This window comes from Scomber scombrus, chromosome 12 (assembly GCF_963691925.1).
Source record: "Scomber scombrus chromosome 12, fScoSco1.1, whole genome shotgun sequence".
Taxonomy (NCBI): domain Eukaryota; kingdom Metazoa; phylum Chordata; class Actinopteri; order Scombriformes; family Scombridae; genus Scomber; species Scomber scombrus.
Genome location: NC_084981.1, coordinates 16,836,427 through 16,908,515, shown reverse-complemented (window position 1 = coordinate 16,908,515; position 72,089 = coordinate 16,836,427). Strand labels below are relative to the sequence as shown.

Below are 72,089 nucleotides of genomic sequence, written 5' to 3'. Positions count from 1 at the left end.
TGTCACCAGGATAAAGAGAGTTGCGACCTTAAGATCCTCAGCATCACACAAAACCATTCACTTGAAAAATAGTCTTCAGAAAAAGGACATCTAAGGAAAAATTACGAGACTCATTTTTACTGAGCCTCCTTGTGTGTGTCTTGAAGCTTTGGCCATGTTTACATAGAAGCACTACCTCAAACAGCTTTATGGTAAATCCCTATACAAGCTTGAAGTATGCATATTAATTTTTGCATTACTCTTTCCACATCTGCCCTCAGTTAAAAGGCGTGTCTATCTGCAGACTCAAGGGGGAGAGATGAAGCAGCAGTGCACAACAAAGAAAGAGTCCATGTCTGTAGATGGAAGCGATGCTGTAAGAGCAGTGTGTGTGTGTGTGTGTGTGTGTGTGTGTGTGTGTGTGTGTGTGTGTGTGTGTGTGTGTGTGTGTGTGTGTGTGTGTGTGTGTGTGTGTGTGTGTGTGTGTGGGTTATATTGTGGATCAGATCAGAAAGGATATCTCTCCATTTCAAGGTGTGAATGCATGCATATCTTCAGGGAAAGCACTTTTTTATACAGTTAATTGTAACTGCAGTATGTACTGTACTGATCTGGCTCTTAAGAGCCTTGTATGAGATAAACACTAAATTCAAAGTCAGATGTTTAAATCATCATAAGCACGAACAAGCTGGAGGCTGATGCGCTGCAAGTGGGTTAGTGATTTTCTAAATGTAGTGGCTAAGGTAATGCATGAATTAAATATTATGTTCTGTCACTGTTTTCAGTATTTAAAAAAACGTTGTACTACCAGCACTCTGATGTTAGCACTAAGTTTCTAATGTCAACAGTTCACTCAATCCAACCATGCATATCCCTCTACCTGAGCACTTAAAACCTTGTTGTAGTCAATACTTTAACAACAAAGTTTGGAACTTTTCTTTTCATGACTTGATCTTTTCAAAACTGCATTCATACTATTCTACTGGGCTAAGACTGAAAGACAAAAACATTTCTTATTTGGGCCGTAACCCAGGCCTCAAGCATCTACAACCTACAGCTAGCCATTTGATGGTTGGGTGTTGCAGTGTGCATCTAGAGATGTTTGCATGTGAGGTAATGTTCAGGGTGAAAGAATAATTGCTACCTTATCAGTACTTTTTTTCAATTAGTTATACTAAAATGTGTATAACTAAATAATATGCATGATACAAGATTGATAAACCCCCATTTTTGTTATCCTTGCCGCCATCTTGACTGTGTGCACTTCGTGGAGCTCTGCACTCTAGTGAGTGCACTCTCTAGTTGTCAGTGTTTTAGGATGGAAGCAAGTGAAGGATTATGTCCTGACACTGCACTAGCAGCTCCTGATGTTTGGATGTGGCATCTTCAAAGAGTTTGGGATCTGGGGAATATAATAAGAAACTGCACACAGTGTTAGCAAGAAAAATGACTGCTGGAGAAGGGGATTACACCACACCAAATTAAGGCGGGAAAGCCCCTCTGTTGGTTTGCTCATTATGCAATTGGTACAGTTTGTTTTTCATGTATTTCTCTCATAAAAATAAAATGTGCAGTGGATGTAATAGGTGTAAAATCAATAACATGCAACTTCAAAAAGCGTTAATGAGTCTGGTTTAGTCAGAATGTGTTTTGTGACGGTTTCATTTTTCACTACAACAATGTTTTAACTGTAAATGAATGAAGAATAATCTGTTAGCAAAGTTAGTATATACAGTCAGTTAGTGGCAGCTTACTGTATGATAGCAATTATTACAAGGACATTAAAAAAAAAACTCTCACACCTATACATAAATGCATGTAGTGTGACATCTGATTTCATAGGATCATTCATCAGCACTGTCAGCACAGGGTGCTAAAAGCAGCCACCCTTTATGAATTCATTCTGCATGTGACAGACTTGACTCTGACAGCCATGGACCTGTGGTAGTAGCCATTAAACTGAGGCAGTCCTTATTATTAACACATGTCATGGTTGATGTGCTTTAATGGACAGTCAAAGCCATTGACACACTTACTAGTGAGAAAACAGCCACACTCAGACTGCCACTTTGGAAAAGAAGTGTGAACTTTTTCCGTAAATGAGTGACAGCAAGACAGACATATATAAAGAGTCACAGAAATCTGTTCATTTAGTCTTGAAAATTACAGCCAATGCCATTAAACCCAATAGACAGAGTAAAAAGACTAATGCAATCTATTGAGTTTTATCTTATCTCTCTTAGCACAGCAATGATCAATGATGGCTGTTTTCAAGAGACCACAGATTACATCATGCAAAGAGATTACATCAAGTGCATATAAAGGGTCAAGGAAGCAACTTCAGCGCAGTCTCTGAGCTTGCTATTATTAGACCTGTAACAACTTTGCATTGCCTTAAAACCCTGTATCATAGGTTTCTTGCGTGATGCAACATTTTTCACACACACACACACACACACACACACACACACACACACACAAACATAACCTATGGGATTAAAACGCTGAGGAGAAAAACATGCTTGAGCGCGCGCAGAATCCGCTCGCAAAACGTTCACCTGCTTGCTCGCGAACAGATTTTCCTGCTCGCAAAACGTTCCCCTGCTTACTCGCTCGCGGGTTTCTTTAGTGGCTGTTTTTTGTCAGTAAGGGGGCATGCCAATTACCATTGTATCCCCGAATATAATTGGTTGAGCGACTTCACCAATTGGACAGCAAGGCACAGCAACACCACTAGGACAAACGGGACAAACCACACAGCCCTGAATGCCTGAATAACTTGTATTGTGATTTGGTGCTATATGAATTAAATTGTCTTGACTTGAATGTTTGCAAAATGTCACACAGAGCAATGTACTTCAATATGTTTGTCTGAGCGCTGTCTTTTGTTTCCTCCATTGTTGACATTAATCTGATAAAACGCTGATAATTTTTTGTAACTTGGATCCTGTTGTACACATAGACTGTAAATGTTTTATTTTGGTAAAACTGTTTTGTTCATAGATGTAATTCTTTCAATACATGATTGAGTATTCATGCAGGAAAAATATAAGCTATTGCCTACATTAACACAATACAGAATATCCAATAAACTAATTTTTTTTAGCTGTTTATAGTTTTGTCATTATATATATATAGCCCAATAAACAATTTTACCAAAGGCTACCTCCTTTCTCTTTAACCATGTTCACAACATGGCCCAAGGGATAATATCAAGCTTTTTATGACCCCTGAGGATGAACTGTAATGACTTGATCATCCCCTGATTTTTCTTCTGGCAACATCATGAGGTCAACATTACAGTTTTATTCAGTACTTTGGTTTATGACCAAAAAACTGAAAAGAAAATATTAGCGTGTTAACATACTATACTAAGATGGTGAACATAGTCAATAGTGTACCAGCAAAAAATATTAGGCGACTTAGTATTGTCATTGTGAGGACATTAGCATACAGGCGTAAGCTGAAAGCACCACTGTATAGTATGTGGTGTATAAAAGAAGAGTAAGTAAAAATGCTTAACAATGAGAAAAATATACTGGTATAATACAAGTACTGCTTTAGGGCATAATGTTACCATGCTTTCTAATTTGTTCTTGCCTGAAGGTGGTGCTAAGGTACTGTGTGGTGGTTGGTTGACGCAGAGACCTGCTCAGGTTATTGTTTTGTTTTCCTTTTTCATGAGATATACTGTTTCCCCACAATGTTATACATTATATATATATATTACACCAGTACCAACCAATGTTGTGTATTACACAACATTGTACATATTTACTTACAGAGCTGCTAGCATGGCTGTAGATTAGAACCATATTTTTGTGGCTGTGCTACAGCTGGCGCAAGCAGCACTCCGACAGTTATCCTGACCTTGAAAACTCAATAAGATGAGACAGCGAAATGCCAGTTGTTGGTATTCTGGTGAGAATGAGGTCTTGGACATTGTGCTGAAAATGTATTGCTCGGAAGCATGTCTTTTCTGGCCAAACATCACAAATCCAATGTGATGAATTTAGCTAAAAGAGCAAACTAAATACTCGAGGCAAATGTTCAGCAAAATGGAATGATGGCTAAGAAGGTAAATAAACACTCTCCAGCCAGTAGATCTGTTTAAATCGGCATCAATAACAAAAATAATATTTAATGTGGTTAAAGCAGGAACATCAGTTCATTAATTTCCTGAAGCCATCTAACGGCAGCAGGACAAATAAGTCAATTAATCTGCAACCTCCAGTTTGAGCGCAGCATTACACACGGCTGTTCACTATGTTCACTTCAAATGAATCATGTGCAAATGACACCAAAATAACCCACTTCTACACACACCTAGCTGGCTGGTTATAACTCAGTAAAATATCCGACAAGTTACACCAGGGCTCATTAATTCGTTGCATCCAGCTTCTTCTTTTAAGTATAAGTGAGTTCATGAAATGTATGGTGTGTACAAACCCTGCTCTCACATTTTACAGTATGTTATGACTATTTACAAAGTGTGATACAGTAGAATTATTGCTGAAATAGCATCAGAATGATCGTATAAACAGCTTCGTCAACATATTATTTTGATAATCTAATTAGGCCCTACATCTAGTTGATAGGTTTGGCTGGACTTCTTCCCTCTTACATACACATACAATACCACAAATGCAAAAATACAATACAAATAATACTTTTCCACTATATCTAAATTAAAATGTACTTTTTGAGGTTGTAAAAAAATGAATAACCTACCCCAGTCATGTATGCTTACTCATATTATATCATGAGTTGAACTACGATCACCTACTGAAGATACTGACATGACAGCTGCAGAAATAAGGAAGTGTCACATTAGGTTGGGTATAATTAAATTATTTGAGTGTATTGAATGTCCCTTTTATAAACAAATGAATACTTATTTGAATTTCATGTGGGCCCATTTGAAAAGGATTTGAAAAGAATTTTGATACCCATAGGGTTGAGATTATCAATTGCAGGACAGTGATTATGTCAGTAGTAATTATCGTCGACCTTACTTTTCAAGAAATGAAAGGACCATGACTATGTGGAAAAAGCTTAATAGACCATATTAAAGCCAACATCACTGAGAGGAGTCCTTATGCTAGTGCACGCATTTTCTGTGTACAGCCTGTAGGTTCATGCCAAAACAAGACGTCCATCTGACCTGCTGCTAAATAAAACAGACACAGCCTTTAGGTGTTTATGTGATGCACTGCCCTATTCTGGTAGAATAAACTCTGTGCTTGATGTGTTTAAACACTGCACTGTGTAACATCTAACATATAGAAGTTTCATGTAAAATTATCTTGGGCAATACTGTATCCACTAAAACAGTTCCAGTATAAAAGAAAATGCTGAACATCGATTACTTGTTGAGGCATTGGTGGCATTTCTAAAGGTGGCCCAGCTTTTTTTGTGTTCTGCAAACGAAAATCGATTATGGGACAACTTAGAAAACAAATAGACCACAGCTATTTCTCTTGAAGTGGACTGCATTCTACTGTATGAACTTCAGGTCACAAAGGAAAGCATCTATAAGCCAGGCTGACATGTTCTATTTTGCTGCATAACCTATCATACTGAACAATAAGGTAAGAAACAAAAGCTGCTAAATGGAAGCACATTTAGGGATATAGGAGCACTGAACATGGTCTATATGTCTGACACACGTAATGTGTACTGTATATTCGTAATAGAATGGACAGGCAATACATATCCCGAGAAAGGCCCCAACTCAACAACTCTGAAAAAGGCTGACATGAGCAGACAGAGAGAATGAATGCCTTGTCATTTTCACAAACAGAGTACATGTTCAGCTCCTAGCTGCTTTAAAATTCCATGCTCTATTTGTTTATGTAAGAAGAGCACCTTTATGGAGCCAACCTGACAGTGAAGAAAGGGCTTAAATTAAAACTGGACATCAGCACAACTCCAGATTTCACAGCTAATTTACTTGGATCGCAAGGTGTGGATGGCAACTGTGTAATCCTGCTGAGTGCCAATAAAAGTTCATAAATCTGTTGATGAAGCCTCTAGAGCCCCTTTCACACATGCACTGCAACCCTGAAATGTTCCAAACATTACCAGAAGGAGCTGTATGTGTGAAAGCAAATGTCCGAATCAGTTGGTATGGAAATTAAATGGATTTTATCCTGCCAGCTCCCTAGTACAAAGTCTGTGAAATGAGCCCATGTGTGAATACAGCAGTGAATTGTCTGTAGCAATTGGGCTACAACTTTGTGCAACAAAATCCAGCAGTAAGTGAACTGGTATGAGTAGTTTATCAAACAACTGTTAAACAAGCAGATCATAAACTTAAAAGCAGTCTTTGACTTCCAGCAGTCAACTCACCTCTCATCCACAGCTGCTACAGTATTTTACACATGTGACTGGCACTGCATGAAGCTAGCCAGCAGGCCAACACTGTTTTGACTGGGCCTGACACTCTGCTGTGAAGCTAGCCCTAATGAGAGATAAGACTTCCTGTCTCTCTTTTCGTAAAATAAATCATTTTATTTCTGGTGAAAAGCTTAAAAACACTGAATTACAACGGCAGCATACTTTTTTGCACCATGTACTGCATTATGCACCCCTCACCTAAACCAAACAAAGTATTTGTACCTGCTACCAGTGTGAAAGGGCAACTCGAGAAATGTCCACACCTTATTCTCTGGACATTGTCTGGAGTTTATATGTGAAAACAATTTAGCAGTGAGGAAGCCTCTTTTTTGCTAGCCTTACAAGTGCCAACAAGTGCAATGTAGCTCAAAATGTTACTCACATATATTTCTTTGTTAAAGGATTCATTCACTGTATATGCTTTTGTGGGGTAAATGTCATCCCTCAAAGGAGCCGCAGCAGTTATTTATCTCCTCTGGGACTGCTTGATCTGGTAAAATGTTTGAAGGCGTAGATGTAAGTTCATGACCCTAGTAGTCAAGGAAATAATTATTTTCTTGAAGCTTACTGGAATATTTGCTTTTGAGTTTCCTGCTTGATAACTAAACAAACTGTGAATTTAAACCATGCACATTTCCTGGTCTATATTTATCTACTGCCTACCGCTATCTCAGGAACATGTGTAAACAAACGTATATAGCTAGAATTTGCTTTGCGTTCTTGAAACAAAATCACTGTTGGGCAAATTATTGAAAATGAGTAATTAGTTACAGTTATTAGTTATTTCTCTCAAAAAGAAGTTCAATTACTTTACCAATTTTTGCATGTAAAAAGTAATTACTTACTAGGGAAAGTAACTTTTGCTATACTTTTAACACAAAAGTGTAATTTGCCCCAAATCATTTCAGTTCAATCCAGTTTTACAAACATAAAAGAAAGAGAACTCAAAAACCACTCCAGGTTTAACCACAGATCCACAATTCAAACCAGGACCTGCAGTGGCAGTTAAGTAACAGGTATTTTTTAACAATGTATAATGTTTTAGCTCCAGAGACAAGGCTTATGTTTTACCACAAGCTGGCTACAGTGACATGGACTTTACAATAGTGTTCTGAGACATGGTAAGGACAGATGATGTGTTTGTGTTGTGTATCCGTTTGTCTGCTATTCTCTGCAGTTGTCCACTATTTTCATGTAAGATAAAAGTAACGCGTAATAAGCCCATTTTAATTGTATTATTTAATTTTAAAAAGTAATTTGTTACATGACTAGTTGCTGCAAAAAGTAGTGGAATTATTCTCAACACTACTCAAACGTACAACCCTATGGAACAACCTTATGAACAAATGGCCGTTTGTGACCATGTACAAACAATCTGGCGTCATCACAAGAAAGAAGTGGAGGCTTTAAGGGAGAATTTTTACATACATTCATCTTAAGTTCTGGACCTTTGACCATGTTTAACAGAGACAGACAACATTATAACAGTTTAAAAATAACAGAAGATCACAAAAAGCATGATGTGAAGTAATACAGACCTAAAGCTACTGTATGTACATGCATAATGACAGTCACACTCACTTAAAATTGCACAAAGCCTTCTGCAGTCTATACTTGCAGCAATTGATTATTAATGATTCCATTTTCAGTAAATTGTATGTACACTATAGAGTGGTGGTTTCTTGTGTGACTTTGCTAAAGTCTATATACAATCACTAGAGGTTTCAACTGAGTGCTGGCAGGCTGACAGACTGAGAGCACGAGGACTGCACTGGTTCCAAAATTCCTTTTTTCAACACAAATTGCTCATCCATCAGTTTTAGACCTGTCCAGCAGTTTCATTCTGAATACACACTATAGAACCAGCAATCATCACAAACAAGAAGCTTTACTTCTGACAATCCATATCTGAGGCATTCAGGGAAAAAATATAAAAAGACAGTTGATTTTGAAGGTGCTGATGCTGTTTGTCTAAATGTAAAGTATTAGGGCAGCTAAGTTCAGCAATGACAGAAGTGAAATTCTCAAATTCATCTTGAGCGACACTGTCAAGCAGTGATGAGTGTGAGGGAGCGTAATTGGTCGTGAAATTATCACTGCACCTTCAAAACATTCTAACACTGCTCAGAAAGTGATAACCTTCACGATGAGATGCAAGGTTACTTAGCCATTTGCTCCCCCAGCCTGTCAGCTGAATAAATGCACTGTCAGACTTGAGGAAATATTTGTAAGAGACCCCTGTTGTGGATGTTATGAAAATGGTGATTGTGCTTGCCAACTGGCTTTCGGATGCAAATGGCAGTTTTTGGTATATAAATAGCTCTCGGTGTTATAAGGTGTTATAAGTGATGTCGGGAGAATTAATATGGGAGGTTCATGAGGGGAAGGATTAGACAAGAACAGAGCAGACTCTGACAAAAGGTTTGATTTGGTGTCCTCTCTAATCAATGGCCTCGTCAAAGCTGAGAGTAGGAACCGACTAAGAAAAGATGAGGAAAAAGTACAAATAAAATGCAAAAAGCAATACATGAAGTCAAACATGATAATATCTCAAGACTTGTTTAATATAGTTGTGTATTTTTAGTTTGGTAGTAATAATGGCACTTGGTCAGGTTTGCTCAGTATTTATGTCTCATGGGGTAACCCTAGAAAAAACATTGATAATTCATAAGAACCATTAAAAAGAATATTAACTTTAAAAATATATTTCAAATATTGAGACCAAAACCATGCTTACATCATTTGAGTCCTATTAAAAGCCTTTCTGTTAAAGGATAATTTTATCAAATATCAGTAGTTTATGATGTTAATTAAAGATGTATCATAAACAACATAGTTTTGAACATGTACAGTAGCTTTAAAATACCTAAAAATCCAATAGTTAGTTTAAAGGAGAAATGTTACTGAAACATAACATCTGTAAAAATATAATTATTTACATTTCTGTTATTTCATTACTAATATAAACAAAACAAAACCAAAATCAAACTAAATAAATAAAATGGATTTTCCTCATTAGATGCCATCTTCTAACAAGGAAAAAGTGGCTCGTCACAGAGCATGTGTGAATGCTAATGCTGCTGTATGAAACAGCTGGGTGGAAAGAATGTCTTCACCTCAACCACCTGCCCTCTATAATATGATAACACCATCTCTGAGCCAGAACCTCTGAACTCATGATGGAGGACTTGAAGCAGTTTGAGCTCTCTCTGTCTCTGCCCACACACATCTTTTAAAGATACGTTAAACAAAATTCTAATTGTCAGATTACATTTTTATCAACTGTGTTAACAGAAGACAAGTTATAAGTCGACATATGAGTTGTTGTTGTTGTCAAGTTCTTTTTTCTACAAAACATGAGTTAAATTTTAAGATGAAATTACCATGATTGTTGTATTTTTTTTTCAGCACAGAATTTACAGTAGCATAGATTGGTTCATTTATTAAATTGAATTGTGATGATTGTTTCTTGACTGACTTTAAAATATAATATCCTAATAATTTATTGATGTCAGATGTTCCTTTTTCTAAACTGAAATAACACGAAAAACCGATCCGTTTTTGGTTTATTTGTGTGCTGACTCAGTTTTTTGAGAAAGTAGTAGATGTTTTATGGTTTTCCGTCCCCCTCGCACCTTCATAAACTACTGTTGTAAAATCACCTCAGAATCTGATCTGACATCTACTTTTAGATACCAATATCTCATATCTGTTTACAACTTAAGTCAATGCAGTACAGGTGATGGTGTACCTCATGTGCATTTTGGTGGGTCGTTCTGAGTTTAAAATCCTGGGATAACTGACCAAAACTAACTAAAGAGACATGAATTGTACAAAATGCATAAATGTGATCCAAACACTTACATTCTAGCAAAAAACAAATCGCTGATCATCTGCTATAATGTATTGTTTGTGTGTTTACTGCTCCTCTCCCAAGAAAATGCAGCCTTGAGGTCTGATGTAAAAAAAAAGAGGAAAAAAACAGTTTACTGTACATATTACTATGACTGTACAATCTGTCTCTATTTCATTTCATAAAATAGGCATTTGGAATGTGCCTTTTTTTTTTTTTGCTTGTTTTCTTTTACTTATTTATTTTTTTGACTCCATGAGAGTCTAATGTTGCCTTGAGTCTACACATATAACACCAGTTATTCTGAGTGAGTCTGTACCATACAGCTCTCTGTCCACTGCCAGAGGGAGGATTATGTCTGAAATGCATAAGATGCAGTCTGAGGGTAATTCTGATGGAAATATGGATCATATTTAACTAAATCCATTCATATTGAAATGTGTATTCAGTGCTAATGCTTGAGAGGTATCTGAAAATCTGCCAATTTATTCTATGGAATCTGCTGAATCGTGAGTGGGAGTTTGTTAGTTTTAACAAATATGTATATTGTTCCAAATATAATCTAAAATATCAGCTCTCTACAAAATAATGTATTCACTGAAAATGTGTGCATATCATGTGCTGTAAATTATAAGGTAACTGCACAAATGTGATTACCGTGAGATACCTGTATTATCATAAGATAATGTTTGTTTGGTTTTTCTTTTATCATGTTCTTGCCTTTTGTGAAATGACTGAAAGATACTGTTCAGCTGCATTTACAATCCTTGTGGTAGCAAAAGAGTTTATTCTTACATATGGACAGAAAAAAATCACTTGTTTCACTGAACCAAAAAGTAATTTTATCTATCGAATGTACCACGACTCACTGGTGAGGTAATGGCTCTTGAACATGTGCATTCACACGGTGCTGTCAACCAGAGTGCCACATACAGTAGACACACCATGCGTATGAAACAAGATGCAGTAGCACTGAAGTACAACGGGTGTGCAGACTCCTCACGCAAAAGGTTAAGGAAAGCAAAGCAGAGCAAAGTGCAGAAATGTATTTTTTTTCCCTTCAAATTAATTGAGCCTCTCATATTAACTTCAAAGCGACAGAGAAGTAATTCTCACTCTTTGCTGGTGTTCATTTTCCCAAGCTAAAACCTTGTCCTCTTCATTAAAAGCCCATCCCTCCTCATCCCCTTGAGCTTGTCATGTTCAAACTGTGTTCTCAGCTCCTTGCTAGGCAGGATTAATGAAATATTTGACATGAAATGTCAAAATAAGGGAAAAGCAACTTGGACTAGGGACCACAGTGATTATCAGCTAAAAGAGAGAAGAATATAATTAGGTACAATGTTTTATACCCTTCCTTCTCCGTAACTACAGCCTAGGCTGTACTGTGTTGTTTAATAGTTGAACTAGATTTTACCAAGAGGAAATCTTGCAACCTTGGAATGATGATTATTGAAACAGAAAACCAATATTAATTTTTCACAAGTTCATTGTCTTTTTAAAGATACTGTTCAGATACCACAAAATTCTCCATTGGCCATGGATGTCAGTCTCAAATGTTACCTTAAACAGAACAGAAGGTGGATGCTAACACTGGATACCTTGGATAACTGAAGTTGTTTTGAGTGGACCAATCGTTCTCTGCCTAACAATAGTTATTAATAATTATTTGGTTTGCTCTGACAGAACCATTCATAACACACGCATTAGCAGAATGTCCACATGCCTTTTGTGTGAAATACCAGATGTAGATGTGAATACACAAATATACATAGTCCACAACTGCTGCACCAAATGGCTATCTGGCATGCTTTGAACTGGCTTCCTCACAGATAGAGATACAGTAATGCATGTTGTACTATTCACTAAATAACTAAATACCATAATTTGAATATACAGTTTATTACCTATAATTAATTGTTACTAAAAAAAACCCCAACAACAACAACAACAACAACAACAACAACAACAACAACAACAACAACAACAACAACAACAGACACACAGATGCATGTCAGTTAAAGACTACATGCAGTAACAATGCAGCATCCTGTAACTAGACAACTGAGCACTAAGTGAGCATGATCTGGAAATGATCGGGGGTCTGTGCTATTCCTATAAAGCGGAGTCATCAGAAAAACTCAACACACATGTGTAGCCGGACATTGGGGTCTGCTATTCAGAGTAAAGATCCCTATCTGCGGAGTCCCCAACAGAACAAAGTGGTGCCCCTGATTACGAGAGCTAATTTTTGAATATCTTTAACGTCTTATTATAATCCACGATTTCGCCACACATGTACCAAAGTGCCAAAAAACAGAGCGAGAAATCTCAAAACTTTGTGGTTGAATTTTGCACACAATCTATAATCTTTTTGTCCTCAATTTTTCTATTAAAAAAACAAATAAACAAAAACAGTGTTATTTATATTTGGAGAGAAATATCAGGAATCCTCAAGATGAAAATATACAGTATCAAACATGCATTTGCAAGACTTAACTATTTCTCAAAATGACAGTGGTAAGCTTGTGCTGTAGAGTCTACTAGTTGTAGGACAACTAATGGTGTATGTTACAGATGAGACTCTACATTGGTTTTGATCAAATCAAGCTCTACTTCATCTGACCTGATTATTAGCAGAAGTCAAAACAATTATGCTCCTTCTTATGATGAATGGGTTTTTTTTTTTTTTAGGCCACATCAGTCACAACCATACTGTGAGATTTTTCCACAAAAAGTGATGGCCTTAATGAAAAAATGCCACAGAACAAAACTTTTGAAATTGACATATAGTTACAACATAAAGTTACACCCTTCTATAGAGCAATGTGACGGAAAAATCCAAGCCAAAATAAACTTCACAAAGCAAAATTGCTCTAAAATCAATAGTCTATAATCCAAGGACCATACGGGGTGATGGTGAATGGGCCTTTAAATGGACTGTCAGTTGAAATGAGGAGGCTTTATTTAATTTCTGAAAGTAAATTTAAGTCACTTGCAGCTGAAAGCAAAATCAGACTTTGGGCTTATGCTCCATCTATTCTTTGCATAAAATTTAATTTTTTTACATTTAGAACTTTTTGCTCTTAGATGGGAAAACACAATAGAAACTGTCTGTTGATGATTCTGTTTCAACCATTCGTCTCATTTGTACACCTGCAGCTAAACATCATGGTAGGGCTGGGCAATATATCAATATTATATCAATATCGTAATATGAGACTAGATATCGTCTTAGATTTTGGATATCGTAATATTGTGATATGTCATCAGCATTGTCTTTTCCTGGTTTTAAATGCTGCATTACTGTAAAGTATGTAATTTTCTGAACTTAACAGACTGTGCTATTTACTTTTTACCCATTTTGTCATTATATCCACATTACCAAAAATTTAATTTTGTAAATATTTTGTGAAAGCATCAAGAGTCATCTCTACATTATTGTTGCAATATCGATATCGAGGTGTTTGGTCAAAAATATCATGCTACTTGATTTTGTCCATATCGCCCAACCCTACATCATGGTACTGGATACTCAGTATCTCAGTATCTTCTAAGTTAAAGTTTAACTCACATGGCTAAAAGGATGAAACCACATACACAATATAATCTATAAGGGGTTGGGTTTGTTTATTTTTGTGCACCTATAGTCAAAGTAATAAAATCATGTTATGTTTTGCTAAGAAGTCCTTCACTGCATGCAGCTAACAGTTGGATATTGTTTTCATGCAGAGAAATTGACCTCCAGCTATATGATCTTTTGAGACAATCCTCTCCTGAAAAATACAACATTGATTGTTTGTTCAAACAGCTTAATTGATACTTTAATTTGGTGCCAAATCAGCTAAAGGTAAGTTTTCATTTTGCCAAGCAAGATCTGGCAGTCATTACACTTAAAACTCACATAAGAGCATGTTTAACAGCTCCTGTATGAATATCCACTCTCTGTTTTATGTTAAATGTTACTTAAATCACTTAAACACAATATTCTGAAAATGTACTGTTACTGTTGATCATCATCATCTAGTTCATCCTTATTGTTTTTATTTTTGACATCAAGCAGGCTGCAGATTCTGCACAATGTGGAAGGTCATTACCAAGGCATTTCTACACCTCCCAAATTGTCTACGTCTGTCAGACCTGAGGAGATAGACATGTTAATGTTGCCTTCTTCAGGCAAAGAAAGTAACAGCTACTGTTTTAACGCTTGCACCACCTGCAGGCAATGAATGTTACAGCTGCATTTATTCCACCCTTTTTATAGCTTCTGTCTTCAGTGGGTGTTTGTGTTTTTTTTTTGTACCACCTGCTAAAATCAAATCAAAAGAGAACATCACCACATTAATCATCAACTCAGCTTGCGTCTGTGAAACATAAAAATGCTAGCTTTTGAAGATTTTGTAAATGGAAAACCACAGTATGCGATGAAGTGAGCCAACATGTTACTGCATCAGCTAACTCTTTTATCTTGGTTGTCTCTTTGCTGACATCAGACTGTGGTGCTGTCATCAACTTGCACTGATTTGAATTTGCCTCCTGATGTGGGAGTTGGACTAAAGGACAGTGACAGATGGAGTGTAAAGTAGAAAGAGTTTACATTGTTCCATATCATTGTTCCCTCTTAAAATACATACAGTGCATGCTGTAATTGTTTTTTTCAATATATGTCATACAAAGTTGTAACCCATTGTATTATTTTGTCTTTTGTCATTATGTAGGGATACTGTAGTATACTGGCTCTGTCAGTAAAGAATGAGAGTACCCACATTTGTATTTAAATATTCACCAACAAAGCCAGACTTTTTTAAGCCTACATTGTCACATTGGCTCTTCAGATAAACTTCTTTCTCATTACTTTTCCCAAAATGTAACTGTCTTTGATGTTTTATGAGTACTGCTCATGTGGATACTAATTAGCAAAATGAATAATGTAATTGATTACTTGCCTCATGTTTGAAATTAGAGACACTTATGGAAATGCGATCATATCAGCCTGGCTTCTGCATCAACCATTCTTAGCAGAGCACAGCAGATAGTGAAACAGATGTTAAAACTGTTGAGCCGTATGAATTTAAACATGGCTGTGTTACACATCATACACACACACACACACACATACACACACACACACACACACACACACACACACACACACACACACACACACACACACACACACACACACACACACACACACACACACAAATGCAAACACATACTAGACAGCTTTATTCCTCTCCAGAGGCACAGTTAAAAACAGTCTGGTCCCTAAAAGGACACCTTCACCATTCTTGAAATTGAGCTTGTCTAGGTACCTTACGATCCACGCAGTTTGTAAGACAATAGGCTTAAGGCAAATATATTTCTCGCTGCCCGAAGAGGTCAGCAAACAACCCTCAGATAGAAAAAAGTTCAATAATTCAACTACTATGCGGGGTCCCACTGGGGTGTATCCTTGGATCTCTCCTTTACAGCATTGCCATGTTTCCCTTGCTTTATCATCAGCAAACATAATCTTGCTTTATTATCAGCAAACATAAAATTACTGTAGTTATCTTAACTTCCAAAAATGCAACCTTTCCTTTCACTCTCCTCTCACGATGAAAATCCCACAACAAACTCACTCATCAAATGCTTGGATGAAATTATCGACCGACTTACACTTGAATAAAAGGATTATGGATGCTGAAGCTCAGAGGCAGATAATTTACGAACACTTGGAGTAAAGGTTATTGAAAATGAACAAATTGAAAACCTTGGCGTTATTATGGTTGGCAATCTTTGATTTTAGAGTCATATTAATAGCTTCATTATGGTCACCTTCAACCTTCTTAGAAATATCAAGTCAGACGCTTTCAATGCAAACAAAACTTGTCAAAAGCGGGTTGGACTTTTGAAATGGACCTCCCAGCTAAAACTACTCATAGACTGCAGCTCATTCAGAGAGCTGCTGCAACAGTTATAAACACATCACTCTGATCCTCAGAAACCTTCACAGGATGCCCGCTGCTTTCAGAATACAATTTCAGGTTCTCCTCTTGGTATAAAAAAGCTATTAATGGCATTGCTCTACAGCATATACGACATGCTCTAACTTACCGCATTTAGCATAAAACACCTAAAGAATGGCATATAATGATGTTCTCAGAAATGCACTGACAGTATGTTCACTTTTGTATGAAATGATGACATACAATTAAAATTTGAACTAGAACACAATTAAAAAAAAAAAAAAAATGAATTAATAAATATATCAAATCGATAAATTAGGGATTGCTGACTTATGTTATTTCCAATGTTGCTGCATGAGTAATGAATACGATTTAAGATGCAAGATGTTTATCAATACTTTTATTGATATACAAGTACAATTGTGCAAAATACTTTGGCTTGGAGGTTCAATCACAGAAAAACAGTAAACAAAGACAAAAGACAAAATAAAAAGCAATAAAAATACATAGACCTGTAGTACATTGCAGTACAGTATGTACTGTCATATCCTGTTATATCCCATTTTAAACCTTCATCCATAAGTCTTTCATGCCCTGCATTGACCTTCACTGAACGCTTTATATGCAGATCAGGTTTTTGTAAGTAATCTTCTTTGGGGGCAAAGTTATCAAGAGTCTGATTAAAAGACGGGATGGTGGTCAGATCTAACTGCTGTTTATATCTTAGTAACAAATGCAAGCACAGATTTAGTTTAATAACAAACACATGGAGGATCTACTTCTATACCACACAGCAGCATGCCATCTCATTTATCATGCTTGATGTTGTTCAATGCAAATAAAGTCCAAACTGTATTTAGTCACATTGACTGCAATTTGTTTTGACTTACTGACCAATAAGTTTTCTGTTCTGACATAATTGTAGATTACATTTTCTGAAAAGAAATATAATTTTACATTACTTTAAATTAAAATATAAAAAAACATTTTTAAGATATGTTTTAAGTTATGGTTTGTTTAACATTTGTATTCCTTTTTTTAGTTATAGAAATGAATAAAGCCAAGATATTTTGGTCTAGATAATTATTGCATACTAGTATTTTTTCATATTGGTGCAAAAATAAGTCTGATCAATCAGAGATGATATTCTCACTAGATACAGTATCTCAAGGAAACTAGGCTATTTAATATGTATAGGCGCAACTTATTTTAATGAATTTAGCTTAGTCTATGATCACACCACCATCAGGTGAAAAAGACTAGGTTAATAAACTAGTACAAGGCTGGAAGTGTATGGCCAAAGTGATAATTGAGGCTAATGTGTAAGAAGGGTATTATCTATATTTGTATTTAAAGTGTACTGAAGCAGCATATTACATGACATGGCTAAGCTATGATTGAGTCAAAAAAAAAAAAAAAAAAAAAAAAATATATATATATATAAATGCAGTTGCAAGAACAATACTTTCGTCTCATATCTTGGGATGTTAGATTTAAAAGAGAACTTATTTTAACTCTAATTTTCTGTAACTGCCCTTGCTCTTTCATCTATTTGAAGATGTATCTTGTTCTTTTAAGACTCTGCATTGAGTGTTTTGTCAGAGTGATTGTTTGGGGTGATTTAGCTGTGTGCTTTCCATCATGCCTCTCCGCACACTGAGAACTGTTTTCTCCCCTACTCTGCTCTATGTTGGACAGTGCATAACCATATGTTTGATTTGAAAGAGAACTTATGATGAAACAAATGACAGTAATAATGGTAGAGTTTATTAATTATTCAGTATAGCAAAGTCAATTTAATTTGTAAAGCGCCAAATCAGTAGCAGAAGTTATCTCAATCTCAGGGCATATTTTTTTATAGAACAGGGCTAGGACTGCTTTTTAATTTGCAGAGATCCAAGATTCTCCCGTGATCAAGCACTTGCAAGGAAAAACTTCCCTTTTAACTGGAAGGAAACTTGGGCAGAACCAGACTCGGGTGAGCAGCCATGAGAGAGAAAGAGATTTTGTCCAGTCCATTTTATGAGTTCTGTGTGGAATTGTATCAAATTTGACTTTTTTTCTGTTTTTTGTGTTGTTCCACTGCAAACAAAAGAAATACACACATGAATACCCAAGTATTTGTAATTGCATTAATTTTCTGGGAGTGGTGCATAATCTGACAGAAGTGCAGGGGTGCCATAATTTTTGGCCATGACATATAGCTTAATATACAGTTTATATATGGTGAAAGGTATCAGCATTACTGTACATACATATATGTGAAGTTAACAGTATTCTTCTGTTTGTTTGTTTTTGTTGGAGCATGTATATTAAAAGAAGAAAAAAACAAAAAAAGTACCAGCAAGACACGTTAAACAATATTAGTAAACAAAAATTAAGTTTTGATCACATTTGTACATCATACTTATTTTTTTATCTTCTCTCTCATATACTTTTATGTAAGTGTAATCGAAATTGGTTCATCTGAGTAGTAGCAAATTTTCATGGATATTCCGTGTGTGCTCTGAAGAATGTAGGGATGTAAACATTTATCACACATTGGATTAGAAAGTCTACCTGGGGCCAGCGATACAAAGCAGCTTGTAGAAGAGATTTAAAATCTTTTGCAACTATCTCAATGGTGCAGCTGAACTTCAAGTTGTTGCTTGGAGCATGTAGGCAAACTATATCAGGAGCGAGAGAAGGGGTCATCAACGTGATGTATTTCCCTTCGCAAAGCATCAGTGTCTCCTCCAGGTGTAGACACGAAACCAAAGCTGAAACGGACCTCTGGCAGGGCAACACAGCCGTCCACAAAGGATCTCAAATGTGAGTCACAAATGACAAGGACAAACTGGAATAGAAGGTAACATGTTGTTTAACAATGGTAAAAAAACAACATTAAAATACTAATGTGTTTTTCAGGCTAACACACTAGACAAATATGTAACCAGGGCATCTTTACAAAGCAGACAGAGAACAGTGTAGTCCTATCTATTTTTTGTTAGATTGCATTTTGTCTTGGTAAACACTCTTGTGCACATAACCACTGATCTCAGACAAGGGTCACTGCAAGACCTTTTGGTGCCATGGCTATAAAAAACAAACCAGAACACACATCATGAAAGAGATGGATGCATGATGGGTAGTAACTGTCTCATAATGCAGCATTTACTAAGTTACAGTACTCTGTTTCAATTAATCAATCAATCAATCAACATATATGACTGTCTCAGTTGAATTATATTTTGTTGTAAAAAAATATGTCAGCTTTGTTTGGTTTAGTGTTACGGAATCTCTGTTTAAAACAGGCAAAATAGGTTTCATATTAAAATACAACCAAATACACTTATCAAAGAGAAAAATAGAAAGAAATAAAGGCCTGTCTCTAATATAAGCCTGCTTCAAAAAAGGCTTGCAAGTTCAGATGGGTCACCGAATACAATATAACACCATTACGCCAGCATGCTATTTAAAATCACACTCTAGGATGGAATTATGGCATGTGGGTTTGTTTGGTTCAATAATCGTAATGTTACATTATAAAGACTGTTGTGTAAATGCATGAGCAGCATTTAATTTTGAAACTGCTCGAATGTATTTCTTCCAACACTGCCAGTGTCACCAAAATTATTGGGATAAAAATGCAGCCATATTGTTCATACAAGCTAAAGTACAGTCATTGTGTAACGTTAACTTAAATTTGTGGTAAATATGTAACGTACCAACTTAATGAAGCATTTCACTTACCTTGGAAAGATAGATTAAATGTTCTGGTTGGTGAATTCATAGGTCCTTAGTTGTTATATCCGAGAGGAGCAAAATATACCATTGTGATTAATTTGGAATGTGCTGCAGTCACGAAAGAAGCTACTATAAAGGCCCCCTGAGGACATGGTCGAAAACTGCTGTAAACACTCCGCCCATGTCGTAATAGAAACTACTTGCACCATTCGGCCAGCTGTACCAATGGTTTAACTTCATCACTAGGTAAGTCAGTCAGTCAGTCAGTCAGTGACAGACAGACATTCGGGTTATAGGGCTGGTCCATGGCTGGTCCAGCCAAAATTACCCCTCAGTTACCACTGACTAGAGCTAAAGCTTCTGCTACAATTGATGTCATTATTTTCAGCACATTTTGCATGTTGTATGGTGAGAAAAATACCCAACAGCTTTAGATTATCTACCTACTTAAAGCATAATCAGTCAAATGTCACCCTGGTATCACATACCCTGCTGCCACAAGCTATGACTGACTAAGAGCTCCACAGCCTTGTGTGCATCTTACTATTTTTAAGCTTGAAATAGATGTTCAAGGAGAGATGTGTATGTGTGTTTTCACTGTGCTTGAGTGTGAGCGAGATAGAGAGAGGGAGAGAGAGAGAGAGCGAGAGAGAGAGAGAGAGAGAGAGAGAGAGAGAGAGAGAGAGAGAGAGAGAGAGAGAGAGAGAGAGAGAGAGAGAACAAGACAGCTTGAGAATTTGGAGATGTTTTAAAGGGGAGGTGGGGGCGTGGATTTCATACGCTTCAAGATTAATCACGGGCCTCAGTAGGTTGTCTGGTAAGGCCTGTGATGTTTTTAATTTGTGTCATAGTGCCTCATTGAAACCCAGATGTTAGGAATTGTTTGGAAATTCTGAATGTAGAATTTTAACTCATTCCGTATGATGGTGCTTCTGATGAGTGAGTGCAGTCCAGCATTAGTGCATTTTGTGGCTCATGCTGGGCGTGTAAGATTGTGGATTTATTGAGTGCATCCTTGAGTTTACAAGTATCAAGACTTTCAAACTCAATGACCAGTCGAACCTTGCAACACAGAAGACAACTAAACAGGTGTAGTAGTGTGCAATGCTGTCTACCAGTCTTTTTTATTATATGGCCATTGGGAGAATGCCAAAGTGCTTTTAATTCAAAGCTGTTCCAATGTTAATATTTATCTCTTAAAGGTGCAGTGTGCAGAATTTAGTGACATCTAGCAGAACGGACTTGGCATAAATGGAATATAAATATTCAAGTATGTTTTGGATTTTTTGCCGATATCTGATATACTGATATTTTCCAACTAATTTTGCCCAGCTGCCAGTGCTAATAATGATATATATATATATATATATATATATATATATATATATATATATATATATATATATATATATATATATATTTTGTTCCACCTAACTGAGGAGACTACATGCAATCATAGATTGTACGTAAGTATGATTAAAAAAAATAAATAAAGACAAAATATGAAGGAAGAACTGAGGAAGACTGAAGTTCAAGAGTTCAGCATAAAACTTAATGAATCTGCCAAGTGGGTCAAGCAGTAGAGTTTTCTTTGAGTTTATTAGACAGACAGGATTAATGGGCTGGGTTTATTCTCTGGTCCACAATCTGAAGCAGAAGATGGTTGTAATGCACCTCATACACTGGTTGCCAACTGCCGTTATAAACCAAAAAGACGTTTTTTCAAACAGAGTGATACCCCTGGATGTACAAAGATAACTGGATACAATATGCCAATTTGACAGAGCAGCCAAATTGTGTAATTACATCATGTGATGCTATTAGGTCAAAAATAAATGTTTTTATTACATTATGAATGAGGTGTCTGTAAATCGGCAGGCATATTTTGTTGAGCATCACAAACAAAACAACTTGTTTCACTATCAGAATTTGATCCATTCCGTCCAGTCACATTTTGAAAGTCTAGAGGAGCCACACAATTGAATCATTTTATTCCCATTCAAGTTAGCTGGATATTAGCTGTCTAAGCAGCTGTCAGAGCAAGTACAGTATGTTTCAGGAAGTGACTTTGTTGGCTTCATGCACCAATGAGCATCTTTTATAGAAATGAACAGGGCCCTACCTACAACACTGTATCCAGCTCCCTTTACATATCCATGGTGGTCCAACTCATTCAGCTGCCCGACTGACCTGCTGCTTCTTCCCACTTTAACTTCAATAACAAACCAGGGCTTGGTGCTCCGTTGGATCCACCCAGAGAAACCCTGGGCCAGCTGGGAGGCTAGAAGAGCGAAGCATAGGCAGCTAGCCTCACAGCTAGCCCTGGTTCTCCATGTGGATCCAAGCACAGCAGTAGACTAAGTTAGCGACTACTAGTTGGTGAACACAATGGAACACTTAGCAGCTGAGGAGCCAAATATTTCCCTCAGTTACTGGTAAATATCACAACAGAGCTAAAACGAGCAAATGTAATTTTGCCAGCTGGAGGTGAATCAAAATGAATGCCAATATTGTGCTTTGTTTATCGAAGGTGTAAATAAGCCTCTGTTTACAAACATGTTCACCATATTAACTTTATAAGGTAAAAGTTTGTGGCCAAATGCGTCTTTTACAGTTACATTACAAACATGAGAAAATGTGTTTCAATGCAGTTTTGGATCATTCTAGCAAGATTTGTTTTTTCTGTTACAGTAAAATCCATGAAGTAGCCTATTTAGAACACACTCTGTAATTTTTTATAGGACCAAATAATGCCTCTAAATCCCAAACTTCGCTTACGGCTAACAGCAGATGTTTTGAGACTCGATACACAATTCATAGTTGAGATTTAAAACAAATGATGAATTTTACAAATTTCTTTTGGGTCTGATTACTTCCTTGAAAAAAATATTGATTTATTAATTAATAACAAAATATGTATAATGTACTGTAAGTAAATAAAGACTTTATGGAAAAATGTGTTCAACATGTCAAGTAATCATTAATAAACTGTTAATATAATATCATTCACAATATTTTAATAATTTAATAAGTAAACTGCAGATAGAAGGAAGGTCACAGATGGTCTGTTGTGTCATCTCACATGGTAAAGCCACGACAGCACAGATAAATACTCCTACTGAAGTGTGAAATTAGAACATTGCCACAATGTTATCTGTCCACACCTACAAATGGTGCAGTCAATGTTTAGTCAAGCTGTTATCATAGTATGGTAATCCATATAATTCCTCTCTATTTGCTTTTTGTACACCAGTACTTATTTGGAGCTGGGGCAAATATTATGCTAATAGAATTTCAATCAGTAAACACGCGGACACTTGCAACTTTCCTCACAAATTATAGATGCAAATAATCTGCATATCTGTTTTTCCCCCTCAATTTCGAGCTGTCGGTGGTTCCTTGGGCAAAAATTAAAAATGATAAATTCCTTCCAAGTGCAGCTACTACAGGGAGATGATGCTTAACATTAACTTACTAATGTACTGGTTGGATCCTGCTCATTACAAGGACTTTATTTGAACGGCAAGTAAACAACAAACAGCCTTCAGCCTCTATCTAATTATTGATTCAAAGGGCAAAGGCTCAAATATCAACAGCATAACAACTGCTCAGTTTAGCTTTTGCAGCTGGTGTAATTAGCATGTTGGCATTGTGGTTTGACACTGGTATTAAAATAGAAAATCCAATACAAAAAAAAAAAACACTGTTATGCAGACACTTTCATTACTACAAGACATTTGGGGGTTGTCGTCTTATTTTCACACTTTCTCTAGCTGAGGATGTTGGTATTGGCAGTGCCAGATGAAGGACTAATTTTTATTTTATTTTATTACATTTTTTTACTTTCATACCACACTGAATACAAGTAAATTTCCTCCATTCAAAAAGGTAAACTAAAAGGTAAAAGCTCAGTACTATTATTAGCACAACGTAACTACATTTATTGTACATAAAATCTGTTTGCAGTGGAACTCATTTTAACTACATAGGAATTTATAGTATGACATAATATTTCATTTATTAATCATATATTTCCTGTAACATCTAGATCTGCAAAGTAACCAGGAACAAGCTGTCAGATAAATGTAGGAGAATAATATTTCCCTTTGGAATGAAAGGGACCAACTCCCAAGTAGAGGTGTAGGTGTAGAGTATACAGCTGCATAACATATAAAGTACAAGTAAAGTACAAGTAACACATAACTGCAATAAGGCACAATGTTTTTTGGACTGTCCTTATATAGTACATTTCTAGTCTGCTAACCACTCAAAGCACTTTTACACTACATGTCACATTCACACACACATTCATACACTGATGGCAGGGGCTACCACGCAGGGTGTCAACCTGCTCATCAGGTGGACACTAACATTCAGTCACACATTCATACACCATTGGCACAGCCATCTGGAGCAATTTGGGGTTAAGTATCATGCCCAAGGACACATTGACATGTGGACTGGAGGAGCCGGGGTTCAAACATCCGATCTTCCAGTGGGTTGACGACCGCTCTGCTCTACCTCTGGGGCCACAGCCGACCTGACTAGACCTAACATACAGGACTGCACATATGGTAGTTAAAATTCACATTAAAGTTACTCTTACATTTTAATATGTCTGTAAGAACAACGATAATAATAATAGTAATAATGATACAAGTAACATGAAACCTAAGAATAGTAACATAGTTTTATATGTTTTATATCTAAACAAATGTTTTGTGATGATTTTGTTTGAGGCCGGCAGTTGCCTACTTTGCCTAATTGTGAAATCTGTCCCCACATAGTTTACATGCTTTTACATCTGGGAACTATTCAACACAACTCTTCATTCAAAATCCATTTGAACACTCATGTCTCCACAGAAAGGTGATTTCAAACAAAACGCCAACCATGCTTATATGACACTTTAACCTTCCGTACTTATACTAGACAGTGCTGCCCAGCACTAGTTACTGTACTCCACATTCAGAAGAGGGTGAAAGCACATGAGGTCAGGAACAAATTGCCCTGCAGCATTCTGTTGATGTTGTCTTTGGCCAAATCTAAAATAATGGGATCCCATCTGGATTAGTATTATTCCATTAATCTGTTACCAAGTTCAAACACTTCTTATCTGTGAGAAAGGAGAAGCATGAGAGAGGACATAACTAGACATTGTGTTTGAGAGTGACAATAGAAGAGAGATAAAGGAAAGTGAATGCACAAGAGAAGGCAAAGGCAGAATAGAGCTAGTGTCTGCACATGCACAGTTATTCATATTCATATCAAGTTCTCTTTCCATTCATTTGAGACTATTGGTGTTACCACACTGAGATAACTTATATGCAATCATCTTCTACCTTCATGCTTCAATGGAGACTTGGACACAGATTTCTGCTACAGCTGCTGGCCACTACAGTTAGTCGAGCTTTACTATGACCTAATGCAGCCACAAGCTCTTATAAATTTACAACCCCTCAAGAATGAGCTGATGAAAAATGTTTTATTCTCGATCTGTAGGTCACCACTGCCTCTGGGTCCATCCAAAATAAAATAAAATGTCTTTGAAACCTGCCGAATGTTTAGACATTTTTATAATCATTTTAATATCAAATTTAACAAATATTTTCTATTATAGAATGACTATCATCAGTTAACTAGTCTATATTGTTACAATGGTACAAACAAAGCCCCAGAATTTATGGCCACTGAGTCTCAAAACACAGACTAACATGTATATGAATAAATCACAATGAGAGCTATATCTTAAGACTTATTAGTCTTGACTAATTAATTAATTCATTTTCCCATTCAAGTATAATATTTCATATAAAAGTAACATATAATTTGATATGTAAAATCACTATCTGATTTACTACCAAAGTCTTTAAAGTAGCTACACTCAATATTTTGAAACAATGTATCAAATGGCTGTGTGTAATGTTGGAAGCGTATTGATGAATTAGTATTGATGAACTTCCAGAGAATTATCACCCTTTTCTGCAGCTCCCCTTGGCTTTACGGGGCTTTATAGCAGGTTTCAGCTCATTGTTTAGCTGCCCGGTTGCAACTTTACTGTTTTGGTTCACTCCCACTCTCATACTGTCATTTTCGCTCACAGTAGGCAGCTATTTTCAGAGAAAAAGGTCTTAAAACCTACTGTATATTACCTGCTCAGCAGGCAAATAACTGGTGAAGATAGTGGAGCATTTAATACCTAAAGAGCCAGAGAATTCCCTCAGGAGTTGGTAGAGATCAAAAACAAAACAAGAGTCAATACTGGACTTTAGGTGGTCAGAAACATGACTCCAAATGAATAATAGTGTTACTCCATTATTGCTGCTGCTGCCCCTAAAATGGACAAAAAAAACCAGCCATGTTTTAATTAGATTTTAAATTGTAAGATGTAAATTAAAAGTGGCTTTTACAGCAGGCAGCAGCAAGTTTATGAGGTACAATACCTAAAAAATGAGGGAAAAATAATCAGTGTTGAGTACAAGAGTGCAATCCTCCTACCGAAGCCACTTGTAAACTTTTGCACTTCAGTATGTCAACTTCCATTGCACTCTTCAAAAGTTACCCTTATTTGTTCGACTCCTCAGTTGAATTTCTTTGTGACTCCCCCGCGGTTGCTCATTTCTGCTTTTTCCTTTTCTTTTTATTAAAAAAAAAAAAGATTACAGCCTTGATCACTTCTACCTGACACAGAGCACAGGCAGGTATTAGTGCTTACTACTTTTTTGTGCATGACTCCTCTCCTTTACTTCTTTATTTCCCAAAGCAATGGAAAATCTGTCTCTCTCACAGGCCATAGACAGAATACTGCAGAGCTTTGCAATTTCATGCACTCACAACAGATAAATCTGTCTGCTTGGCTGGCCATGAATCTTCTAGAGGCTGAATGGCCACACAGTGTAGCACTGTTGTACCTGACAATATAGAAGCTGCAACCTTTGAAACTTGGGATGCATCTGTGTTCCATTATATCCAGGGTACAATTATAAAATGTAGGAGCCACGTCGGTTCCTGAACAAGTCAGGTGTTTTTTGTGAATGTAATTATCAAACAACGACACACTGACCACATAGGGTTCTTTGTAAAGTGTAAAGGCTTCAACCCTCTTCCATACCACTCAAACATCAGACGCTATCCCACTGAGCAAGCCATGACAATGGACTGCCTATGGAGCAGGACACAGGCAGAATATCAATGGAGTCTGGCTGGCCTAAGCCCCGCTACTCTTCATCTCTCATTTCCCAAATGTGAGCCGCTAGGAAAAACTGGCCCAACCCTAGACTGATGAAGACATCCTGCAGCAATGCTTTTTAAGTATCCCCTGCACGCTTTTAGGGCACTACCTCAACCTGTAGCTGTTGGTAAGTGTAGTTAAGCAGCACAATCTCACTAATTGATGAATGCATGGCAATCTCCTACAACCTACCATCACTGCAGTGAACTGAGCAGCATCTCTTAAGAATACAGAACCAGATTCATGTCACTCAATTCTACACTAAACAAATTAGTTTGGTATTATGTTGGGTATTGTTTAGTCTGCAGTCCAAGCCATGAGACAGGGGATGACTATGGTGTGCAATAAAGTGAACTTTCTAGTGCATTCAGTTGTTAGGTCAGAAGTTAATGCGTGTGCACTCTGATTTCATCAACTCAAAGCTATTTTTTTTGTATTTTCCAGGGATTTACTGGGTTGTTGTTTTTTGTGGGGAATTTAATTGTAAATTCTTTAAAGCTGATTCAGAGAAAATCCTCCTTTCTGAAAGGTCTTTACAGTATGTCCTGCAAGGTTTAATTCGTTTTGTTGATCCCACCAAAAACGGTCTGTCCTATCAGGTGCAACTTCATGTTATACATTTTATGACACTAAAATGTCTTCTTTGGCTTCTGGCGTGGGGTGAGCTAAAAACGGTGGCACTCTCATAGACGATCCACATCACGTGTTTCTTCGTGGCAATCCGGGGGAAGACACCTCACATCGCTGTCATATATGTTGACCTGACCAGAGGTGGTCGAGTTATTTTACACTTGATCGTTTCTGAATCGGTGCAAATTCTGGAAATTGCATTTAGCCTTCATGCGTATGGAGCGCTGGATCTTCAGAAAGCTTGAGTAGGCTGACGCATGGTCCCTGGATAAAGCCGTACAACGTGCAGCATAATAGTTTATAGATAACCCCTCCACCAGCACTATACCTATCAAATATGTGTCGTGTGTCGATACTATTGGAAAGGATTAAGATGGCACCTGCGCGTAACAGGCTCAAATAAAGGATGATATTGTCTAAATACCAACAGCACTTGCCAACTTCACATATTGTAATGAGTCACACCAGCCTTAAGAAAACTCAGCAGTGACTATAATTATTTTTCTTACCTTACGGGCTCACCCGCTGAATTCCAAGTGCACCAAAGGTCATTGCGCAAATATTCAGAGGACAAGATGTAGGAGTGATGAGAAGTAGGTTAGACTGCACAATGCCTAATCCTGTTCTTAGTGTCCTTCAGACGTCGTCAACCCTATAATCTTCAAAGCGAAAGGGGTCGGAGCCTCCCGGGCGCTCAGAGACTCCGGTTATAATCTCAGCACTGCCAGTTTGTGCGTGTGGTTCACTTTCTCTTGCGCAGCCGGTAAAGTTGTCCGTGTTTATTTCAGTCCTGCAGGCGAACCTGAAACAAATAAACGTTTTCCAAAGGGAAAGTAAGAGAGGTTGGCTTCTTCAGCAGAGAAACCTGCTTACTATTCCTGACAGGTGGCAAGTCCAACCACCCGCTAAAAAGATTCACGCATCATCTAACGGGATGTGGAGACGGCCGAAACCATAAAGCGATTCCACGGGCAGATTAACCCATGGGTTGAGTTTGTTTCTCTCTCTACCTCCTCTTTTCTTGCGCTCTGGCGCCACCCAAAGTTGTGCTGGGGCGTCTTATCCACACAAATAAGCCTGAGTGACTGTATGTCCTCCCTCTCCATAAACAGATTTAGATAAAGCGCCTTAATTTAGATTTTTTAAATATTTTTGATTTATAGACAGAGTGCAGGATTTGACATCTCAATGTAATTATCATGTTGAGATTCAATTCAGAGCATGACATGAATAAAATGTCAGTGAAATGGGAACCCACATCTTTCTGGAGCCCCACTGAGCACCCTCAACATACATCTGATAATGTTGTGAATTTATGGTCCAAATGAAAAATACCACATATCATCTCAGACTGTGTGGTGGCTGCAGACAGCACTTAATATTGCATTTTCCCATTTGTCAGTTTGCCAGTTATCCATTCTCCCTGTCACTCTCGAGCCTGCCATCCCTCCCTAACTCACAGCTGTCTTTAGTGTTTCCCGTCTTTAGCCATCACCTGACTTTCTCACCAGTTCCCAAGTACACAGACAGCCTCCCAGCATATGCAATTTGTCCCACTTTTACCCCAAACCAGATCATTTATTGTGCATTAATGGCAGTTATGACCATTGCCTGTCCTTTTTTGCCTGTTGGACAGATAACCTGTTGACAAATTCTGCAGTAATATGCAGTAAACAATAGTCTTAACTTATGAATCATGCATTTAACCTTAGTGTTTTGGACCACCTGGACCCTCTTTAAGAGTTCAAAAACAACAACACTTTTATCACCTTGATACTTAATAACGGTTTTCGAGTTGTTGTTAATTTAATGGATTTCTATATGTTTTATATCTGTGATATAATATCCCACCCCTATTTGGATTACGATTTCTGTCCTTTGAGCTTTATAACATAGAATGAGATATAACATATAACGCATTACTATTTATATCCCTCTAAGAGCATTATGACATAACAGCTGCATTCATGCTTGAGTAAGAAGGAACTATGATTTTGGTGTGCAACGTTTGCAAGTTTTGAAATCTGCATAATATCTATCCACCAGGCAGGATTGTAAAGAAGAGTTGTGATTTGTCTATTTGTTTCTGTCATTACTGCAAATCTGGCCAAGCTGAGTGAAAACACCCTCAATGTCAAGTGAATCAGAGTTAAGTGCTGAATCTGCACATGAGATTGTATAGTATAAAGTGCCTACATGTAAAGTCTTTCCTGGTCTTATTTCACACTGATCCCTTGTAAGCTCTGATCTACACACTGCAAACTTACAACCCTATGTATGCAAATGTATCAGCATTTTTAACAGTTTCTCTTCTCAACTCTGTCATTTCCTTCTGCGGAAGAAAAGATTAGACTGAAACCCAAAATTAAATCCAGTTTTAATCAATTTAAGAGGAAAACCCTGATAGTTCAAGAACAAATAATTTCTGTGAAAAAAAAGTTTACGTTTTTTTTAAGCATTAATATTTAAGCTTTAAGATTGTTATGATTTTACGCGACTTTTCAAATTATTTGAGGCTGACCTAACTATTATGAGGTCATAAGCACTGACCCTGTTGCTACTTGTGTCATCTGCACTGATACTGTCCAAAGTGTATAGATGTCTCTCCACATTTCATCAGAATAATCAGACCTATCGTGGCATAAATATGTATGCAATCAATACTGTTAGGAGGCTTGACGATCGTTGCAATGCCTGCAGCAATCCCAAAGTATCTTCAGGATGTCAGGAACATCAGGATATGTATGGATAATGTATGCGCATTGCTGTTGTGAGGATGGATTCACAGAATGTGCTTATAGAGTTTACTTACTTTTCTCTTTAATCCAGGGCTTTTCTATTCCCCTAATGTATTGTGGACCAAGAATAAACACAAGTCACAGCCTAGGCCTTTAAGTCACTGTCTCAACATTTACAGGAAAAGAATAATAAATTAAATACATTTCACTAGTTCGATAAGTAAATTAGCTGTTAAATTAGTTGCAAATGTATTTAATTTAAAATAAACCACGCAATTTAAATAAACCAATCAATTTTCTGCACAGTATCCTGCACACTTAAATTGGGTCATGCAAAAATTATACTAATAACCTCTATAAAATACATTTACCAACTGAAATTCAAATGCTTTATTTGTCTCAAATGCATAACTCAAATGCAAGGAGTCACAGAGCTTGCAGAGCTTGCAGCGCTTTCATACAGAAAGGAAAAGGTTGGGACTTATTAGTAAGTGTTCTGAAACTGCAGCATCCACAGAAAAGCTAATGTTTTTCATGGTCACAAACAATTGTAAACAGGCCACAAGCAGGTAAATTATTACAAAAACTGTATGTAATAACTCTTCAATAAAAAAAAAGATGAGTGGAAGTCAACCTCATGGCTTTGATTAACTATTGCTTGCATATATTTTGCAGTTTTGATAAACAACCTACTACATGATTTTCAGTTATCATAAATCAAAGCTCCTGATGAGGACTTATTGTCAAAACAAAGGAAGCAGAGCAGCACTAAATGTGAATAATGAACTTTTGTCTGAACTAATGTAGTGCATAAGGTGTTTCCCATCTGTGAACCCTTGGGGGCCAAGAGATTCTTGCTTAATTTAGCACAAGGGGGAAGCTGAGGAAACTTTCAGCAATGGACAGAATATACAGTGGGACAGAATGACTGAAAATATCCAAACAATTATTTGCTTATGTTGTAATATAATATCCAAAAGATTTGGACATGTAATTTTCAGGTGGGACTATTATTTTGGATTAAAAGCCATATTTAAATCTGAGACAGGTATTAAAGCAGCTTATCCTTCTCTACACAAACTAAATGACTAAGCTCAACACCAGTATTGAACATAATTAATCACTGGGTGGAAGCTGGAGAAACCTTATTATGAGATGCAGGCTACTTCCCATGAAAATGGTCCTTGAGGTGTCCTTTATCGATTTTCAGGTAGGTCAGATTCATTCGTCCATAAACACTGAGCTTAATCATAATAACTCAATCCGTCTGGTCCAATCAGGAGCTTGGCCAACAACTACGGAGAGATGCTTAATCTAATTAAAATCCATTTCTGCTTGTCTGACAGATCCATTAGCCAGCAGATTTAAAGGATATAGTATTGTTGTTAAAGCACAAACAATATCAGATATTTCAGGGGGATAAATGGCTCAACATGCAGCACTTGGCCAAACCACAAATCTTGCAATAAGCTATTAATTAATAAAATGTGGATTATATCAAAGAAATGTTGAGATTTTTGTCTGTAAGAAGTCCCTCCTTGTTATGCAGATTTCAGATTTGGGTTTTCTTTGCAATGTAGTAGTATTTCTTGACAGCTTGAGTGATTCATAACTGTTAACCAGTGCTGAACATCCATCTGACTTTGAATCCAGAGCTAACACTGTTTTGAACTACATAAAGCATATTACAGTCACTATCACTTTTCTAATAAGTGTGAAACATATCCATAGTTTGTTCACATACATCTTTTGTAATATGTGACTTTTAAGCCCTTCAATCAAAAAGCCCTGGCTTAGTTTACTAGAGTCCAAAAATAAATGCCACCACAAGTAAGTAGTTAATTAATCTTCATGGCAGCTCATCATTGTTCATGTGTGTAGTCTATCTAATGATGCCAAAGGATGAATATTCATTTTTTGCACTGAAAACAAACAAGTACAAAATGTTTTGCCAATTAAAGTGAAACAAAAATATACATTCTACAAAAATCAGTACCAGTGCAAATTCCATTTTAATATTTTCTAATATTTAATATTTGTGTCTCAGTTTAAGAACAACAATCCTTTAATCAGCTTTTCAAAAAATTCAGGGGCACGTTGTCATTGACTGCTTGTAATTTTTCATAATTAATTAACATCTTGGACACTGTGAACATGGTGCAGATATTACAGCACAGACCAAAATGTGACACATTTAGCTAATATGCCCAAAGTGAGGGCTCATTGTGTTATGGCTGCAATGAGAGGATTCAGTGCACTTTGGCAAATCAGATTCCCTGCCATTAATATCTTAACTGTCTTATATCGTTATTTCTGGTGATCTCACAAATTGTCCTCTATAATCAGATAATGAACCGTTTAACCTCATAGGCAGCCATTCTGCTTGATATGCACGAGGCAGCAGACATGTTAGGATGGATTTTGAAATGAGGATTAAATCAAACAAAAGCCTGGCCAATGACAGGTGGTTGCCAGTCACTGTGTGTTTCAGTGGCAGGTGGCAGTCAGTCATAAATGTGCCAACTGATTTGGCATCCCATTCCACATTGTTTACAAGGCAACTGTCAGGACCAGAGAGAGGGGGAGGGGTGACAGTGAAAACATGGAAAAAGTCATTATTTAAGTAAAATAACCAGAACTTACTCCAGAGAAATACAAGACAAGTTAATCACAAGCAAATGAGAAAAGATGTAATAAAAGCAATATGGATGTAATAGTCGGTGAATGAGAGAAAACAACATAGTGAATTGATTTGACTCTGGAGGCAAGAAATGTCTTCTTAATTAAAGAGCAAATGACAGTCAGTCTGAAAGAGACACACTGGGGTTTATGAACTCAGTTAAATAGCTCATATAATGAGGCATTCTCAGAATTCCCTAGCTATCCTGAAAACAGTCAATAAAAAATTAAATTAAAACACGGCACATTTACTTGGAAAGTGTACCAAGTGATCTCTCCTCTATAGTTAAAATTATATTTTCCCCAAATGGCACAAGGGCTTCAGATGAAATAGATTTTTTGGCATTAGATTCAGATATATTGGTATAAAGTGAGCCTTTTTTGCTGTATGTTTTGCTTTGTATAGAGGTTGCATCCCAATCAGCACCAACCAAGCCATTACTTCGGTTTTTCCTATACTCACAAATCCTAACAATGTATTTGTATCAAGAGAGGAGTGGGTTTCATCCATTTGAGAGGGTAGAGGCTCTTGGGGCCAGTAATTTCCTGTTGGAGATATTACAGTGTTGTGTAAATAGGATGTACGGTTGAAAACATGCTTGATTTGTGGCTGATGAAGGCATACAATATTCACTGCCTGATGCTGCACAGGGTGCTATAATACACTTTACTGAAACCAGTCAGTCATTAAACACTGAATAAATAATTTGAATGGTAGTATTAGGCCACACTACCCCAATATAGCATTTATAAGAAGTAAGAAAAACATGCTTTATATAATAACACACTGTAATGAAGTAATAAACACATACAAGGACAGTTTTAAGTGTTTATTAATGTTTTTTGTTAACACGTATAGCTATGAACCCTTGAAGCTTTCATAACTGGTGTATAAATAGTTAATGGTTGTACATTGGTTATGAGTTGTAAAATAAGTAAATGTGAATGAACAGTTAATAACGCCGTTATGACACATTGCAAAATTCTTATCAGTTAATATATAATAATCTTATTATGGGTTGATAATACACATATAAAAAACAACCCTAATAATTTATTAATGATAAATTATTATCACTAATTTAGTTTATAATGTTTATGTTATTTTATTATCAATAAAGCCATTAGCATGTTATGTCTTTGGGAGTGCTGGATAAACAGAAACAAAACTATGTCCAGTGTAGCAGAACTATTATATTTTCAGGACTCAAGAGTCTGAGTGACAAGGAGCTCATTCTGAGAGCAACTAGTGCAACCAGTGTCTTGATATGAAAGGTGAACTCGTTTTCTCGCTCATGTTATTCTTCTACTAACAATTCTGAATTATGCAGTGCATGACATATGATGTGTCAAATACATACAATCCATAATTAACCACGTATCAATAATGAATGAAACGTAAATTAGATTGCCATCCAAGACTCCAACACATGTTGCACTGTGAATGCCATTTGCTACATAATTTGAAAAGGGTAAGGGTTATTTAATTTTAAGGCTTGCAGCTGCTCATATTATGGTTCAGTATACACTCTATACTTAACAACAATAATGTAAAAACTAAAGAGCAACATCTTTTCTTTAAACAATAATTTAACTCATCGTGACAGGCCAGATCTATTACTTATTTGAAGTGCATCTTCCATCATATGATTATCTGTGAAACCCCTATAAAGCCAAAAGATCTGAGGCCTGTGTTTCACCAGCCAAAGGAAGGACAGGCTTTGTGTCTGTTGGAGAAGCTGAGGGATTTGGATTCCTAATATTGTGGAATATTCAAACCTCTGAGATCATTGACTCTGTGTGCTAGCCCAGCCAGGCCAAACAGAAAAATACTATAGTGTAAATGTAATCTACACCAAGTGCAGGGATCAAATGGTTGCATTAATTTTTCTGACACACTGTGATGTAGAACAGAAACCCTTAAAATAACTTCTTGTGTTTGCTGAGTCTTGTACACATTGTAATTTTAGTCATTTATGTGGGATAGATAATCACATGATGACATAAATCATTTTGCATTTCAGGTGAATGTGAAAACAATTTCTCCATTGTACTGAAAGAAAGGATAAATTACATTTCAACCAGTTTACAGGCAATGTACTCAGATCTGCAATCAGATCTGAAAGGAGCTGGGCTGTGTGAATTACTTTTGAACAAAAAGTAGTAGCGATTTAAAGTTAAAGGTTGACCTTGGCTCATTTACTTTCTTGCCAAGAGTTCGATGAGAAAGTTGATACCACTCTTATATTTATACAGTGAATATGAAGCCCCAGCAGGGTAGCTTAGCCCAGCACGAAAACTGATATGATGGCTCTGCCCAAAAGGTAACACAATTCACCTACTAGCACATCTAAAGCTCCCTAATCAACATATTATAACTTAATCTTTTTACGAGTTACAAAAACAACACGGTCATGGTTTGATGGGGGGTTGTGTGTTGGACTACTGTGGTGGGCACAGTCACTTCTTGGAGGGGATAGGCATTTCTCAAAATGTTGAAATGTTCCTTTAACTGTCACGTTTAGATAACAGTCATTTATTTGATTTTTTTTTTTTTTAATTTACTCAACTAAAGAATGTGTCCTTCAGTTAACTGTTTATTGACATTCAGTAAAAGTCCACATCCTGAGTTTCTCAATGTGTTTGCCTTTCAGTACTAACCTTAGTGTGGGTTGTTGACCAGTTCAATTTGGCTTACACTGACTCTGTTTAAAATCCACTCTGAAAGGAAGAAGAAATGTCTGTGGGCCTGAGCAAAGATATCCATCTCTATAACGTATGGTCTTAGAAGCCAGAGTCAATCAATACTTGTTTTATACAGAACCACAATATGCACCACTTGAATTTCTGCTGGAGGCAGGATGTCAACCACAGAGTCTGTGTGGGATCCTTAAGGGTTTGCGTCTTTGACATGTTGCTGCAGTAACCATCCAGAAAGTGCTTATTAATAGACCGGTTTCCTTTTTTTTCAAGACTTGTCTAATGTTAAAAGGAAGCTCGTTCCATAATTTAGGAGTAGCAACAGAAAATGCTATCATGCAATGTATATCAAAACATTTATGCTGTGTCTCAATTCAATAGGTTGGTCCTTTTAAAGTTTGCATTTGTTGACTGAATTCTTCATAACAGGCCAACAGGACCTGCCGTATTTAAATTGCTTCTACAATTTTTATTTGTTTTTATTCCCAATTATTTGCCCGGGACAAAACTTGTCTCTCCTTTGAGGCATTCAGAATCCCACAATCCTTTATGTTCTGGTCAACAGTGTGATGACATAATCATGTTGTATTTAACAGATATTTGCACTCAGTTGGTCATAAACACTTCACTGTGTCTCCTTTTTGGCAAGATAATTTAAATTGATTATCATTATATTGCATTCTGGTAAACTATTTGCCACTGGTCTAACATTTGAGTCCGACTGTAGATTTAAGTATTTTGGAATTTATTGTAGTTTCCTATTGATATGTATGCTTTGTCTGTTGTTTGAAGGCAACTTCTTGGTGATAAACTTCATATGTTTGACACTAAGAGTTGACAAGGTGTCACCCAAATGCACCATTAAGTTTTGTCTACCTGAAGCAAGACTCTGTTTGGGGAGGAGGAGCGGGTTTAGGTTGTTTTGTGGCAGTTCTCATCCTGGACTTGGCGGCTGTGTGTTACCAATGACCCAGAGTAAGAGACAAAATCATACATAAATGAAGATTCAAAATCAGTCTTTTTTTTATTGTAATCTTGAATAAAATTATGTTTGAGTCTGGAAATGGATGAGTGTTACATGTGCAAACACAAAACCTTCACCTGAGCTAGTTGGCGGAGGCCTGGAAGGAAGAAGATAGTGAGGTTAGAGGATTAGGCCACTTAAATAGAGTGAGGCCCAAGCTACTCAGGTGTGGATCATTACCTGATACCCTTCTCTACTCTGCCCATTGGCTTCCAAACCAAACCAAATCGCACATACACACACACACACCCACACACACAAACACAGAGAGAGAGAGAAAGCAGCAGGCAGAGAGAGGGAGACGTTACAGCATCCAATCCTCAAATTTGGACAAGGTCTGTGGAGACATTGTCATCATGTGTAATTACAGTTTTCGACTACAGTCTTTTAATTGATTCATTAAGCTTTTAGGGGGTGGCTGTGGCTCAGGAGGTAGAGTGGGTCTTTCACTAATCAGAAGGTCAGTGGTTTGATCCCCAGGTACTCCAGACTGCATGTCAAAATGTCCGTGAGCAAAATACCGGACCCCAAATGCTCCAGATCGATGTGTGACTGTATGTTTTGAATGGGTGAGTGAGCATTAGAAACATTGTGAAGCGATACATTACTGAAGAGCATGTTGGCACCTTGCAAGGCAGCCTCTGCCATCAGTGTATGAATGGATGAATGGTGGCACGTGTTGTAAAGAGCTTTGAGTGGTCAGAAGACTAGAAAAGAGTTACGTGTATATAAATGCAGTCCATTTACCTTTCCATTTTCGTCAGATAATGCACACTATTATCTGACCTTGGCTAGGACAGACCTGACAGATTACACCTTATTATCCCCACAAGTTTCATTCAAATCAAACCTCTTATGCTTTCCATCGCCAATACTATTCTACTGTTGTAATCACTTCTGCATGACTCTGTTCCCACAGAGTTCTGAAGTCATTAACCTGGTGGCTGGGGTGCTGAAGCTCCGGCAGACCCCAGAAAACACTGCGTGTGTGTGTGTGCTCTGAGCTCTATTTTCTCCAGAGAGATTTGATTTATATCCTGCCTCAGTCTGTTGTTTGGCATCTTCTCACCCCATACTACCCTTGGTCCCCCTGAGCAGGAGAGTCAGCCCTTCCTATCAAAACACATTATTTCCATGCCAATACTCTAACCCAGCCACATATACCCACTTTTGATTAAAACTGGATAATCAACAATGGAAATATAAAAATATTTAAGACTTCTGATGTGGATTCCAGATTTCATCAACACATAGCAAATAGTTATCATTATCTATGTTTCTGGGCACTTATATCATAGATGCTGTGTCTCTGATGTTCTCAAACAAAGTGAGATCAACGCCTGAGGCAAATGCACAGCTGGAACAATCATTCATGAAAAAAAAAGAACAATTTAACATTTGTACACTAATGATATGGGCATAATGGCCTACCCTGAGGCCACAAGCACGAATGTTAGCATCCATTTTAAATAGCTAAAAGGCCAGCATTATCCACAGGTGTTGACACAACTCTCCAGATCAAATAGAATTTATGTAAAAGCCGGAGAAATAAGAAAACAATCTTCAGGGCACTGGGATTGAACAGATATGGATATGGATATTGATATGCCTCATTAGTGTTTTGGCCTGATGATGAGAAGAAATCACCTCAGTGACTGGGGGCTGTTACTAAAACTAATACCCTTCAAAAGATTTGATTTATATGCTTCCTCCTTTAAAAGGTTTAGACAAGGCAGATGAAGGCACTCAAAATATTTCAGCTGCTGCATCCGTGCTGCTACAGGTACAATATAATCATATAAAAATCCCAACAAGTCCTCCAAATTAAACAACTACATAGGTTATTAGACCATGTTCTCCAAAATGACTCACAGTAGTTTAATCAGGCACCTCTGTCAGCAGTAATCAGCAGGAATCAGCTTTAAAAATTATGTTTTATGATGTGACTGACAATGCTGTGGTTAAGATCTGGTTAGGTTTAAGCACAAAAAATCACTTGGTTGTGGTTATGGAAAGATCAGGGTTTGGGTTTAAATTATCAGTTGAAACATGGTGTGGGTTAAAGTTACTTATTGCAGTTAGGCAACTGTTATATTCAACATTAAACACCACAACAATTGTACTTATGTTTTTTTTTCTTGTTTTTTTTTTTCTTTTTAACTGTCCGGACTTGTAGTTGGAAACCAGAAAGAAACAGCAGTCTCCTGCAGCAAAGTCCATGTTAGGATCTAACCGGCAGCCAACTCACCACCACTGAATATGGAAATGTGTCACCTTATATAGAAGTCATCTGAACTGTGCTAATTCCCTGGGTCAAAATAATTGCGGCCAGTAGATGGCATCTGTCACTCAAATGTAATTTTTAGTGGCTGACATTATGACCTATTGAGTCATTTTTCTTAGGATGACAAACTCAACAATCCATAAAATGTTATATTTTTTAAGCCCTTACATGGAGTATGTGCCCAATTGTCCAGAAACACATGGCTGCATTTCCTATCCAAAATAGTGGGCACCAGCCAACAGCAACGCAGGTGTGAGGCAATGGATAAGAAGGCTTATCTGCATAAGAGGAAATATACTGTTAAAAGATCACATTAGCATAGTTCTGCCTTAGAACTGAACCCTTGAAGGGAGCTACTGGCAATGGCAGAAAGAGATTAGAAACAAACTATGAGAATAAATAAGTTTGCTTGTTGCTCGAGGCTATTAATGAGACGAGGGTGGTGGCGGTTATGGTGGTGATGTGATGCAGTTCCCTGCAGGGCTCACAGCATCATCACTTTTTTCTGATGCCCAGTGAAACTGTTTATCCATTAATTTCTTCATTTAATTGGAAGACGGAGGCATCCCCCTCCTCCTTCTGAACTAGCCTGCAGGTTTATTAGTCCCACCACAGTGGGCCACCCACTCTAGCAGCTCATTCATTTCACTTTGTTGTCAATTCAGGCTGTGAACTTGACGTCTTTGCCCTTTATCTCTCATTTTATTTTACACACTTAACTGATGATTGAATACATATGTAATCAGAGAAGAATTCACAGGAAGGAGGAATTGATGTATCTTAAGAGACAGAGAGATATGGACATGTTGAAAAGAGACTGTCCATTCTGTACATGTCTGCAGTGCTCACTTCACTCACGTCACTTTTGCATGAACATAATACAATAATTACAATACCAAGTTGACATTGGTACAGTATGGTAGAAATATTGTAATTTTTTGCCAGACATTACTTTTGATGCCCAAATGGTTGTGTATCATTAGAAGGGTAGATCTACTAAGCTCTAGCTATAGCATCTGTTTAAAAAAAAATGAATATGGATACATCTTCAATGAAAACAACAACAACAACAAAAAAATCTTGCTGACAGGGCTCAAGGTTGTACTACAGTTTAATTATTTTCTCCAAATATCCCAAGTTACTGAATTGCATTATATGCTTAGATCATGTGCCATATTATCACACATACAATCTCCATGTGTCAAAATAACAGACTTGCAATATGCAAATAATCTTTTTTTGTTTTTTTAAATGTGAAATTTGATGTAAAATGCTTTAAATTCCAACAATCTTGAAAGGCTGACAGGCTTGCAATATACTGTATGTTTTTCAAACACTGATCAAATTCCATCACACATTTTTCAAATATGTCTGCTATATTTCGCTTCTGTTTAACTTTCCAACCTTTTTACTAATTAATAATGACCTCTTTTTATGGCTCTTCATAATCTAGAAAATGCAAATAAAAACCCTCTGAGTACCTGCTCAAGAGTATGTCAGGGCTAAAGGCTAAAGGCTGGTTGCCTGTTGTCCATACAGCACAAAATGATAAACAACATTGCAGAAGGTCATATTAGGAAGTGTGGGAGCACAACAGGAATGGAAGGAGGTAGAGAGATTGGATGTGCCATGGAAAAGCCATCAACTGTCCCCGCCCCACCACCACCACCACACACCCAACATCCCCTCCCATTTTCAGCACAGTGCACTCTTTAGCAGAATTATTGATGGTGCTTGTGAGGTACAGAGGACTGGGATGAAGACATCTCAATCCCTCGACTGCAAAACAAGTGCCATGGCAAAGGGTGGGACAGCAGAAGGAACAGCACATACAGTATTTATTGCTTTGTTCAGTATGAGGAAGGAGGAAGATAAATTGATCCTCAAAGTGGAGCAACATAGAACAAATCATATACTGTACTCCTGTTACTGTTAGCAGTGGTGGAAGAAGCATGCAGCTCCTTTACTTGTGCAAATGTTAAAATAACACAGAATGGAAAATATTGCATTACAAGAAAAATGTAAAATTAGCATTCAAAATCTTACTTAGGTAAAAATACAGAAATAATATCTGCAAAATATACTTAATGTATGAAATAAAAGTATGAATTATGCAGAATAGTTCCTTTATAGTGTTCTGCTATTGCATATGGTATATTATATGAGCGTTGTTGCAGAAAAATCTTCAGATGGGCCAGTAAAATTCTCCACACTCTCCACAACATATTTACTTCAAAGTCAATAAAACACCCAGATACTGGCAAAGTTCAGTGAATTAATAGGTTTATAGTTTAAAAGCAAATACATGTAAGCTGAGGCTGGTCCATGGAGCAGACACTTACTTCAAATCTGACAGCTCTGTTTTATGTACCCAAATCAACTGTTGTAGAGCTCTGGTTCAAGTCTCCATCATTAGTTTTCATCCCTAATCAGTCATTTTCAACTAGGTTATTCTGCTGTTTCTTCAAAACCAATGGTGCTTTGCACGCCTCACTAGCCAGCATCTTCATAAAGCAGTATTATGAGCAGTAGTATCAGCACATACCTGCATCATCTAACTCTGTTCAACATTATTTTTAGCCCTGATGAGGTTTTCCCTGTATACTCAGAGCTAGGTCATAGTGACCTGGCTTCCTATCTTGCCTTCCTGGGTCACTATTATCTCTGGGGCTCTCACAAAAATACATGGCAAAAATTACTTAAGGCCCTTTAATAATTCAATATCTTGATTGTGAACACAGAATAATTTTATATACATGATTCTTTTTTGTAGCTATTGATTATGTGTCTTAAATTAATACCATGTTGTTAATGCCTCAATCAAATTAAAACATCTGCATTTGGTTCACTTTTGTAGTGAATGGTTATGTGTCTTCATTCAAATAGAACAATCCCACTGTCGATTGATCTGATCTGATTATATGGTTTTCTCTGTAAAATATCTATCTATATCTACATCTATATGCTAAGTTGCTACAGCTGGCAAATAAATATAGTGGAGTAAAAGCATTTGCCTCTGAACTGTACACTTTAAAGTGCAAAATAGCCTAAAATGGGAATGCTCATGTAAATTAGAAATAATTACCTCAATAATATAGTCAAACATGCATTCATTGATTATTTTGCCAATTGGAGGCAGTAGAAACAAACTGCAAACAACTGACTCATCACCCTTCAGTGGCAAACATGTTACTTAACATTTGCCAAATAGTTATTTATAGTTATTATTTACACATGAAGCAGATACAGAGCAATATTAGCTTTTCTTTTGGAGTTGTGTTTCAGTCCACCTCACTAATTTACATTCAATGCATTTTAGCTTAGTTTTTTTTCTCCTACTGAGGGTAATATCTGATTTACCTAGCAGCTTAATGCTCCACCGAATATTCACTTCTGAAACAAGGAGATGAAAGATGCTGATGTGGTGCATTGCTAATATAAAAAATATTTAGATTTTTCAGCTTTACATAAGGGTGATGAACTTTAATAAATGCACTTATTAGTAGTACCACAATTAAGAATTACAAGGACCAAGAACAAATCATTCAAGCAAATTGAATATCTATACATTGAAAACACAGAAGCTAAAATTGTTAGTAATAATATCAGTATGTGACTATTTTATGTTAATGGAAAAAATGATCTCTGACTTTGTGGTTTTCACCAGACTCTGAAGACAAATTTCACCTTTTGCTTCAACGTTTTACATTCTCACAGGAGCGAGTGGGAGAAATGTTGGGGGTGACATGCAATAATAGGTCTGGGTAATTTTTCACCACAGGGCACCACCTCTACATTTTCTAAACCTGAATGACTCACCAGGACACTGGGAAGAGATTTTTCTATTTTTACGTGTTATATACAAACATACAGGACCTGATAATAATGGTCCTGCTATATTATGTACATAAGAACTTCTTGTTTCAGGTGTTAAAAGGGTTTTGAGATTGGAAAGGAGCGGGTGTTTTTTTCTTTTTCTTTTTTTTGGAGTTGTCCTCTTTCTTAGGTTTCATCATGCTTACAGTACCCTACTCGTCTCCTCTTCGAGCGTGCTAACAAATCTGTTTCTTCTCTCTATTCCCAGGATACACAGTACATCACCATAATACTGATTTATGTGTAGATAATAAGACACGGGCATTAAGAGACAGAGAGACACTAGTTTTGTAAAATAAACCAAAAGAATGTTTTGATTGTGATTCTTTGAGCTTTTATCATTGCATCATTGCATCTTCATGTTCTCATGCAAAGTAGACATGGTATAAGTATGTTGGGTTTTTTTTCTTTCTGAAGCTGTCCTTGACAACTGCTCTTGATTGAACAAGACACACGAAATGTTCTATAGTGCCCTTATGGCTCCATCGTTGTTTTCTTAGTGAAATTAACATTCCATACCTTGAGCTCATTTTCAATCACCACCACTGAGAGATGACTCTTCCGGTGACAGTTAATGAACCCCCCCCCCCCCCCCCCCCCCCTCTTTATGTTAATTCAGTTTAAAGTATGATTCAAAGCAGACAGAAAACCAGTATGGCCTATGTCCTTTTTTTTGATAAATGCCACTGTCATTGAGAACATCCCTGGGATCCATGTTTATAGAAATGAGATCATCAGCATCAGAAGGTGACTTTTCACAGCATGGTCGAATCATGAAAAGTGTTTGATTAAAACAAGGCAGCTGGTTTATCATGGAGAGGATTATTGAAATAATCCGATATATCAGCTTGTTTTTGTTCTCCTGATGCCTCTATTATGTACACCCAATCAACGATTGATCTCAAAACCCGTCCTCTGTTTTAAACAACAGAGCTGGTTTTTGAGTTAATTCTTATAAGGAATTCATTTATTTTTTAATCATATGATGTTTTTTTCTCATCCTCTTTTCAGTTCAACCATACAGCAGGCCTCCCAGAAGTCATTCATTTATTTTGTTTTAAATGTGTTTACGAGGCCCTCTAGAGGATCATTAACAGCATCACACAAAAAAAACTGTTAAAGGATACTTTATTATGTAATTAGTTTTTCACACGCTTCATTAGTGTGAATGCTGATTTGGCATGCAGTCTTCTAAGTTGTGTTAATCTTCTGTTTGTTTTTTTTCTTGACTACTATTTCAACTCTTTAAGGACATGTATGTTGGGACTTTTCTTTTTTGTAACTTTTATACTTAAAATATTAAGTTTTTTTCAACAGGTTGTTACATTGTAAGTAAATGCATGGAATGTTCACAATCTGAAAACCTTTTCTACTTGTCATCACTCCACTCCTCTTCATCTCTACCCTTCTCTTGATCACTACACTCCTCTTTATCATTACACACCTTTTCATCACTACCCTCCTCTTTATCACTACACTCCTCTCCATCACTACCTTCTCATCGCCACACCTATCTTCATCAATACCTTACTCTTAATCATTTCAAAATAAAAGTCCCATAGGGTAACTGTATCATAACAGGAAATTAAGGATGAGCCAGACCTTTCAAAAATAAAAGCCCCTAACTATCAGCGTATGTTAACAGGAAACTACTTGAATTTCAAAATAAGTGTTGATTCACATTTCTGCATTTGCAGCAATCTTTTGCAAATCTCAGCTTTTTAGGCAAGAGTTTTTTAGCAATGCAGTTCATCTGTGTGATGTTAACTCAAAGCATTTCTTCTTTAAGAAATGTATTTCATTATATTTTAGCCTCCAGCTTTTCTACGAATGTATTTCAACTCTCAGCTTCTTTAGTCAATGCAGTTCAGCTTCAAATTCTGCCAGTTTTTACACTTTTCAGCTTCCAGGTTTTTCAGTGGAATGCATTTGAGCTTTCAGCTTTTTCAAGCAAATTAATTTTAGATTTCTGCATTTTTGTAGGGCTTTGCAAATGTTTTGAACTGTCAGCATTCACACACATTTTCTACAAGAAATGCAATGTTCTACTTATTTTCATTCTGACCTCGTTTCTGTGAAACTTAACTAGTCCCACACAGGTACAGCTAGAAACACAGTTCCAAATCTAACATGTTGTATATGTTTCATTGATGTAGACTATTACTTGTATTAATTCCAGCATATACCAGTGATTCTATGTCATTTAAAAACATATTCAAATTTATAGTCAGTGGGAGGATGAAACAACTGAATTCGAACCTTTGTATTTTTGAAACTCAACTGCTAAGACACACTTTGGTCTACAGACTTTCAGTGTTCAAAGACAAGTTGTGTTCTGTGTAATGATACTGTTTGTACGTTTGGATCAATTTAGGTCTAATGTTATCACTTATCACTGTCTGATGTCATCAGGCATGAATAGTTTAGTATGTTGTCCTTTTTTTGCTTTGTTTTTTATATTTTTTTGTTTTTTGCTTTTTTGGTTTATCCTTTCTTCTATATTTCCTGTTGCCATTGGCCTGTACTCCTTGAACATCAAACAATTTTGCACAAATCAGGTTACAAATAATAATAAATCCATCTGTCATCAGATAACACTATCCAATTATGCCCACAGTAATCAGATTGCATAACAACGGGAATTCAGTGGCTCCTGAGCTAACCTGCATCTTCAGTTAAATGTTTATTTAATCTTAAAATCAATTAAATTATTTTCTGACACTGATGGAATATTTTATCTCCTTTCAGCTGATATTAATAGTACTAATACTACTACTACTACTACTCCTACTACTACTACTACTACTACTACTACTACTACTAAACAAACACACAAACAAACAACATGATGGATACTTTCTGAACCTCCAAACTATTTAAAACTCCAAAACTATCCCAACTTTCTCCAGACAATTCCAAACCTTAGTCATTTCATTGGCTATGCTGGTGAGTGAAATCCCTTCATATCATGACATGAGTCCTGCAGCAGTGTTTTTACAGTGAACACTAAATATGATGTAATATTTGTGTGGAGTTAGGGGAGAGTTCCTAAACAATTAGTGAGGCAGAAGCCGAATAGAAACAGAATCAAAAAAATATTTTTTATGTAAATCACTGAAAACATATTTGCAATCAGCAGGCTGAAAGACTGGAAGGATGGATAGTTTGACAAATTGTGAATGTAATCTGATTACTTATGATACCTTTTGTACTTCTGCCATTTCGGTCCTGGAATGAGGAGCCAAGATACTTTTAGACCAAAAAAAAACAACATCTCACATATCACAAGCACATATCATACTTCAAAATGTTTAAATCTCTTCCTTCAAACACTGTACAGGTATTATGTATCCTCATTCTCAGCTTAGTAATAGTGATTGAGGCACTCTATGAATAAGTGGTTTTATATGTTGTATTATGAGAAAAGTGAATTGGAAAAAAAACAAAAAACTATCCCAGTGACACAACTTGCTGGGTCACACAGCTGATAAAAGCTGGCAGCACAGACTTCCTGTAATGTTTTGCAATGACTACAGCTTGTGAAACTGCATGCTGTTAAAGATACTCTGACAAGACATGAGGAAAACCTGCTGTAACTTAAGTTAAGTGATAATCCAGCATGTGCTTTTCGATATATGTTTGGGGTCATTATCCTGCTGGAAGACCCATGACCTGTGGATGACCATGGAGCCCGTTTTCATTCAGATAGCGATGCGAGCTCAAACTATAGTACCTTGAACTTGAAAATCAGCTTGGATATGCAGTTTCCCTCGGTTCTCGATGATTCGAGCTATCCCTCTGTTTAATCTCGGGTCAATTTTCTTTTTACAACCACGTCCAGAGATGTTGGCTAGTTACATTGGCCTTAAACTTCTTACTAATATTGGCAATAGTGCTCCAAGGAACATCAAGCTCTTTGGCGATGGTCTTGTAACCTTTACGTTGACCATGATGGGCTATTTCTAATGTCTTTTTATTAAGGGGTTAAGACCACTCTGTAGTTTTTTCTAGAAAACTAGAGAGTGGTACACAGTGGCACAAAACAGAAGAATGAGTAATTTTCTCTTTTTAAAGTGCTGCATGTGTAATTATAAGATTGGAAACACATGTGATACTAATTAAAACACAATAATTTGCTTTAAGTATCACTACAAATCAATTATTTATTACAACTAATAAAGGGTACTATAGTAATTTTGTCCATTTTAGAATTTCCTTGTAGAATAAGCAGTTAAAATAGTTAAAATATTTTCACAACTTTTCGTTTTGTTCAGCTGCAAATCAATAATATTTTGTCATGTCTGTATGTGATATGTCATGTTATCATTTTTATCTTTGTGATCCTTCTGCTCTTTTATAATGAGACTTTTTAAATAAATATTGTAGTTTCAATGAATTCATTTTTCCTGTTTTTTTACTTACCACATTTAGAAAAGAGGAATCTTTGACTTTGTCATTCTCTGTTATGAATCCACCCAGCAATAGCGTGACTAACTTTGAGTACACATAGTTAGTCATGCTATTGCTAAATATAAAGCTGGGATGCATACACTGGGTCAAGAGGTTTTTGTGAATGCAAGACAGCAATACTAATAATGAAAACACCCAACTCTTTCAAAACACTTAAGGTCAATAAGATTACAACAAAAAGTGTCAAACCATCAGAAATCATAAGAAAACTGAAACCACTGGAAATAAAGATCTAAACAATCACACATGATGAGCATCACAGAAGGAAAAGGAGAGACAAAACACACCCAGATCACATGGAGTGGGTATAAGCAAGTTTATTTGCACCTTTCAAATACATTAGACTGAAAGTGCTATATATTAGGCATAAAATACATTCAAGCCAAAAGGCAAATGGAGAGAATTTATAATAAGATAGTAATAATCATATCCACACTTGTGATACAGCAAATAAAAGTGCTGTAAAGGAAATCAATCATAGGCACGGGAGGAAAGAGTTTCATTAGAATATAAAGTTGCAAAAGTTGACATGTTTATTGTAAAATGATCAGGAAGTTGAATCAATCAAATTAAACAGTATACTGTAACTGTGGACCTTCTGAGACTTGCAACAGTATTTTCATCTGAACCGTCAACCTTTATAACTGACACTAGACCTCAGCTGAGCAGTAGCTACGACTAATAATACCACAGAGAACAGGAAGTTGGTTGACCAGTCATCTATGTCATACACCCAACACAACTTCCTGCTTGTGCTGTTGCCTGTTTGTGGTTTTTAAAACTTGAAATAGCGAGAGCGAGAGAGAGAGAGAAAGTAGGTGGACTGGGTTGAAAACGTTTTCGACAGTCAAAAATCAACAAAAGTTGCAGCGAACAGCAGCAGCAGAGAACAGGGTAATGGAGCCTGAAGAGATCAGAGAGGGATACCTGGTGAAAAAGGTAAGAATAACAAGAGAATATAATCCACTTCCTCACATTTACTTATAGAGTTTGAACATGTTCTTGACAAGTCTAACATTATCAACATAATATAACAGGCAAATTTGGTGCTGCAACATAATTAGAAACCATGTGAATTACAAGAGACAGATGACTACAACAATGTTGATTAACACTGTCACTGTGGGTTAAGGTTTAGTCCAGATGCATCAGTTAATGTTTGAACAGTTAAAAAAGAAAGATCTAAAAAAAAATTTAAATAATAAAAAAAAAGGTCTGACCATACACTAAACTGGGCACACAGTACAATGAGGAATATTGTAAGTCAAAACAATGCCTAGAGGAACAGATTCGCATGTCAAATTATACTGGTGCATAATACACAACTACACACTTCTGTTCTACAGTCGAAACAAAAAAACTCAAGTTCCTACTTCTGCCCTGAATTTGTTTTGTTTTTGCAGTGTGTTGTGAATGTACTGTGATCTCCACAAATACATTCCAACTCTGCTTTTATGAACATCAGGGGCTAGACATATAAAAAATATGCATGCACAAAAATAATGTGTTATTTTCCTACAACATAAACTTATGCTTAAAAATTTAAAAAAGAAAGTGCATCAGTTCACACATTCAGTACCTAAACCCACACGCACACACATTTGTCGAGCCAAGCGAAGCGAGGCAAGTGTGACATGGCTAAGTGTAAATGGAAAAAAAGACAAGTGTCATCTAATATAAAGACTATAAAGGTACATTTATACACTTTATTTTAAATAATTGCTCTTTTGTCTCAGTTCCATTATTCTCCCAGTTTAGTTTAGTTTACTTTAGTTTATAAGGGGTCTATCAGTCATCACTCTATTAACCATGTTCTTTTAATTTTGAATATATATAATTTTTCAATATGAACGTTAATAACAACATTTTATTTATTACTGTTCCTAGTTATGATGACACTGATCAAGATATCATGACACTACGGATACTATAAATGTCCAAAACTGTGCTTAAATATTGCGCCTTGAGATAGTTGGAAGACTTTTCTTCATCACTGACAGATCAGTCACATAATGGTGCATCTTCACCCATTCAGTAGAAATGCAATCAAACAGTATACCCTAAGCAAAAAAGAATTTGGGCAATCCAATTTCTTCTGAGTCAATCCTGCATTTACTGTCCTGCTACTGCAATACTCACTGGAGCTCCATGAGAGTATTATTCACAACTGAAAGTATTCCCCAACAATAACACTATTTACTCCTGTTATTGTTTGTTAAACACTACAGTTCCCACATGTTTTAGGAAATTACTAAGTCATTTTTAAAAGTGAACCTATATATTTGTGATGTTTTTTTAAAGTTTCACGTCTTCACTGTGGGCTAATGGGCTGAGTAGAGTAGAGACAGGCTAAGGGAGTCGGAATGAGAGATGGGCTATTGCATTTTAGGTTTTGATCTTTTCATGGTATTTGTTGACAATAAGATTAATGCTGATATGTGTGGGATTCTATAAAGAGGCAAAGAATGCATGCACTCTGTGCATACACGCACTCAGTTTTTGTATTGAAACTACACACAATGTTACAACAGGTCTAAACATTACTGAGACTTTATGGAACTGTTTGAAGAGGGAAACCACATTTTCATGCTATTTATCCCTGGTCCAGTATCCTGCTATGCGTGGTTCAAGACATGAATGACAAAACTGGGGAATACAGCTGTTCAGAAGGCAAAGGCTGATATTCCAGCACCATATTGTTACATGTTTCTGTTTTGTTATTTATCTCTTGCATGGTTGAATTCAGAGAGCTCCGTCATCATTATTCACACAGCTCTGTTGTGATGCTTCAAGGCATATGTTTCACAGTAGAAACATTGTGGGGAAACTTTGGGTTTGTTTCTGACATAAGTTATGTAACTCCAAGTGTTTCTCAAACTTGCTTAAAGCCGTTGGTTAGACAACCCTTCCCCTGTTCCCTTGGGGGGTGGCAGATGACACTGCAAATACAACAGGCCACGTAAGCTTACTTAAAACAAAACTTATAACAAAGCATTTTAAAATACACACCCAAATTGGTCAAGAGTGGACTTGCTACAGTCAGTGTTTCCTCTTTCCCATATGTATTAATAGAATTTTCTACTTTAGCACCATGTCTTAGATTCATTTCTGCATTTTCGTTTAGCTGCGGCATGCTGCAGAGTACATTTGGTATTCATTCGATTTCATTAATTTAAGACTGTATGTTTTTGTTATGTCAAATTTTAATGTCAGTATTGAAAGTATAATATACAGTGCTATCCCTGGTGCTCTCGCAGTGGTCAGTTTTGGACTCAATCTAATAGGCCAGAGTACCTTTAGGGATGCGAAATTATAAAATAATGTCAATATTCACTGCTTTGTCTCAACTAAGTTCTCGACCAGTACTTTTACACCTTTGCTCAAGGTTGCCTGCTGTCACATGTCTTACTGATCCTCAGGGTACAGTACTAAACTCCTGGAAAGCTGTATGGGTGGTGCTGTCAGAAGATGGGCTTGATTTCTATAAAAAGAAAACAGACCGTTCTCCGAAAGGGATGATCCCTTTAAAGGGAGCAACACTCATCAATCCTTGCCAGGATTTTGGCAAGAGGATGGTAAGAAAATGTCAAGTATAGCTGTTAAAAAAGCAGAACAAGTATTGAAGGAAAAGAGCTGTGAAAACAATATAGGATAAATATATAAATATATAAAAAAAATATAGAGGATTTGTAACACTTCATCTTGCTGAATTTTAACATTTGGTAAATTTTAGACACCCAATTAGGTACCCCCCAAAACATTTTCTCATATTTAAGGGCAAAATGTCTAATGAAAAGAGAAGATATAACAGTTTGACTAACTAATATTTCACCATTTAGATGGTATTCAAGATTACAACAGAGAAGAAACAGGATCATTTCTTCCAAGCCTCACATGTGGAGGAGAGAGAGTTTTGGGTCAAGGACATTAAGAGGGCCATTACCTGCCTCCAAGGGGGAAGAAAGTTTGCCAGGAAGTCAACAAGACGATCCATTCGCCTGCCTGACACAATCAACCTAACGTATGTTTGGAAAGTCCTCTCAGTTTTGGAAATTTCATTCTTAACATTACTTGTGCTATTGATAGTATGTGCCAGACATGTTGACAGTATTTACACTGTTTTTTCTCAGTGAGCTGTACACTCTGATGAAAGACCAGGATGATGGAGTCAAAGAGTTAAAACTGGAGCAAGAGAATAGAGTCTTCAACCACTGTTTCACTGGTATAATTGCTGTCATAGATTTTTATGTTACAGGTGTTGAAGATGTTTTTTAACATTCTTTTTACATTTTTAAATCCTTCCTCTTTTTTTTGCACAGGTGCAACTGTGGTAGAATGGCTGATCTCAAAGGAGAAAGCGAGAAATAGGCCTGAGGCCCTCATGTTAGCAACAGGGCTCATGAACGAAGGTTTTCTCCAGCCTGCTGGTGACCTGTCAAAAGAGGGAGCTGAGGGTGGTGAACAATCGGCCTTCTTAGATCAGACAGATGCTCTCTACTACTTTGTAAGTAAGCTGAATATTAAAATAAAAATATTTATTTCAAGTGCAAATTATGTCTTTCTCAGTAGGTTTTTGATATCATATTCACTTTCAGCAAGACAAATGCCAGCAAATATGCATTAGACATTATTAATAGGGCTGTGAATGAATGATAATGAAAAATTATGTATGTATGTATGTATGTATGTATGTATGTATGTATGTATGTATGTATGTATGTATGTATGTATGTATCTCTGTATCTATCTATCTATCTATCTATCTATCTATCTATCTATCTATCTATCTATCTACATATATATATATATATATATATATATATATATATATATATATATATATATATATATATATATATATATATATATACACATAACATATGTGTGAATTGCTTTACTTTTTGACAGGCAGACAGCGGGTTCTTCTGTGAAGGATATTCCAGTGATGACGATGTACTTGTAAAGGAAGAATTCAGAGGAAACATCATAAAACAGGGATGTTTACTTAAGCAGGTGACTTAAAAAGCAAGTAAAAGTGTCACAATAGCTGTGTTTCCATCGGACGTTTGATGGAATCAGCAAAGCTATTTTTGTTATTTTAAGTAACTTGCCAAATTCACTGAAAGAGGAAGTCCTGTTCACATTGCTTGGCATGATGATGTGTTTCCAGATTAGTGATATTCAGCATATTGGATAATGCTATGTTATTTAATTACAGGGTCATAGGAGGAAAAACTGGAAAGTGCGAAAGTTCATACTGAGAGACGATCCTGCTTATATGCATTATTATGATCCTACAAAGGTAAATATTTAAAGGCTGAAATTAATTTAAACCACCAATTGAGACAGGAGAATAATTTCAACACATTTTATTCTACTCACAAGTTATCTTGCTGTTGCTTTTTGCTCCTTTCCTCCGATGTCTCAGGGTGAAGAACCTCTGGGTTCAATCCATCTCCGAGGGTCTGTGGTTACAGCTGTGGAGTATGTGCCTGACGGTGGGTGAGACCATTGCCACAGGTTACACATGCCCTGTTGCTTTTGCAGTGTGACACTGTGTGAAATGTAATTGGTGTTTACTGTCAGTAGTTTCTCATCAGTTCATCTCTTTTAACTCTCTTCCCCTTCTTTTCCTGGTTTCAGCCAAGAAATACGACGTTGACGGCAACCTCTTTGAGATCATCACTTCAGATGAGACTCACTACTTCCTCCAAGCAGCTACAGCTGAAGAAAGAAAGGAGTGGATCAAAGCAATACAGGCAGTGTCAAAAAGTGGAAAATAACAGAAGCAGCTAAGCAGTAGAGGAAGATTTGCTAGCCATTCAAACTTACTGAGTATAAAGTCCCACATTTGATAGAGATATAATGACATTAAACAGTGTGTCAGCTACGAATAACTGATTAACTCATGTCTTTTAACTTGCAAAAGTCACAAACTCAAAACATGTTAGAATGCATAACACACTGAGACATTAAAAGGTGTAGTAACCACCTTTTAATGTCTCAGTGTGTTATGCAGACTCTCTGTTTTCGGTTTCATGCTTGATACTCTGCCAATTGTGTTTTTTCTGATTTCCTCTTTGTTCACTTGTCTTTCAAATGTTTCATATAGTTTGAACTATCATGCGGGCACACTGACTTCCTGAGTGTAATAGTCTGAATCATAATGTGCCTTTACAGCTCAATGTCACTTTGTGGTTTAGAGGCCTGCTGCATCTGTGAGTCACATTTATCAGTGGCAAAAATGACTGGCTAACAGTGAAAGGATATTTTTAGTTCATCACAACTTGGCTGTTATTGTTTTCATTATGCCTATCAGTCCTTTTATATTTATAACATTGTACTCACCATGTGTTTTACTGAGATCCAGTAACTTGAAAAGTAAGTAATTTACAGCAATGAAACTGCCCTAATTATAGAAACCAGCTATGCCAACAGCTGACGCTGGTGTTGTTCACTTTTATTTCTACTTGATCTTTGCTCTGCGTTTGATAAAACCGATTAAACAATTTTGTTGGATTACCTTAAAAATGGGTTGGGTTCAGGGATACTATTCCCTGAGGCTCCATCCTTGGCCTCCTTTTGCAGTATTCTCTATACACAATAGATGCTCCAACTATGACGCATTATCCACAAACACAACACTCACTGCCATTGATACAGTATATGACCCATTAAAAACCATTGAAGAAGGCAAACTACATCACCTAATATCTTATTTATCAGAAATTAAATGTTGAAAGCCTCAGGCCTTTATCCAGCTAGAAATATTATACTATTAAAGTAAATTGGTATATTCCCATACTGCAGCAAAGCATTTCTGCCTGTCTGCAAACATTAAATCTGCAGCCAGAAACCTGGGTGAAGTTTTCAACTGTGACTTTTTGTTTGACAAATTATTTCAACATTTTTGCCTTTATTGGATAGGACAGTATAAAAGCACAGGAATCACAGGGGTAATGACATGCAACAATGGTTCCCAGCTGGAACTGAAGCTGGGATGTTGCATCTCCACCATCCAGCTTCCAGGACACCTAACAGGCTTTTTTATTATTGGCTTGTTCTCATCGTCTGACCACTCATGTTTCTAGCTTCATTGCAATGATGATGCTGTGCTCCCTAATCTCATCAGGGACTACATGTTATCATGTTGAAAATGGTGGCCAAAACTATGAAAACAAGAGTTATAATAAACCAGAACCACCTTTTAATTTTACTCTGATTTGATCAAACACTTTTCTATTGCAGGTGTTGACTTTTCCCTTGTTTTCACTTTTACCACTTAACTCTTTTCTTTCGACAAGGCATGCTGAATTACTTGGACAACATTGTCCTTTTCTGTAGTCATTCCCATAGGCATTAATCACACACTCGCTTGCTCTCACAGCTTATTTTCTTTTGTGGGTGTTGGCAGAGATGGGTCAGATTAGTAAATTAGTGATGTAAATTAATAACAATCGTAACATTTAATGTATTATCACTATAATGATCGCTGTTTGTACATGTGTAATATGCATAACCAACATTCACTTATTGTCTGATCTGTGTAGCATCTATATAGATGTTCTAATCTGTGTATCATGAGAAGATTAGGTGTAATAAGGTTTGCCTTCATTTGCCACCTTTTTTTCATTAATAAACATAGCACAAAAAGTAAGGACATTTGTATTTGGTAGAGTATTTATTTATCTTGGCAATCAATCTTATACCATTGGAGAGCCTGTTTATTTCCTTTTAAATGGTGCCACATTTGTAAGGAACATACATTTGTGGGATGAGCAGCAGAACTGAGTATGTTAAGAGCCAAATCTTCTATGCCTTCTTTGGTGGAGGCAGTGTGATGGTGTGGGGCGGCATCTCCCTCACTGGAAAAACGAGGCTCGTCATCATTGGAGGCAAGATGACAACGCTCGGCCCCACAGAGCAGGGTTTATCAGAGACTACCTCCAGAAATTGGGGGTGGAGATGATGGAATGGCCTGCCAGCAGTCCTGACCTCAACCCCATTGACACTTGTGGGATCAGCTTGGGCGTGCTGTTCATGCCAGAGTGACCAACACAACCACGTTGGCTGACTTGTGATAAATGCCGGTTGAAGAATGGGATGCCCTCCCACAGCAGTGTGTGACCAGGCAGGAGACCAGCATGAGGAGGAGGTGCCAGGCTGTTTTGGCTGTGTATGGTTCTTCCACACAGTACTGAGGCTCCTATTTGTTAAATGAATAAATTGTTAAATTGCCAATATGCCTTGTTTCTTCAGACTTCAGTCATCCAATCCACCAAACAACACAAACAAGAGGCAACCCACATACTCAGCTCTGCTGCTCATCACACAAATGCATGTTCCTTACAAATGTGGCACCATTTAAAAGGAAATAAACAGGCTTTCCAACGGTAAAATATTTATTGCCAAGAAGCATTGTTACAACAAAGAAATAATCTACCAAACACAAATTCCCTTACTTTTTGTGCTATGTTTATGATCTGTGACTGTGTGAGCAACATACATTTTTAGTGTTATTATTTATAAGGAGATCAGCATTAATATATGTAACATTTCTATTTTTATGATCAAATCATTGTTTCAGAAGTTACTGGTACTGAATTAAAAAAAACAACATATATCATTGTGTATGTCTGCATGTGTTTCTAAATGTAGTTAGTATGTGTGTGTTTTACCATTTTGACACAGGGGGGCACTATAACTCAACCTAAGAGTGTTGCTGTGCCTCATAATGTAACAAAGTGCTATCTTGCTGCCAATGTTTAATATACAATTTACCATACTTGTAAAAACATGGTGAAAAGTGGGTTAGACTAATCAAATAGCTTAATGCATAGTATGTATTAGCGTAGTGTGTATACACCCTGTGTTACATTGCACAGCTATAGCCGCAGAGCATATTTAATGCATGTCTCTGTAAATGACTACTGATTTCTGTTACAATTTGACAGTATTTATTTTATTCAAAGAAGAATGCAGGGTGCTTCATTGTAATGGCCAACCTGATATGCACATTGGTTAGGAACCTTTGCATTTTACGTTGAGTTAAGTTTAAAACTCTATGAAGATACAGCTTAATCTGTGGTGTAGTAAAGCTTGAAATGTACCCTATAAATAAAGGTGCATGTATGTTCAAGTTTTTACTAACAGATTTGAAGGATTTTCTAAATTAAACTTTCTGCTAAGAAACAAATTCCCTTGGTTCCAGCTTCTCAAATGTGAATGTTTTCTTGTTTCTTTAGTCCTCTATAATAGAAAACATAATATCTTTGTATTGTGGACTGCTGGTTGGGACAAAAAACAATTTACATTTTAGGTTGCATTTTGGGCTTTGGAAGAAAATTATCAACATCCCCATTTACTGACATACTAAACTAATCAATTAATCAAGAAAATATTCACCAAATTTATTGACAATGGAAATCAACATTGGTTGCAGCCATTAAACAAAACATGAAAAGACACCATGAGACAGCAGAATCTACCTCCACACTTAAAATGAAAGAAAAACATTGGCAAACTATAACACTATTTTCCCAAATTCTGGTCAAACTAATGTGGACATATCTTCAAATGTATCTGTAAGCACTTCCTTAGCACAGTATGGAGTGATATATTCACAAGCACTTAACCTAGGTGCTTTTCAATGATGAGAAGAAGAATATAAAATACCAGAACACCAGCTTTGAACACTCAGAACTCATGCTGTGTAACCGGCATTTAATTAACAGTGACATTGAATATGGTACAGTTTCTGTTTCCCTTTTAGTGCAATTGCTTGACAAGTTCTCAAAATAAACCACACAATTTCCCGCTGAGACCAAACAGCTAAGACCAAGCTGTTTTCAAAATATTCTGCTTATTAAGCGACAAATCTTACAAGAAGATAGTGTCACTGCACAATTATGTTGTTTTCCAACTTCACACGCAACATGATCCAAAAACTCCCATGTGTATAGAACATGTTTGCCTTGTGAACTGTATTTTAAAGTTTATCAGCATTCACATAGAGATAGCATCAGCAACATAACACAACTTTTGACTCATTCTCATGAGTTTGGCTAAACTGATATTATGAGAGCCCTTTCGATCAGCACAGAACAAAATATATCTCACCTTTGACTGCATAATTCCACATGAAGTGTTCTTTATGAGTTTGCATGATTTTTAGATTGGATCTGCAACCTGCTGTTAGATTGTACTTCCCCTTCTGCTCAGGTGGAGCACTTCAAAGCTCTTCAGACTAAAAGCTTATCTTCCATCAATTGTGCAAAAGACGCAGTCCACAAGATTGGACCTGGCACCTATTAACAGTATTTAAATTGACTGTGCGCCTGTCTTGTTTCAACTTCAAAAGCTATAATGTCTGATACTCCAACTAACATATTATGTGCTGGAGATGACATGTTTTTGTTCTTTATTAAGAGAGATACAGGAATGTCATTATTTATCAAGTGACAAAAATGGCTTTATACAAGAATTAAATTTGATATGTATAATACATGTTCGTGTATATTTTTTCACAGACTAAGTCTTACTGCACACTATAATATGCTATATGAACATATTGTTATAATGAAACACAATTTTGTCCTTGATTAAACAAAAAGATCATGATATAATCATTGATATCACATAAATTAGCTGGATTCAAGTAACAATTTTCTAAAAGCGTAATCTACTTTCGTGTAGCAATAGCTGTCTGCAACAGAAAGAATAGTATAATTACTCAGGCAAGAATGGTTTCTTTAAAACACAGACCCATTAAACTGTAATACAGGAGTATGACAGTTTCATCAAAGCGTAATAACATTTACTACATGCATGAGCCAGGATGTCTTGTGGATGACACTAAGATTATGAAGTGCTAGGGCCATATGTAATCCATGCTTTCACAACCAGAATCAGAGCTGTGTCTATTGGGCACTGGACTTAACCGAGGTTGTACCTTGTCACTAGAGTCTGGTTTAGTAATCTCATGGTTGCATTTGCACTTTCTTGCTCACAATCTACTTCTGTTGGATTCATGAGACAATTAAAGTGAGTTTTTGGGGTCATTTGCAGCTTCATGTGAAAGGGTTAGGATCAGAGTACTATGTTGTATGGATCGCCTTGCTTGCTGCCACGGCAAAGTCAATGTCAAACCACAATAGTGTATGTCTGTCTTAGATACATCATCAAGTTTAAGCTTTCCTGATATTAAAATTTATAGCACCACTAAATTTGTGATGAATGATCTCAAAAATATGACACAATAATCAGTTTACTAAAATGCAACTTAAATGAATGTGTGTGTGTTATTTTTTTTCAAGAAAATAAACGTAAGTATAGAAGTGAGTCAAACTTTGTCAAACTTGAATACACCCTCCAGACCAAGATTGTTTCATTCTCAAAAATCTCTTTAGCAGTACGATAGGGAATAATAGCCTTTTGAGACAAAAACACCTGTGTTACCAATTTATGAACATGTGGTGTGAAAAGCCTTTTCCATCATTGATAACATCATGATTAAGTTTAGACAACAAAAATACTTGATTAAGATTAGGGAAACAATATCTTCACCATCCTCAACTGAAACAAGATTATTGCTTGATCGCAAGAGGTCACTTGTCATGGAAATGGTTACATACTACAACGTTGTTTAAGGGTTTGAACAAAACACCAAAGCCATTGTTAGGAGCAGTGCAGTCTCTCAAAGTAATGCACTTAAGCTGTCATGTTTCATGTACAACAAACAAGAAGGTGGACAAGAGGTCTGCAGATCCTTGAAATAATTCACACAGCTTGTCATTTCAAAGGTCAGGCTGGGAGATATTTCAGTCTGGAGTATTTAGTCTCCACACAGGAGATTGTGACAGGATGAAATCAGCATCATTTGTCCCTTTCTTTGATCCTAGATATAAATGTATGGTGTCAGATTAATGCAAACTTTATAATTAAATGTTTTAGATATCTCAATAAATACATTTCATAGTACGTTTAGAATTCATAAAGCAGTTTATAGTACCATAAAGTCAAAGAGACAGCTATAGGTCAAGAAATAATTTGTCATGATTTGCCCGATTTGCAGACGGTCCGTACTGCAAATCGGGCAGCTCCGGAAATCGGGCAGTGACAAGCCAGCTTTGCCAAAATCGCAACTTTGAATCAAAATGTACGACTTCCTGTTGGATGGACAGTATGGTCCCCCCAACGTTTTTGTGCATCTGGACATGACACATTTGCATACCAAATTACGTTCTCCTACGTCAATCTGGACAGAACAAATTCACATTTTAAGGTGTCCTAGGGGGTGCTATAGAGCCATTTTGCCACGCTCATTTTCTGGGACCCATAAGATATCAAATTTTTCACCAGGTCTGATGCGTGTTTTCGTGCATGTTTAAGCCGCCAAAAATATGTTTGTTTTGAAGGAAAAAACACAGAGCTTTTCCTACAGATACAAAAGGGCCTTCGCACTGTTAAGTACTTGGGCCCTAACTACGACAAAGAAGTATTTGAACCTTTGAACCAGATCAAGGGTGATTAAACCCTAAGTATGACCCTTACATGAATATATTTATTATGATAAATGTATCTATAATTTGGTTTCTGCAAACCATATTCTATTATTCAAAGTGAAAAAATACAACCAATTCATTATTTCAAGAATATGTCCTCTCCAACAATATTGCTCTTGATTCAAAGTCAGATTAATATATTACTATCACACTCATGTGTGTAGAGCCTATCTTTATGTATTTTTAGGGCCCGAGCGGCGACTGCAAGTCGCCTGGCGAAAGCCCTATTGAAATTGTAATGTTTATTATTATTATTATTATTATTATTATTATTATTATTCCGACATTTCGTGCCCCAATTTCGCCCCTTTCCCAAATGCGAAAATGCTTATACTTTTGCACGGACGTCCGCCCTGAACGTCCCGATATATTAACTTCCCACGTAACTCATAGCGCCCCCCGGTGGTAACAGGAAGTTAACTAAGATTCATTAAAATTACATACTTTGCCCCATCAACTTCATTCAGAACCAGTTGGTGAAGCTACATTATGAAGACTGTGAAGCTACGAGTAATGGCGTCCGTGTGGCGACGCGGCGACCATCAATTCCTCGCCATGAAAATACGTTTGGCTTTTTGATGGCTTTATTGAACTCGTATCATCATGAAAATTGGTACACAGGTCCAGGGTGCCGACCTCAACGTCTCCATTAGCTCATAGGCGATCTCACTCGTGTCGCCCCCTAGTGGAAATAGGAAGTGCCATATTTTACATCATCATTGTGCGATTTCCACAAAACTTCACATGTGTAATCACTGTCCCACCCTGAACGCAACCGCTTGTGTTTTGTTACACTCTACTGCCCCCTGGTGGATGAACCATCAACCTCTCATAACTCCTTCATGCTTTGTCCAATTCACTCCAAACTTCACATGACTGATGAGTGGCCGCCCTGAACACACCAGACCACACCAGACCATATGTGTAACTACCTGTGACTGCCCCTACTGGATGAACGAAACATTACATTTTTGGCCTCCTTCCAGGTTTTTTCTCACTTTCTGCTTCACGCCACAGCCCCGCCATGCCTCAGGCCCCGCGGTGGCATGGGTGAGCGAGGGCCCGCCATCGCCGCTTGCGGCTTTAATTCCTTTTGTCTCTCTTTTCCCTATGAGGAAAATGAGAAATTATTTCCAAAGCCAGCAAACCAGAACATTTAATTTTCTTTTCTCTGAGGGCCTCTGCATGACGCTGTTAGGTTCATTGAATTTGTCCTGCACCTGTCCAGGCCACAATGAATGACTAGTGCAATACAAATTGAAGAAACATGGTTTGCCCAGGCACAGGGGAGGAAATATTTACATAAAATATAACAGTACTACTACTATTTTTTTTAATAATAGTTAATATGTCTTAAACCAATCAATTTTTGTTTAACTAATGACTCATGTATTACAATTGTATCTATGTAGCAAGCCAATTTAAAGGACAGTGTAGGTCAAAGTAAAGTGGAGTAAAGATAAATGTGGTCGATTAAAATTCATGCACATGCCAGTTCAATAAATTACAGTTAACACAAAACAGCAAAAGTACTCATGTTTTTTAGTGTAGCATTAATACTGACAACTCTGTCTGCGTTCTCTATGCCCAAAGTAATCCATGTCAGTACTGTACAGTGCTGTCATGTCTATCAATGAAATCATTGACCTATATAGACAGTATTTGAAAAGTGTGATTGACGGTCTCAGGCCCACTAGTATTTGAGCTGATGAGATATGCTATTCGTGGCAGGGGGTTGATGGGTGATAAGAACTTGTACATGTTAAGATTTGTTTACTTGTCCTCCTCCTCTTAGTCTCTGTTCCTACAGAGTTACAAAAATACATTCTTTGACAAGCTGTCAGCAACACTCTGGCCTCATCATGAGAGGGTTAGGCCGCATTAATAACTAAAGACAGAGTGGGATGGGTGATTTCCTGTTTGATTTTATGCCTGGTGGGGCTGGAGTCAAAATGAATGTATTGTTGCGTAGGATGTCTTCATGATTAAATAGCCTGTCTTCTCAAGAAAAACATCAGTATAGGTCATGAATTCAGTAGCTAAAAACGAATTGCGTTGGGTAGATGCCATCTAGTGGCTGTATTGATTATGATGTAGTGTCGCAGTTCAGATGACTGACATTATATGGTGACAAATTTCCTTTTTTGGAGGAAGAGGGTTGGGAGGATGGCTAGAAAGATAGATGGAAAAAATAGACTTAGCTGCAGGAGACCGCTATTTGCTTCCTATTTCCAACCACAAGTGTAATGTTTCCACCTGTAAGCAAGGCCGTAGCCAGGATTTTTCAAATACCGAGGTCAAAAAGAAAACCACATCTCATATAATAGCTAGAAGTAATCCATGATGTATTTATACCACTTTCTTGCTGTGCATTTCTCAGTCATGGTCACTCTTGTGGTCCAGTTCTTTCTTATCACTTCCAATTCTGCAACTTAAATCAACTCCTATTTCAGTATTCTACAACTTCTATGGTTGTATCTTTAAAAAGTATAACTGCAATATATTATTTTCTTTGTTTGTTCTTAAAATGTGGAATAAAGCGCGGCCTGCTGGGAAAGGGAGAAAAGGGCACATCCAATGAAAGAACACTTTGCAAAATCGGGTCATGTCCAATTCACAAATGTAGACATAAACATATTTCTGGCTATTTTCAAGTCGCAGTTCACTACTACATCTACTGCAGCGAATATTTTTTCTGAAAGTGAGCACTATATAACTGCTACTTAAAAATATCCAGTAGCCTAATATGCTGTGTATATTTGTGAATTTGTGACGAATCTGCTGACGGAAGCACAACACAGCTGGAGCTGTTCTGTAAGGAAACCAGTTAAATTGGAAACCAGTTGGGACATAACACCGGGGCCAGTGAAAAAATCCCCGGTGGATTTCAAGGAATCCCTCCGCCGCTGGTTATAGCCGACTACTTTTATTTTGACATGGTAGCGGTATCTGCAGGTACGTGTCTCGTGACGGTCCGTTGATGCAAGGATAATTGTCTCATCGGCTATTTTCATTTCACCTCAAAACGAATCTTCAAGAAAAAAATACCGAGGACATGACCTCGGTGTCCTCAATGGTAGCTACGGCCATGCCTGTAAGTCAGAACAGTTTTTGTTTAAATAAAACTATAATTGTCAAGCTGTTTAACTGTGCCATGACATCAAAGGTTGCTTAACTTAAAAGAGGTATTAGGGTAACTTTAACCCTCACCACATTTCAAGCAATCATTTTAAACCAAACCTTATTTTTTCAACACAAACCTTAACCAAGTGGTTTTTGTTCCTGAATCTAACCAGACCTGCTGTGCTGTCACACCATAAAACATAGACAAACAGTTTTGGAAAACTGCCGATAGAGGCAGAATATAAGAACATGCTCCTATGAGTTGTTCTGGATTGCATGGTACAATTGACCTATTTGGTGTTTTAATTATGAGGATGTGTTGAGAATAGAATGACACACACATACAGCATATTCAATTATGTCCTGCACCATTATCATACTGAAGTCTTCCATGCGAAAAAAGGCAGATTAGAATGTCACATTTGAAGCACAAAACCACACATTGTGCATACTGGTTGTTAGACAGAGCCATGCCATTATTATCATGCTCATTGCTACATAAACATTATCCTTGAAAACATCCATATAAAACTGTAAAGGGTCCAGTTTTTGATAACCAAGAGACATTTTAATAGCCATTGCTTTCCACCACTTAATCTACATTCAAAAAACAGACAGTAACTGAAAATACCCAAAACCATGCTGAGATCTTACTGTTGCTGTGCTATTGTGGCTTGACTTTGTGACTTATATCATGATTGATGACCGAAAGAAAAAAATGGAGCCAATTAGAGACAAGACAACCAAGAACCATATCTGCAAATATTGAGCTTCATCAGTTTGGTTATGAAGCATGTGTGTAGATGTAATATTTAATCGAAGCTTGATAAGCGCAGTTTCAGGAGCGGGAAAACACACCAATTACACCCCTTCCTGCTCCTATATAAACAGACCTAACCTCTGCCCCCTCCTTCGCTCTCGTATTCAAGTTTCAAACAGTTAAGAGCAACACATTACTCAACCAGCGACTCACCTGTACCAGCCATGGATTTCATCTCCCTTTCTCCCTCCGATGATGGGATTTTCGGAGAGTCACCACACACCCAACGCCAAGGTCTTCAACTGCCTGAAGCCGCCATGTCCCCAGTACTCTTGGTGGCTGAGACCTCTCCATCTTTAACCCGCAGTTATCCAACTCCTTCACCTGCGTAGATAATTCCAGCCCCCCCCAACTTCGTTCCGACGCCGGTGTTCTGTCGATTTCTGCTGCTTTGTCGAAAATTGCTACCGCTGCATAAACCGATAGGTCTGTCTATTGATTCATGCTACCTATCAAAAAATGCTACTTTATGGTTGTCTACCTCTGTATATCAAATAAAGGCATAATGTAGTAATAAATAATAAAGTGTTTCTTCTCTCATTTGTCTAATGTACAAAAAGTGTAATGAAATGTATGTCATGGGTAGTGTATTTTGATGGATCAAATACTTAGCATCAAAAAATGCTCCCTCTACTCAACTCATTCAAGTAAGACTACTAATGACCTCACTGCCACTGTAGGATGAATGGCTGCATATTTAGACATATCTCTTTAACATTTTTTAATTAATATTGCAGGGGTAGCATATTTTGATAGCCCAATAACATCCTATCAAATAATGCTCCCGCTACTAAATGCATTCATAAAATACCAATATGCTAAACCACATACTACATCCAGAGTCCAGGGCTCCAGCACAGTTCTTCCCAGTTTTCTTTTTTTTTTTTATGATTTATTTTAAATAGTCTCAATTTTTCAAACATGTAAAACTTAAGATGAATATTTAGACTGAGGAGCAGCAAAAAATTATGGCCGTGGAAATGAAACTTGGGAAATCGGCTCTGCGCATGCGCAGAACCACAAAGTAGCAGTTCTCGACGGGTAGGAGAAATCGACAGAACACCGGCGCTTCTACCCACAGCCGCTCGACAGTTTTCTTCCAAGACCTCGGACTGGACAGTGGCCACCCTCCACAAAGTACTTAGGGAGAGGGGAATCCACTTCCACCGCACGACAATAAAGCCAAACTTTTTGATATCCTCATGGCCGCTTGCTGCTCCCGCAGCTGCCTTAACACCAGCGTTCTTCCGGGTGACGTCATCACGCACGCCGCCGCACGTCGTGACATCAGAACCCCGACTAGACAGGTAATTTATTCACAAGTTCAATCTACCACTCATGGCGCTTTTCCACTACACATTTCCAGCACGACTCGCCTCGGCTCGGCTCGCCTCGGTTTGGTTCTAGAACAGACCTTTTCCATTACAAAAAAGTACCTACTCAACGTGGGCGGGGTCGTCATAGCCCTGCTCCGCGAAACTGCAGTGACTTTGTTTTATACGCGACACAAAACACATAAAACCATGGAGGACATTGAGGCAGTGGCGTACTTGCTGCTGTATGAGGCTTTTTGTCACACACAAAGCAAGAAAATTGAGCCGTATGGCTGTAACTATGGTTGTAACGCTGCTGCCGGTATTTTAAAATGCCGGGTTTGATTCTTGTGTGGGACGGCTCATGACGCTTCCAGCGACAACTACCAATCAGCGGCCAGCAGTGTGTCGACGTCACATTTTAGTACCGGATTGGCTCGCTTGGAACCTCACCAGACAAGGTACTAAAAAAGTATCAGGTACTGTACCAGGTACTTTCCCTAGTGGAAACTCAAAAAGAACCAAGGCGAGGCGAGTCGTGCTGGAACTGTGTAGTGGAAAAGCGCCATCAGACAGCATGCCGTAGAAGGAAGAGTGCTCCAACACAGAGGGGAACCTGACACCGGGATGCCAGGAATCCCCATCCTCTCTTCGCACCCAGCCTACCTCCTTGCTTCAGCAGCGGCTGCTGGCACCGGGCTGCCAGTACACCCTGCACCCTATTCATTTCAGCCTCAGCATGCCAGTGCAGCAGCATCGCGTGGCACCGGGATGCCCCTAAGCTTTGCTGATCCCACGGCCCCATCTTACACTAAACGTCAACTCCTCTCCCTTCTTGGCCACCTTAACTTCGCCCTACGCATCATCCCCCAAGGCCGGTCATTCAGTTCTCACCTGTTGTCTATTGCATTTTCGGTCCCATCGCTTCTGTCTTTTTCTCCCTGAACCAATCATGTCTTGCCGAGCTTCGTTTGTGGCTCCACCTCCTCTCTAACTGGAACGGTATCTCCTTCATGATGACCACTTGGCCAACTCCCTCGACATCCAGCTCTACACCGATGCCGCTCCCTCTGCCGGTTATGGGGGTTTCTACAACGGGAGATGGTTCGCATCGGAATGGCCCCCAGGGCTCTTAAATAATTGCCAGGTAGCTTCCTCCGGCCTCTTCGAAAATCTTATGGCACGCCACTATCTCAACCCCTCTTCCTCTCCGAATCCGGTCAAATCACTACTTGGTCCTGGTTTCACCATCACTTACGTAAAATACTCTCATTATCCGGTTTATCTCCTACTCACTACACCGGGCACTCCCTTAGGATCGGCGCCGCTACTTCAGCTTCCCGAAATGGCGTACCCGAACACGTTATTCAAATCATGGGTCGTTGGGCCTCGTTAACATATCACCGCTACATCCGCTCAGACCTCAACGACCTAAGATCTGCACAAGCACGTCTCAAATAGATGGAGGTTTTTGGGGGTTCGTCGCTGCCCGGGCGCTGCGGCAGATCCCTCATCCGGCCTCCCCACACCGCATCAAGAGCACAACATTCATTCATTCATTCATTCATTCATTTAATCTTGTTCAATAAATCTGTCAAACGTATCTGATTGGTAGTGTTTTCCTTGCTCGTGAAAGAGATTAAATGTGTTTGCTGATTTGAAAAAAATACAGATATTGAGGTTGCAACCAATTTTATAAAGGCATAATAGTAACATTCTCATCCTTATCCACAACCTCTTACTTCACATTTTGCTGAAACACCTGCAACACCAGAACAACTGACAATGGGAACAGTGGACAAATGGACAGTTCCTCATTTAAGCTGTTAAGGGAACAGTATTGATCAAATTGTTCTCCAGTGAGCACAAAGTGAGCCTGAAATCAGAATCATTATTCATGACCAGCCAACGATTTTCTGTCACCGAATGTCTCTTGCCTGCAAAGCTGTGGGCTATGGGAGTGTGGGGAAGCAAATAAACATTAAACTGCTCTGTAAGAGAGGTGGCCTTATAACCGAGGTTTGATGTCTAAAAGTCAATTGTACGTGGACCATGCAAGCTGCTGGCAAAACCTACCCACCTGTTGATCTGAGGAGTGTCTGTTTCTTCAGAGTGGAGTGAATGGAGCAAAATCTACCTTAACTGAGTGTTTTCTGTCAAGTATTTTTTAAGGCAATCGCGCAGGAATGATGCACACATGTATGTTGAACTTTGCAATATTGCACATACTCTGAAGAGGCAGTTGAAAGTTCAGAGAAACAAGAAACAGGAGAGGAAAGAAGGGTATGATGTGCAACAGTGGTGAATAGACATTGCTTTTAGGTGGTCTGCGTCTTATATGGTAGGCTACCAGAGCACCCAATAGGTTGTGGTTTTCCAGAGAGTTAAGTGTTGTAAGAGTTTCTTGGCTGGGGGCAGTGACTTCTTGTTACTATGAAGTTTTGATATTTTTAAAAGCAAACTTCAATTGAATTTGATTTATTTATTAATCTGCCTTTATTTTCTATTTTAGCTTTTTTTTTTACTACTTGGACTATTCTGTTAATTCTATTTTATTGTTTCTTCTTCATAACCCACCCGAGATTGATTTCCCTGAAATCCTATTTTTAATGAGTACCAATGTTAACCTGTTGCAATGCAGCAGGGTTTGTTTGTTTTTTTCTTCTGAATATGTGAAACACGGTGTGTTACATCTCAATGTATGAACAGTGCTTTACAAATAAAGTTTGATTGATTGATTGAAAATATGATGTTCAGTGAGGTATGCAGTTGAAATTATATTTTTTTTCTTTTTTGAAAATTTAATCATTTTATCTTTTTGCAATGTTTCCCTTTTTCTGACAACATGGGAGGCCCAAATACACTGTAGTCCTTGTTACTTATAAATATGCCCGACCTCCATGACACATAATGTTGCCAGCTGTTGCTTTTAGTGAGTTTTATTTACCTCAGTTGAACCGTATGAGTTAAGAGAGGGTAATGGCATACCAATGAAGTAGGCCTAGTGCATTAGAGAACTTGGCTGGCGATTTTCTCAAGTATTACAGTATACAATATAGTGCAGACCTGCATTGCTGCACACTGGCATCTGCCTTACAAGGAACTACTCTCTGGAGACAGAAAATGTGATTGCTTTTATTAGTTACAGCTATTTCCAAATAGATTAATGTGGTCATGGTGAAGGAACATGTCATTGAGTTCCTACTGACATGTTTTAATAACATCTGAGGTCTATGGCACAGAGGAATACAATATGTCAGGTACACACAAAATACATGTAAGTAGGATTAGTTAATTATTGGTTTGGCTCTGCACATGAGATTTGTTGACAGTGAGAAAAATATAGAAAAGTGTCAGCCTTGTGCTTGGAACATATGGAACATACAGTTGAAGGACTGAGATGTCGATTGTGGTGCAATACCATATGGACCATATAGACATTTGACAGGGTTTTTGCTATGAGCATGGCTCATCATTGGTGTGAAAAGCTGACCTCCCCAGAGAGCAATAATTATTATTACAAGCTTTTAGAGCCACCTTTCAAGCTTACAGGCAGCTTGCATTTGATACTCAAATGATAGATTTTTAAGAAGTTACTTTCATTAAAGCAGTATAATATGCCTGGTCCTATGACATATAAATTGGTATCACTGGGCTGTGAATAAGTTAAATCACATTGACTTCTGATTTACTTTCTAATTGTTATAACAATATGGGTACTGATAAACACTTTAGTGCATTCTTTTTGAAATTGGATTCTCATTTAAAGAAAAGAAGGATCTGTGTTTTACTAATGGACCAACAGTCACTTTCAGCATAAGACAGGCACATGTAATCAGGAGTAAAGGGAAGGACACAAATACATTCTTGTTAATGTCAAATGTGGCTGGTAGAGTCATCCTGTGGGATCCACTTATGATGACAGTTAAACTAGTCAACCATTCAAGGAGAACATTTCTACACCAAACAGCATGATCTCTGTGTAAGGAATGAGTTAATATGAAATCTAGTGAAGGTCAAGCAAAGCACATTTGAAAGGGGGGGAGAAGAAAAGTTAGAAAGAACTCCTTGTTAGTGATTAAGCTTTGCAGACAGAGCCACCCTGCTGGATCTGCTCCTAATGACTGAGGGTCAGGTGGGCAGACAGGTCAAGAGACAGACACATCATTGCTCCAACAGATGAACATTGCACACACACACACACACACACACACACACACACACACACACACACACACACACACACACACACACACACACACACTTCTGAAAAGGATCAGACTGTACACAGACTGGTGGGAGGTTTAAATTATACCTCTTTCAAACAATAATTAATAATTTATTTTCATAATGTCTTCACTGCTTCAGACATGTTCAAGTACATTTTCACATAAATGAAAAGTCACAATTGCCTTCTTCAACATGTCTCAAATAATTACTGTATATGTAGCTACTTAAGTTTATTTCAGCAGTAGAAGGTCAAAATAATAACTGACTGAAAAATGTAAAAGGGTTTGAATAGCAAATGTATTCTGTAAGAATCTATTGAAATTAGATGTTGTTTGTGAGACAAAAAACACAAAACACAGTTTCAGTGAGCGAGGGAATAAATGCCCTGCACACTGGTAGACTAGAACACAATTTTCTGAGGAATTCATCCCTGCTGCTTACAGTGATGAAAGGAATACAGAACAGAGAAAACCTGAGTTCATGCATACTTCATGCAGTGTATCAAAAGTCTATGTTTGCGGTCATGGTATGGGGTGTATTTTCATGGCAGTTTGAGCCCCTTGATCAATGTTGAACAATACTTGAACGCTACAAGATATCTTTCCACCCTTGCTAGTCAGGTGTGTCCCATTCTGGCAGGACTGCATTCACAAATAGATTTCACAAATAGATTATTTTTTTCCAACAACGTAATCTCTAATGAACATATAAAAAATAAAAAGATTTGTTCTTGAGACACCAACATTAATTAATGCTGCTCTGGGTTTAATGTGGAGTTTAAACTGATCTTGAAGTATTTATAGCAGGAAAAATTAAATGCACTCAGATTTGGAAATTAGGTTAAATTTTTCTACCATACAGTCAAGTGTGGACTTATTTCAACATTATTTCTGTAATATCCAGTTCTCAATCCTCTCTGAGATGCGACCTCCATAGTGCAATGATGCTTAACATATACCATATATATCACCCCAGCAAGCACTGACCATGGCTCCCTTTTGGTAACAGACAAATCACAACAATCAGGTTCAGAGTAGCAGAAACTGTGATATGCAAAATTTGAATTAAAGCATTCCATAATCAATCTATGGAATCCGCTAGGATCCGGTTGAGTTAATCAATGAATGAAAGAACAATGATATCCATATACTTTATTGCATGATGAAAAGTGTTGCAAGAAAACATTAAATATATATATAAATGCATACATAATATACATATGATATTTATGCAATGGTGTCTTATCTTGTAATGATTACATCCATAGAATTTTCTAATAGTGCTAGTCTTAAAAATTCAAAGGTGATCCATACCATTTTACAGAACGTACCTCTTTGTTTGCTTTAAGCTGTGCCATAACTGGCCTTTTAGTTGAAGGGATTGTGCAAAACGTGGCCTTTTTAAAGTCAAACATCATGTTTCTTATTCTGTCTGTCTTTGTAAAAGCCAATGGGACTCACTATACACTGCAGCCTATGTCATCATTTTGCAGTTTTGGGTAAGTGAAGTATTATAAAAGTGTAATGAAGACCAGTTTTTACACTTACCACACACACACACATACAAAAAAAAAAGGTGAACATTTTTTTGAAAGGAAAATATGTGGCTTCAAGTGGGGAATATGATCTCAAGGAGAAATGGTGTGTATACACTTGGCTCTCACAGTGAAAGAGCCCATTAGAGCCAAACAATGAGAAACTAAGGTGCCTGTTGGCAGCAAAATATATGTGTTTTAAAATGTTGTTTATTTGTGCAAACTAATAGCATGTTCTCCAGGAAAGTGAGGCACAGGGAAAAAAAACGTGCCTGCGCTAACTGACACTTCACCCACAGGGGCTTGAACACAGAGACTAATGGGGACAATAAGCAAGGACCCTGATAATTGCTAAATAAACATTTCCCAGCATCACACAACAGACTTTCAAAAAATTAGCATAAGAGGTGGCAATCTTTACAAGCTGCCGACATACTGAGCAAGAATCTAATGGCTAAGCTCACTGTAAAGTGACACACACTGTGGAATAAAGTGGATAAAAATATAGTCAGCATATGCAATTTGAATACATGTTTTCCAGGAACAATATATTGTTATTATTGTACCTATTTTACAGGCTAATGATTTGCAGCATTTAAAATAGCATAATGTGAATTTTAATGTGAATGGACTTTTTAATTCACAAATGGGGGTTATTTTACATTGTTTTTAAGGAGTCAGCTGGTCAGCATACTTTCCCTAATACGAATATACATACATGACCCTCTGATTTCACCACCACATCAGCAAAAGTTGGCAAGCAATTAAGTAAAGTATAGTGCTGCTTACAGTATATTAATTATGTCATACTTTCACTCCACTTCTTTACAGATGGAGATACTGTACCTCTACACGCCACTGCATTTGTGAGGGCAAGTGTAGCTATGATAGACATTTTTTAAATGACTTTTAATGAAAGCAAAACAAGCCAAAACAACAACAATATTGGCATTTCTGATTAAAACA

The 72,089-nt window shown here is 37.3% G+C and overlaps 1 protein-coding gene across 1 annotated transcript; it reads left to right on the top strand.

The window, feature by feature from the left end:
- Window positions 1-48,279: 48,279 nt before the first annotated feature.
- On the top strand, window positions 48,280-53,517 carry plek (pleckstrin). Its single transcript, XM_062430891.1, has 9 exons — window positions 48,280-48,479; window positions 50,960-51,115; window positions 51,380-51,561; window positions 51,671-51,762; window positions 51,860-52,044; window positions 52,449-52,553; window positions 52,759-52,842; window positions 52,969-53,038; window positions 53,184-53,517. The coding sequence occupies exons 1-9, from the start codon at window positions 48,438-48,440 to the stop codon at window positions 53,321-53,323; spliced, it is 1,056 nt and encodes a 351-aa protein (XP_062286875.1). The 5' UTR covers window positions 48,280-48,437; the 3' UTR covers window positions 53,324-53,517.
- The last annotated feature ends 18,572 nt before the right edge of the window (window positions 53,518-72,089 follow it).

What these genes read in the sequence shown, in the direction of transcription:
- plek (XM_062430891.1), top strand. Translation starts at nt 48,438, where the DNA reads ATGGAGCCTGAAGAGATCAGAGAGGGATACCTGGTGAAAAAG. An exon ending in CTTCAACCACTGTTTCACTG is followed by an intron (nt 51,763 to 51,859) that starts GTATAATTGCTG and finishes TTTTTTGCACAG; the next exon opens with GTGCAACTGTGGTAGAATGG. An exon ending in CAGATGCTCTCTACTACTTT is followed by an intron (nt 52,045 to 52,448) that starts GTAAGTAAGCTG and finishes ACTTTTTGACAG; the next exon opens with GCAGACAGCGGGTTCTTCTG.